The 72,089-nt window shown below is 47.9% G+C and overlaps 1 protein-coding gene across 1 annotated transcript; it reads right to left on the bottom strand.

Moving 5' to 3' along the window:
- Positions 1-35,907: 35,907 nt before the first annotated feature.
- On the bottom strand, positions 35,908-45,282 carry ISLR2 (immunoglobulin superfamily containing leucine rich repeat 2). The gene is made up of 2 exons (XM_078685065.1): positions 45,058-45,282; positions 35,908-40,167 (listed from the first exon to the last, which is right to left on the bottom strand). The coding sequence occupies exon 2, from the start codon at positions 40,157-40,159 to the stop codon at positions 38,099-38,101; it is 2,061 nt and encodes a 686-aa protein (XP_078541191.1). The 5' UTR covers positions 40,160-40,167; positions 45,058-45,282; the 3' UTR covers positions 35,908-38,098.
- Positions 45,283-72,089: the final 26,807 nt, after the last annotated feature.

The raw sequence follows: 72,089 nt of genomic DNA, 5'->3' as shown, positions 1-72,089 counted from the left end.
TGCATTGGAGAAATCTTGCAAGAAGTAGACTTTGTGATCAGACCACTGTACGGACCACACTTGTTTAGCTGCAGGGAGAATTTGCATCAAGTCACTGTACTATAAAAAAAAATATTATTCCTCTTGATCGTGTATAGAAAGATGCGGATAATTTGGGGCCCAGACGGTGAGATCTTTGAATGCTAAGAGGGCTATGGTCCTGGGATAGACAATGGATGGCATAGCCTTTTACAGAAAGGAAATCATGTTGGGACCTTCGGAATTCACTGGAATCCCATAAAGTTGAAAAATTTTCCTCCGATTCCTGCTCTCCAAATCTTCAGTAATCTTTTTGAGTTCATCAATTTCCTTTGTCAGCTGAGTTACATATGGTATAGCGTCCTCCATATCACTGATTCGTTGTTCAACAGCAATGATGCATTGTTTATGAGTGGACCATTTCTCCACAGTGCATTGAAGGGATGCATTAGTTCGACACCAAGGGTTTTAAGGCTCTTATTTATTCCATGGCGTCCTCTAAGGGGGGATGAGAAGGTGGTTTGGAAGGAGTATCCAAGTCCTTCTTAGGTCTTTTGACTGAGCTAGAGTTTTTTTTGGCATAGGTCCAGTAGCTGAGGAAGCCCCGCTCATCCTGAATTCACTTATGCCCTCCATTTCTCAGGAGATAGGTCGCGTTGACAAATTTTATGTCATATGAAATTAAATTAAATGAAAAAGAAATGTATAAAGCGCAAAAAATTCACCCAAGGGTGTCAATGCGCTGGCTCATCAGACAAAAGATACCGTTAAAGATTTTACCACATCAGAGAATAAAAAGACACGTTTTTAACACCTTTCTGAAGGCCAACAGATGGGTTTCTTCTTTTAGCCTTTGTGGAAGCGAGTTCCAAAGTCGGGTCGTACCAACCAGAAAGCTTCTTCCACCCCAGGAACACTTTTTGAACTTAGGAACTAACAGCCTATGAACTAACAGCCTATGAGCATAAGCTGAGCGGAGATGACGAGCCGGAATGTAAGGCTGGAGATTCTGTTTCAAAAAGGCAGGTCCTATGTCATGAATAGCTTTAAAAGCTATACAGAGGACCTTAAATGTAATCCATCTCTTCACCAGCAACCAGTGTAGCTCTTTATGTGTCATCGAGACAGATTTGTATTTTGGGATGTTCAACAGTGAACGTGCTGCTGCGTTTTGCACAATCTGCAACTTGGTTAGACATTTCTTCTGAACGTTGATAAAAAGGCCATTACAGGAATGTATGTTGATACTTTGCATACCATTACTTCACACAATTTTAGTGCAATGTTTTTACTTAGCATGAACCATTAGTTCGCAAGTTTTAACTGCGCATACATTTATAACGCAAATGGTTATAAATGTACTATGGTTTATGCTCATTAAAAACATCGCACTAGAATCATGCTTACACTACACTACCCTACACTACTTAAACACCACTACACTACCCTAAACCCTAATACACTACCCCCTACATGACCTTCCCCCTGCCTGGCCCCTACACTCTAACACTACACTTCATGACCCCCTAACCACTACCCTACACTACACAACTACTACACCACTAACCTAAAACCTAAAACACTACCCCCTGCCCCTACCCTCATTCCGTTCCCCACACGGAAACCCTACCCTTCACGACCTTCTGACACTACCCTAAACCACTACCCTACATTACACAACCACCACATCAGTACCCTAAAACCTAAAACACTCCCCCAGCGGTCCCTACACTAGAACACTACCCTGCACGACACCCATGACACTACCCTAAAACCCTAAAACACTACCCTACACTACACAAACACCACAACACTACCCTAAACCCTAAACCCTAAAAAACTACCCCCAGCATGAACCTGCCCTACCCCCAAGCCGGTCCCTACACTAAAACACTACCCTGCATGACCCGCACGACACTACCCTAAACCCTAAAACACTACCCTACACTATAAAAACACCACAACACTACCCTAAACCCTAAAACACTACCCGCAGCAAGACCCTTCACCTACCCCTAGTCCTGTCCCTACACCCAATCACTACCCTGCATACATTTCTTCTGAAGGTTGATAAAAAGGCCATTACAGAAGTCGGCTTTGAATAAAACAAGAGCCAAAACCACTAATTTCCGCAGATTAGCCGGAATAAAAGGAAGAATCCTTCTAAGTAATTTTAAAGTGTAGAAGGATGTTGAGGTAACCTGGTTTACATGACCCTCAAAAGAAAGCATAGACTCAAACGTGACTCCTTAGTTCTTTACTTTATTCACAGGATTTGGTAGGGAGCCCAGCTCCAAGCGCCACAACGCAGGAGACCAGAAATGTGTGTGACCGCCAAAAAGTAGAACTTTGGTCTTTTCAATTTCAGACAGTTCACTACCATCCAGTGCCCGACTTGATTAAGACAGGTGTGGAACTTTGCTGCTGTGTCTGATGGTGAACCTGTCACTGAAACCACAATCTGGGTGTTATTGGCATAGGAGATAGCAAAGAAACCCAGAGATCAAATTAGCCTTGCCAACGGAGCAACATAAATCTTAAAAATAGTGGGGCTCAACGAAGAGCTCTGAGGCACTCCACAGGGCAATGTGACATTTACTGACTTAAAATCTGAAAGAGCCACAAACTGTTCCCGATCCGACAGGAAGGACTTGAGCAAAGCAAAAGCTTTCCCACTGATGGCAATCCTATCTAAAACTTCCAACAACTTTTGATGATTCACAGTATCAAAAGCAGCCGAGAGGTCAAGCAGCACAATGGTGAGTTTATTGGGGAATAGGAAGGGTTTGGCCTTTTCCTTCTATTTCAGAAATGTGATAAATTGTTCACCATTAAAGTAGATGAAGACGATGGACAAAAAGCAATGACATTTCCACAAAATGCATTGAGACCAGTAAAAAGCCAAGTGAAAGATCCAAGTATGAGACAAAAACAACTGAAATTTGTGACCAGCAGGAATGAAAGATGGGTGAAAAGCCTGGTGGGATCAGTGAGGCAGGGAGAACAGATGTGAAGTGTAAGGGGCTGTACATATGCAACAGAGGATTCATCACCTGCAATGAGCTAGAAAAGTCATGTGGTTCTTCAAAGCAGTGGCTTGTGTGGCACTGAAGTTCAAGTACCCCATCAGAAACGTTGTATGAATAGAGAACCACCTCTGCCAACGAATTAACTGCTGGGTGGGACATCCAATGGAAATGGCATTCTTTGTAAAGATAGAAAAGAGAACCACTGCTGCAATGAGATCACTGCTACTTGGTTATCCAGTTGAACAAGCATTTGCAATGCAGTAGGTCTCACATTAGGAAAGTGTGAGCTTTAAAAATAAATAAATTAATAGCATTGTTATTCACAAAGCCAATAGCTTACACTTTCCTAATGCGACTCCTATTGGCTATGGCAATGCTTGTTGGTAGCAAGCAAGGACAGTGCTGTTGTGGTGCTGAGTGATGCTGTTGTGGTGCTGAGTGGTGATGTGGTGGTTTATTAGAGTGATGTGGTGGTGTCCCTGAGTGATGATGTGGTTGGGCTGAGTGATGTGGTGGTGTATTCGAGTGATGTGGTGGTGTCCCTGAGTGATGATGTGGTTGGGCTGAGTGATGAGGTGGTGTATTAGAGTGATGTGGTGGTGCCCCTGAGTGATGTGGTGGTGCCCCTGAGTGATGTAGTGGTGTTCCTGAGTGCTGTTGTGGTGTCCCTGAGTGATGTGGTGGTGTCCCTGAGTGATGTGGTGGTGCCCCTGAGTGATGTGGTGGTGCCCCTGAGTGATGTAGTGGTGTCCCATAGTGATGTGGTGGTGTCCCTGAGTGATGTGGTGGTGTCCCTGAGTGATGTGGTGGTGTTCCTGAGTGATGTGGTGGTGCCCCTGAGTGATGTAGTGGTGTTCCTGAGTGCTGTTGTGGTGTCCCTGAGTGATGTGGTGGTGTCCCTGAGTGATGTGGTGGTGCCCCTGAGTGATGTGGTGGTGCCCCTGAGTGATGTAGTGGTGTCCCATAGTGATGTGGTGGTGTCCCTGAGTGATGTGGTGGTGTCCCTGAGTGATGTGGTGGTGTTCCTGAGTGATGTGGTGGTGTTCCTGAGTGATGTAGTAGTGTCCCTTAGTGATGTGGTGGTGCCCCTGAGTGATGTGGTTGTGCCCCTGAGTGGTGCCCCTGAGTGATGTGGTGGTGCTCCTGAGTGATGTAGTGGTGTCCCTGAGTGATGTGGGGGTGTCCCTGAGTGATGTGGTGGTGTCCCTGAGTGATGTGGTGGTGTCCTTGAGTGATGTGGTGATGTCCCCGAGTGGTGTGGTGGTTTCCCTGAGTGGTGTGATGGTGTCCCCAAGTGATGTGGTGGTGTCCCCGAGTGATGTGGTGGTGTCCCTGAGTGATGTGGTGGTGTCCCTGAGTGATGTGGTGGTGTCCCTGAGTGGTGTGGTGGTGTCCCTGAGTGGTGTGACGGTGTCCCCGAGTAATGTGGTGGTGTCCCTGAGTGATGTGGTGGTGTCCCTATATGATGTGATGGTGTCCCTGAGTGATGTGGTGGTGCCCCGAGTGATGTGGTGGTGCCCCTGAGTGATGTGGTTGTGCCCCTGAGTGGTGCCCCTGAGTGATGTGGTGGTGCTCCTGAGTGATGTGGTGGTGTCCCTGAGTGATGTGGTGGTGTCCCTGAGTGATGTGGTGGTGCCCCTGAGTGATGTGGTGGTGTCCCTGATTGATGTGGTGGTGTCCCTGAGTGATGTGGTGGTGTCCCTGAGTGATGTGGTGGTGTCTCTGAGTGATGTGGTGGTGTTCCTGAGTGATGTGGTGGTGTTCCTGAGTGATGTAGTAGTGTCCCTTAGTGATGTGGTGGTGCCCCTGAGTGATGTGGTTGTGCCCCTGAGTGGTGCCCCTGAGTGATGTGGTGGTGCTCCTGAGTGATGTGGTGGTGTCCCCGAGTGATATGGTGGTGTCCCTGAGTGATGTGGTGGTGCCCCTGAGTGATGTGGTGGTGTCCCTGAGTGATGTGGTGGTGCCCCGAGTGATGTGGTGGTGCCCCTGAGTGATGTGGTTGTGCCCCTGAGTGGTGCCCCTGAGTGATGTGGTGGTGCTCCTGAGTGATGTGGTGGTGTCCCCGAGTGATATGGTGGTGTCCCTGAGTGATGTGGTGGTGCCCCTGAGTGATGTGGTGGTGTCCCTGAGTGATGTGGGGGTGTCCCTGAGTGATGTGGTGGTGTCCCTGAGTGATGTGGTGGTGCCCCTGAGTGATGTGGTGGTGTCCCTGAGTGATGTGGTGGTGTCCCTGAGTGATGTGGTAGTGTTCCTGAGTGATGTGGTGGTGTTCCTGAGTGATATGTTAGTCTCCCTTAGTGATGTGGTGGTGTCCCTGAGTGATGTGGTGGTGCCCCTGAGTGGTGCCCCTGAGTGATGTGGTGGTGTCCCAGAGTGATGTGGTGGTGTCCCCGAGTTATGTGGTGGTGTCCCCGAGTGATGTGGTGGTGCCCCTGAGTGATGTGGGTGTCCCAAAGTGATGTGGTGGTGTCCCAGAGTGATCAGGTGGTGTCCCAAAGTGATGTGGCGATGTCCCCGAGTAATGTGATGGAGTGATGTGGTGGTGTCCCTGAGTGATATGGTGGTGTCCTTGAGTGATGTGGTGGAGTCCCCGAGTGGTGTGGTGGTTTCCCCGAGTGGTGTGATGGTGTCCCCAAGTGATGTGATGGTGTCCCCGAGTGATGTGGTGGTGTCCCCGAGTGATGTGGTGGTGTCCCTCAGTGATGTGGTGGTGTCCCTGAGTGATGTGGTGGTGTCCCTGTGTGGTGTGGTGGTTTTCCTGAGTGGTGTGATGGTGTCCCCGAGTGATATGGTGGTGTCCCTGAGTGATGTGGTGGTGTCCCTATATGATGTGATGGTGTCCCTGAGTGATGTGGTGGTGCCCCCTAGTGATATGCTGGTGTCTCTGAGTGATGTGGTGGTGCCCCTGAGTGTTGTGGTGGTGCCCCCGAGTGATGTGTTGGTGTCCCTGAGTGATGTGGTGGTGCCCCTGAGTGGTGCCCCTGAGTGATGTGGTGGTGTCCCCGAGTGATGTGGTGGTGTCCCCGAGTGATGTGGTGGTGTCCCTGAGTGATGTGGTGGTGCCCCTGAGTGATGTGGGTGTCCCAAAGTGATGTGGTGGTGTCCCAGAGTGATCTGGTGGTGTCCCCGAGTGATTTTTGTCGTGTCCCCGAGTGAAATGTTGGTGTCCCTGAGTGATGTGGTGGTGTCCCTGAGTGATGTGGTGGTGTCCTTGAGTGATGTGGTGATGTCCCCGAGTGGTGTGGTGGTTTCCCTTAGTGATGTGGTGGTGCCCCTGAGTGATGTGGTTGTGCCCCTGAGTGGTGCCCCTGAGTGATGTGGTGGTGCTCCTGAGTGATGTGGTGGTGTCCCTGAGTGATGTGGGGGTGTCCCTGTGTGGTGTGGTGGTGTTCCTGAGTGGTGTGATGGTGTCCCCGAGTGATATGGTGGTGTCCCTATATGATGTGATGGTGTCCCTGAGTGATGTGGTGGTGTCCCCTAGTGATATGGTGGTGTCTCTGAGTGATGTGGTGGTGCCCCTGAGTGTTGTGGTGGTGCCCCCGAGTGATGTGTTGGTGTCCCTGAGTGATGTGGTGGTGCCCCTGAGTGGTGCCCCTGAGTGATGTGGTGGTGTCCCCGAGTGATGTGGTGGTGTCCCCGAGTGATGTGGTGGTGTCCCCGAGTGATGTGGTGGTGCCCCTGAGTGATGTGGGTGTCCCAAAGTGATGTGGTGGTGTCCCAGAGTGATCTGGTGGTGTCCCCGAGTGATTTTTGTCGTGTCCCCGAGTGAAATGTTGGTGTCCCTGAGTGATGTGGTGGTGTCCCTGAGTGATGTGGTGGTGTCCTTGAGTGATGTGGTGATGTCCCCGAGTGGTGTGGTGGTTTCCCTGAGTGGTGTGATGGTGTCCCCAAGTGATGTGATGGTGTCCCCGAGTGATGTGGTGGTGTCCCTGAGTGATGTGGTGGTGTCCCTGAGTGATGTGGTGGTGTCCCTGAGTGATGTGGTGGTGCCCCTGAGTGATGTAGTGGTGTCCCATAGTGATGTGGTGGTGTCCCTGAGTGATGTGGTGGTGTCCCTGAGTGATGTGGTGGTGTTCCTTGGTGGTGTCCCCGAGTGATGTGGTAGTGTCCCTCAGTGATGTGGTGGTGTCCCTGAGTGATGTGGTGGTGTCCCTGTGTGGTGTGGTGGTGTCCCTGAGTGGTGTGATGGTGTCCCCGAGTGATATAGTGGTGTCCCTGAGTGATGTGGTGGTGTCCCTATATGATGTGATGGTGTCCCTGAGTGATGTGGTGGTGCCCCCTAGTGATATGGTGGTGTCTCTGAGTGATGTGGTGGTGCCCCTGAGTGGTGCCCCTGAGTGTTGTGGTGGTGCCCCCGAGTGATGTGTTGGTGTCCCTGAGTGATGTGCTGGTGCCCCTGAGTGGTGCCCCTGAGTGATGTGGTGGTGTCCCCGAGTGATGTGGTGGTGTCCCCGAGTGATGTGGTGGTGTCCCTGAGTGATGTGGTGGTGCCCCTGAGTGATGTGGGTGTCCCAAAGTGATGTGGTGGTGTCCCAGAGTGATCTGGTGGTGTCCCCGAGTGATTTTTGTCGTGTCCCCGAGTGAAATGTTGGTGTCCCTGAGTGATGTGGTGGTGTCCCTGAGTGATGTGGTGGTGTCCTTGAGTGATGTGGTGATGTCCCCGAGTGGTGTGGTGGTTTCCCTGAGTGGTGTGATGGTGTCCCCAAGTGATGTGGTGGTGTCCCCGAGTGATGTGGTGGTGTCCCTGAGTGATGTGGTGGTGTCCCTGAGTGATGTGGTGGTGTCCCTGAGTGGTGTGGTGGTGTCCCTGAGTGGTGTGACGGTGTCCCCGAGTAATGTGGTGGTGTCCCTGAGTGATGTGGTGGTGTCCCTATATGATGTGATGGTGTCCCTGAGTGATGTGGTGGTGCCCCGAGTGATGTGGTGGTGCCCCTGAGTGATGTGGTTGTGCCCCTGAGTGGTGCCCCTGAGTGATGTGGTGGTGCTCCTGAGTGATGTGGTGGTGTCCCTGAGTGATGTGGTGGTGTCCCTGAGTGATGTGGTGGTGCCCCTGTGTGGTGTGGTGGTGTCCCTGAGTGGTGTGATGGTGTCCCCGAGTGATATGGTGGTGTCCCTGAGTGATGTGGTGGTGTTCCTATATGATGTGATGGTGTCCCTGAGTGATGTGGTGGTGCCCCCTAGTGATATGGTGGTGTCTCTGAGTGATGTGGTGGTGCCCCTGAGTGGTGCCCCTGAGTGTTGTGGTGGTGCCCCCGAGTGATGTGTTGGTGTCCCTGAGTGATGTGCTGGTGCCCCTGAGTGGTGCCCCTGAGTGATGTGGTGGTGTCTCCGAGTGATGTGGTGGTGTCCCCGAGTGATGTGGGTGTCCCAAAGTGATGTGGTGGTGTCCCAGAGTGATCTGGTGGTGTCCCCGAGTGATTTTTGTCGTGTCCCCGAGTGAAATGTTGGTGTCCCTGAGTGATGTGGTGGTGTCCCTGAGTGATGTGGTGGTGTCCTTGAGTGATGTGGTGATGTCCCCGAGTGGTGTGGTGGTTTCCCTGAGTGGTGTGATGGTGTCCCCAAGTGATGTGGTGGTGTCCCCTAGTGATGTGGTGGTGTCCCTGAGTGATGTGGTGGTGTCCCTGAGTGATGTGGTGGTGTCCCTGAGTGGTGTGGTGGTGTCCCTGAGTGGTGTTACGGTGTCCCCGAGTAATGTGGTGGTGTCCCTGAGTGATGTGGTGGTGTCCCTATATGATGTGATGGTGTCCCTGAGTGATGTGGTGGTGCCCCGAGTGATGTGGTGGTGCCCCTGAGTGATGTGGTTGTGCCCCTGAGTGGTGCCCCTGAGTGATGTGGTGGTGCTCCTGAGTGATGTGGTGGTGTCCCTGAGTGATGTGGTGGTGTCCCTGAGTGATGTGGTGGTGCCCCTGAGTGATGTGGTGGTGTCCCTGAGTGATGTGGTGGTGTCCCTGAGTGATGTGGTGGTGTCCCTGAGTGATGTGGTGGTGTCTCTGAGTGATGTGGTGGTGTTCCTGAGTGATGTGGTGGTGTTCCTGAGTGATGTAGTAGTGTCCCTTAGTGATGTGGTGGTGCCCCTGAGTGATGTGGTTTTGCCCCTGAGTGGTGCCCCTGAGTGATGTGGTGGTGCCCCTGAGTGATGTGGTGGTGTCCCTGAGTGATGTGGGGGTGTCCCTGAGTGATGTGGTGGTGTCCCTGAGTGATGTGGTGGTGCCCCTGAGTGATGTGGTGGTGTCCCTGAGTGATGTGGTGGTGTCCCTGAGTGATGTGGTAGTGTTCCTGAGTGATGTGGTGGTGTTCCTGAGTGATATGTTAGTCTCCCTTAGTGATGTGGTGGTGTCCCTGAGTGATGTGGTGGTGCCCCTGAGTGGTGCCCCTGAGTGATGTGGTGGTGTCCCAGAGTGATGTGGTGGTGTCCCAGAGTGATGTGGTGGTGTCCCCGAGTTATGTGGTGGTGTCCCCGAGTGATGTGGTGGTGCCCCTGAGTGATGTGGGTGTCCCAAAGTGATGTGGTGGTGTCCCAGAGTGATCAGGTAGTGTCCCAAAGTGATGTGGTGATGTCCCCGAGTAATGTGATGGAGTGATGTGGTGGTGTCCCTGAGTGATATGGTGGTGTCCTGAGTGATGTGGTGGAGTCCCCGAGTGGTGTGGTGGTTTCCCCGAGTGGTGTGATGGTGTCCCCAAGTGATGTGATGGTGTCCCCGAGTGATGTGGTGGTGTCCCCGAGTGATGTGGTGGTGTCCCTCAGTGATGTGGTGGTGTCCCTGAGTGATGTGGTGGTGTCCCTGTGTGGTGTGGTGGTGTTCCTGAGTGGTGTGATGGTGTCCCCGAGTGATATGGTGGTGTCCCTGAGTGATGTGGTGGTGTCCCTATATGATGTGATGGTGTCCCTGAGTGATGTGGTGGTGCCCCCTAGTGATATGGTGGTGTCTCTGAGTGATGTGGTGGTGCCCCTGAGTGTTGTGGTGGTGCCCCCGAGTGATGTGTTGGTGTCCCTGAGTGATGTGGTGGTGCCCCTGAGTGGTGCCCCTGAGTGATGTGGTGGTGCCCCTGAGTGATGTGGGTGTCCCAAAGTGATGTGGTGGTGTCCCAGAGTGATCTGGTGGTGTCCCCGAGTGATTTTTGTCGTGTCCCCGAGTGAAATGTTGGTGTCCCTGAGTGATGTGGTGGTGTCCTTGAGTGATGTGGTGATGTCCCCGAGTGGTGTGGTGGTTTCCCTGAGTGGTGTGATGGTGTCCCCAAGTGATGTGGTGGTGTCCCCGAGTGATGTGGTGGTGTCCCTGAGTGATGTGGTGGTGTCCCTGAGTCATGTGGTGGTGTCCCTGAGTGATGCGGTGGTGCCCCTGAGTGATGTAGTGGTGTCCCATAGTGATGTGGTGGTGTCCCTGAGTGATGTGGTGGTGTCCCTGAGTGATGTGGTGGTGTTCCTGAGTGATGTGGTGGTGTTCCTGAGTGATGTAGTAGTGTCCCTTAGTGATGTGGTGGTGCCCCTGAGTGATGTGGTTGTGCCCCTGAGTGGTGCCCCTTAGTGATGTGGTGGTGCTCCTGGGTGATGTGGTGGTGTCCCTGAGTGATGTGGGGGTGTCCCTGAGTGATGTGGCGGTGTCCCTGAGTGATGTGGTGGTGCCCCTGAGTGATGTGGTGGTGTCCCTGAGTGATGTGGTGGTGTCCCTGAGTGATGTGGTGTTGTCCCTGAGTGATGTGGTGGTGTCTCTGAGTGATGTGGTGGTGTTCCTGAGTGATGTGGTGGTGTTCCTGAGTGATGTAGGAGTGTCCCTTAGTGATGTGGTGGTGCCCCTGAGTGGTGCCCCTGAGTGATGTGGTGGTGCCCCTGAGTGATGTGGTGGTGTCCCTGAGTGATGTGGGGGTGTCCCTGAGTGATGTGGTGGTGTCCCTGAGTGATGTGGTGGTGCCCCTGAGTGATGTGGTGGTGTCCCTGAGTGATGTGGTGGTGTCCCTGAGTGATGTGGTAGTGTTCCTGAGTGATGTGGTGGTGTTCCTGAGTGATATGTTAGTCTCCCTTAGTGATGTGGTGGTGTCCCTGAGTGATGTGGTGGTGCCCCTGAGTGGTGCCCCTGAGTGATGTGGTGGTGTCCCAGAGTGATGTGGTGGTGTCCCAGAGTGATGTGGTTGTGTCCCCGAGTTATGTGGTGGTGTCCCCGAGTGATGTGGTGGTGCCCCTGAGTGATGTGGGTGTCCCAAAGTGATGTGGTGGTGTCCCAGAGTGATCAGGTGGTGTCCCCAAGTGATGTGGTGATGTCCCCGAGTAATGTGATGGAGTGATGTGGTGGTGTCCCTGAGTGATGTGGTGGTGTCCTTGAGTAATGTGGTGGAGTCCCCGAGTGGTGTGGTGGTTTCCCCGAGTGGTGTGATGGTGTCCCCAAGTGATGTGATGGTGTCCCCGAGTGATGTGGTGGTGTCCCCGAGTGATGTGGTGGTGTCCCTCAGTGATGTGGTGGTGTCCCTGAGTGATGTGGTGGTGTCCCTGTGTGGTGTGGTGGTGTCCCTGAGTGGTGTGATGGTGTCCCCGAGTGATATGGTGGTGTCCCTGAGTGATGTGGTGGTGTCCCTATATGATGTGATGGTGTCCCTGAGTGATGTGGTGGTGCCCCCTAGTGATATGGTGGTGTCTCTGAGTGATGTGGTGGTGCCCCTGAGTGGTACCCCTGAGTGTTGTGGCGGTGCCCCCGAGTGATGTGTTGGTGTCCCTGAGTGATGTGCTGGTGCCCCTGAGTGGTGCCCCTGAGTGATGTGGTGGTGTCCCCGAGTGATGTGGTGGTGTCCCCGAGTGATGTGGTGGTGTCCCTGAGTGATGTGGTGGTGCCCCTGAGTGATGTGGGTGTCCCAAAGTGATGTGGTGGTGTCCCAGAGTGATCTGGTGGTGTCCCCGAGTGATTTTTGTCGTGTCCCCGAGTGAAATGTTGGTGTCCCTGAGTGATGTGGTGGTGTCCCTGAGTGATGTGGTGGTGTCCTTGAGTGATGTGGTGATGTCCCCGAGTGGTGTGGTGGTTTCCCTGAGTTGTGTGATGGTGTCCCCAAGTGATGTGGTGGTGTCCCCGAGTGATGTGGTGGTGTCCCTGAGTGATGTGGTGGTGTCCCTGAGTGATGTGGTGGTGTCCCTGAGTGGTGTGGTGGTGTCCCTGAGTGGTGTGACGGTGTCCCCGAGTAATGTGGTGGTGTCCCTGAGTGATGTGTTGGTGTCCCTATATGATGTGATGGTGTCCCTGAGTGATGTGGTGGTGCCCCGAGTGATGTGGTGGTGCCCCTGAGTGATGTGGTTGTGCCCCTGAGTGGTGCCCCTGAGTGATGTGGTGGTGCCCCAAAGTGATGTGGTAGTGTCCCTGAGGAATGCGGTGGTGCCCCTGAGTGATGTGGTGGTGCCCCTGAGTGATGTGGTGGTGCCCCTGAGTGATGTGGTGGTGTCCCTGAGTGATGTGATGGTGTCCCTGAGTGATGTGGTGGTGCCCCTGAGTGGTGCCCCTGAGTGATGTGGTAGTGCCCCCGGGTGATGTGGTGGTGTCCCTGAGTGATGTGGTGGTGCCCATGAGTTGTGCCCCTGAGTGATGTGGTGGTGTCCCAGAGTGATGTGGTGGTGTCCCCAAGTAATGTGGTGGTGTCCCCGAGTGATGTGGTGGTGCCCCCGAGTGATGTGGTGGTGTCCCTGAGTGATGTGGTGGTGTCCCTGAGTGATGTGATGGTGTCCCTGAGTGATATGGTGGTGTCCCCGAGTGATGTGGTGGTGCCCCCGAGTGATGTGGTGGTGCCCCCGAGTGATGTGGTGGTGTTCCTGAGTGATGTGGTGGTGTTCCTGAATGATGTGGTGGTGCCTCCGAGTGATGTGGTGGTGTCACCGAGTGATGTGGTGGTGTCCCTGAGTGATGTGGTGGTGTCCCCGAGTGATATGGTGGTGTCCCCGAGTGATGTGGTGGTGTCTCCGAGTGGTGTGGTGGTGTCCCTAAGTGATGTGGTGGTGCCCCTGAGTGATGTGGTGGTGTCCCCGAATGATGTGGTGGTGTCATTGAGTGATGTGGTGGTGTCCCCGAGTGATATGGTGGTGTCCCCGAGTGATGTGGTGGTGTTCCTGATTGATGTGATGGTGTCCCAGAGTGATGTGCTGGTGTCCCTGAGTGATGTGGTGGTGCCCCTGAGTAATGTGGTGGTGCCCCTGAGTGATGTGGTGGTGTCACTGAGTGATGTGGTGGTGCCCCTGAGTGATGTGGTGGTGCCCCTAAGTGATGTGGTGGTGTCCCCGAGTGATGTGGTGGTGTCCCTGAGTGATGTGGTGGTGTCATCGAGTGATGTTGTAGGGACTGAGATCTCTTCTGTTGATTCGCCGTGCAGTGACCATTTGGTCGATTTGAGAACTTGGTAATTGGAATCTGGACACCAGTTGATTGGTAATAGCCGTTCCGTTCTGCGGCACTTGCTGTTGGTTTGCTGCCTTTGATTGGTACGGTGTTGCTTTTGTAGTGGTAGCGATCTGAGACTTGACGAAACACAACCGGCCCCCCCCGGAGGGGACGCCTAATAGGGACATGTATGTTAAGTATGGTATTTCCTCCATAATGTACAGTACGTTATGGAATAAATACACTCGTAAAGATCCTGAGTTGCGTTGGCCTATGCATGGGTTATTTGATTTGCGAAAGATTCAGTATGTGGAGCAACGGATGTTTAAGCGAAGGCTAGGCTAGATAAGTTTGACTGTGTGCGAATGTGGGAGAAAGAAGTGGTGCGGTGCGAGGAGCGGTGAGTGTGCACTGCCGACGCGGCTGGAGGCTTGGAGAGAGGAACGGATGAAGAGGAAGAGCGACGACAAGGAGACCTGGAGGTGGAGAGAGCCAGCGGGTGAGCGACACGGCGAGAGGAGAGCGGAATGGAATAAAGCCTACGGGGGAGCTCTCGAAGCGGCGCGCCTGACCTTAAAATGGCGGCCGCTCGAGACATTTAACTTGCACACAATAAATGAAGTAAACAAACTTGGAGACTAGACAGCGAAGAAGGGCAAAGAAAAAGGAGAGAGACAGAGAAAGGAGCCAAATACAAAGTTAATATGAGGCGAGAAAGGGAAAATGGACCAATGGAATAACGAAGGAAGTAAACAACCTGGTGACCAGAAAGTGAAAAAGGACAAAGAAACACAGAGAAAGGAGCCTAAAACATAGATAATATGAGGCGAGAAAGGGAAAGTGGACCAAATTGAATAAGTACAAAGAGAAAGTCCCCTGACTTTAGCAAGTACAAAAACGGCGGACATCTTGGAATATCTAGTTTTTAACCGATATACCTCAATAAAGGGCCAACTATTATTAGTGTTACCAGTCACCGCAAATACAAGGCCCCAAGAACACCTCTGGAAGCGCATTTAGCATCACTGACATAGCGAAATAAAAAGTGTGTAGTGTGTTCCAGCAGGGAACTACGTAATACAACTTAGTCAAAGGCTTCTAGGGAACTACGCAATACAAATAGCCTAAAGGCTCCTGGAGACCCCCAACGTGAATACGAAGCGGAAATGGAGGGAAGTTACCGAGGGACGTCCGGGTCTCATGCAAAGAATATAGAATATCCTTCCACCCTATCCAAAAATGCTGCCAAAAAATTCAAACATACTACACTGAGAAAAAATCCGGACACTCTGTTCGCGGACCCTTATTTTGATAGAGTTAAAGGTATCCTGATGAACGACCTGATATTCTACACAGACAAAACGGCCAAATGGCGTGATATCTTTACAAAGATGCTGTTCACAAAAGTGGTAAAAAATATACCACATGGCACAAAAATAACGACCTCAATAACCAAAAGTGGTAATACAGAAGTATGCATTACTATATACAAAACGGGAATAGTGTTGATACAAGCAACCAACAAAGAACTCGAGAAATTTGAGATAACCTTCCAAACATTAAAGGAAACCATAGTAGGACCTAATCTCCAACATAATATAGTAAGAACAAATCATCAACAAAACATGACCTCACCAGACATCACACCCTACAACAACTACCCTGTCACTAGTGATGTCAATCTGAATGACAATCATATCTCCAACGACGGAGCTTTATCTGTTACGGCGATGGCAACACCGGACAATCAAATTTCTAACACCGGAGCTTTATCTATTACGGAGATGGAAACACCGGAGAATGAGACTGAAATGATAACGGTGTATAATATCATTGCAAATGAAGAGACAAACCAGACCGTAAGAGAAGAACCATTGCCGCCATCTCACATGGCCACTCCAACGGAAGAGGGTAGCTCAGATCTGAGTGAGCGCCCCTATGATGAGAACAATGAAAGGAACCTGGTAGAGGCTATACACCCTCCCCAACCCCCTTCGAATACGAGACTAGAAGTCCACGGATCCACACCTACAAAAACACCCCCTACTCCTAACAATATAAGAAACAATGATGACCCCCTCAACAGAATCAGGAACCACAACCAAAGTAAGGATACAACGACAAGGTATGGGACAACGAGGAGGAGAGCAAATGGCAGAACGCAGACTGCCAGATCTATCTCCCTTAAGAAATCACCCAGAACACAGAAAGAAACCAAGGAGCTAAAGAAACTAATAAGCAACATGGCACAAGACTCGCGGAAAGTTTCACAGATAATTGGGAAAATCTGGGAGATGACGGTAAACACGAATTCCAAAATCACTCACATCCAGAATCTAATACTCCGACCCAACCGACCAAACCGGACCAACCCCATTCCAGAAGAAGTAGCTCATGACCTACTTCGATCTTATGAACAACAGGCTCCGAGAAAGGAAGAGATTATCGAAACTGTACCTATCGAAACTGTACCTATTGACCCGAATAGATTGTCCCGAAAGAATGATAGGAAAGCAATCCACCATAACCTACAACATATTCAGGTAAATACAACCGAAGTAGAAAATGGAAATAGCGTCAAATCACAGAAAACATTGAACTGCCTACTGCTTAACTGTCGCTCGGCAAATAAACACGCATCAGACATAGCCGCCTTAATCCTCAACAAAGAAATCGACCTGGCCATCCTCACGGAAACATGGCTCAACGAATCATCCTCTCCTACCATGGATCTTCTAGTACCACCACAATACAACATTGTCAGGTTGGACAGACCCAGGAAAGTGGGAGGAGGGATAGCGTGCATCCATCGCTCGGAGATAAAGGTCAACCAATTCCAATCCGACCATATAGAATCATGTGAATACCTTGGTCTTAACATAAGATCACCAAATAATCAAAACTACAACCTACATGCGTTTTACCACCCACCAGGAGATAACGCAAAGTTCACAGAGCATCTTATGGAAATCATAACTGCTAACTCTAACCCAGATGCCAACAACATATTCCTAGGTGACTTTAACCTCCACTGGGACGACGGCAATGATAATATGGTCAATTTGATCAAAGACTTCCTCAAGGAGCTAAACCTCTCGCAAATATGCACCCAGCCCACTCACTCACAAGGAGCGACTTTAGACTGGATAATTTCTAGAAACAAAGAAATCTCAATTACCGCCATAGACCCGTGTGATTGGTCTGATCATCACGCCATAACATTTGTGATACCGACAATGAAAAAGGGCAGGAACACGCAACCTCGCAAGGTCAAAAAACTGATACGAGATACAAAAGAAGCTAATATTGAACGATTGGTTGAAAGATGTGTGAAAGACCTGAAGCCAGGCATCAACGAGCAGAATGTAAATGAGCTGACTGATCATTACATAACCTCAATCGGTAATATAGTCAATGACACCCTACCGCAAAAACTGAAAAGTGTCTCGGAAAAGCCAAAAAATCCTTGGTTTAATGAGGCTTTGAACGAGGACAGGCAAAAACTGAGAATGGCAGAAAGGAAATGGAGACAACATCCCTCCTCCCCCGAACTGAAGGCCCTCAGAAAAACAAGAAAACAATATAATTTAAAGATAACTAATGCCAAAAAAGAATTTATAAGGGCTGAACTGGACAATGCCATAAACAGACCTCGAAAACTCTTCGAGATCTTAAAACAACAGTCAAACAAATTAACCAAAACGGCCCAAGAGAACCCAAAGAATCCCATAAGTTGTGAAAAATTCTCCTCATTTTTCATGGATAAAACTAAACTGCTAGAAGCTGAGCTCACAAATGCAGCGGCTAACCTCACGACCCAGCCCGTTACCAAAAATAAGGCGAACGCGACAACGGAAGATCCCCCAACAAAAAATAAGGCAAGCTGGGATACATTCGAACTATACAACCAGGAAAAGATCGCCAAAACTCTAGCGGAACTTAGACCCAACAACCACTACCAAGACCCGCTACCGGCAAAATGTGTAAGAAAAATCAGCCACACTCTAGTTCCAATCTGGACCGAGATAATAAATGCCTCACTATCACAAGGGACCCTACCTGACTGCCTAAAAATGGGGCAGGTAGTTCCCATCATCAAAAAACCGACAGCGGATGCAACTGACCCAAATAATTATCGACCAGTGACCAACATCCCTTTACTGGCCAAACTTATTGAGAAATGCGTGCAAGGCCAACTGAGTCAACACATCGCTAAGTTCTCACTATTAGATGACTGCCAATCAGGTTTCAGAACAGGCCACAGTACTGAAACTGCGATATTACATATTGTTGATGACGCCCTACAAGCCCTTGACCAAAATCAGGCATGCCTACTGATTCTACTAGACTTGTCATCAGCATTTGACACGGTAAACCATGAGATACTGATGACCAGATTACATGACAGGATGGGTCTATCTGGAAATGTTTGGAAGTGGTTTAACTCCTTCCTGCAGAACAGGACTCAGCTATTCCTGGTCGACCAAGCAATCTCCTCCCCTTGCCCTAACACAATAGGGGTCCCTCAAGGTTCTACGCTATCCCCAGATCTCTTCAACTTATATGTAGAACCTCTCACAGAGATCCTTCGGAACACACAGATCTCCTACCACATGTACGCAGACGACACACAAATATACATGAAGATTGCCTGCAGTGTTGACATTGACCTTATGAATGAAACTCTAAAGAAAGCGTTGCATTGGCTAACAGCCAACCATTTGAAACTTAACGCCAACAAAACAGAATTCCTGCTAATCTCACCGACAAGAAGTCAACCAGAGGTAAAGGAATGGGCTAAAATGATAACTGCGCTTAACTGCACTCCGACACTTGTTAATTCAGCCAAATCTCTAGGAATTACACTAGACGAGAACCTAGACATGAAAGAACACATCAATGCAATGGCTAAGAGCGCCCGTTTCCATTTGAACTATCTAAGGAAACTGAAACCCTTTATCTCAGAAGCAGATCTAAAACTTGCGATCCAATCGCTAGTTATCTCAAGGATCGAATATGGCTGCACTACGTTAGCTGGCCTACCAAAAACATCCACTGCCCCGCTAAAAGCCTGTCTCAATGCAGCGGCAAGACTTATCACGGGAACGAGGAAATTTGATCACATATCTCCCCACCTGAAGGCACTAAACTGGTTACCCTATGATGCTAGAATTAAAATGAAGATGGCCTGTATTACACACAAAGCGGTCCACCACAACACGCCAAGATATCTAGCCAAGAAAATCAAGCTATCGGGAGGTAACAGATCAACGAGAAGCGCTAAAGAGTTGCTCCTACAGCCGGCCTTCTTCCGGAAAAAAAAGACCTATGACCGAGCTTTTTCGGGAGCCGCCCCCAGAGTCTGGAATTCACTCCCACCCTATATCAGGAAGATTCAAAATATTGCAGCATTTAAAAGGGAACTGAAAAGCCATATGATGAGTAAATACCCTACATAGAGATGACCACAGACCAGTGGCGCAAACTTTTTTATGCCAAAGATGACGGGAGCCATCATAAACAATTGGAAGACCAATAAGACAAATGTCTAAACACTCTAGTTATGACTATGACTATAACCCAAGCTTCGGCTGTACACCCTATCGCTACCTCATATTTAGGTGTTATCTGCACTATGTATCACACCAAAGTTACTACCCCTACCTTGTCATGTGAATATTTATGATCGTTACAACTAGCTATACCCATTCTACCCTTTGGTAATTACTTTGACACTGCTCTGATAATAATTTACAATCCTACCTCATCGAACCTGACTGTACGACTATGGCACAACCTAAACCATATGCACCACTTATCGCTAAGTGATCAGGCGTTAAGAATATATTTATTCAATCACCCTAGATAGCATATTGCCTCCTACATTCCATATTTGTTTTTGTTGTTTTAATTGCTACGATAATGTCAAGTTATTAACTTCATATGTCAGTTTGTAACCATCCTAGATAGTATTTCGCCTTCTACCTCCATATATGTTTGCTGTTATAATTGCCTATATAATGTTAATCTGTAATCTCATATGTAAAGCGCTCTGATACCCACGGGTCTTGTCCGCGCTATATAAAACACTATAAATAAATAAATAATAAATAAATAAGTGCGTGAGCGAATGAAGCGTGAGCAAGCCTTGATTGAAAAAGAACAATGTAAGAGTATCCATGCGAAAGCATTGGAAATGAAAAATAGGGAAATAAAAGAAATTAAAGAGAGGGAAGATAGGGAGCGTCAGTTACAGGTAAATGGCCAATACGTTGTCCGTATACCTCTTTATCCTATTCTTTCTTAATAAACCCCAAGATGATTCTCTCTTATTAGATCGTTGTCCACCTCCGTATACTCTTCCTACTGCTTCTTATGAGTCAGATGAGGAATCTCCTACAGACCAGGACAAAGCTCGAGAAACTCGTTCAATGTTATCTGCTGGGCGTGCGTCTGACATTAGATCTGCTGCGCATAAAGCCGTTTGTAGTACTACTCCTGCTTCTGAACTTCTAGATAGTATAAAAAGTTGGCAGGAAAGGGAGCAAATATATTTTACTGAGGTATTTGCTGCAGAGGTTATTGAACAATTTAGGAAACATTTGATAGAAATGGAGCCCAATGATGTAGCAGCTGATTGTAAACAATTACGTGATGGTCTTTTTGTCTTTTCCCAGGTGCCTGACACGATCAGACGCTTGGTTAAAGTGCATATTGATGCAGCCTGTTTGCGAGAGGAGAAGAAGGCAGCAGATGCAGCTGCACAAACATCCCACATCAGCATGGCACGAACTTCTACTCTTGAAACAGATAAGAATGTTGTAATTAATGTGAAACCCATGCGGGAAGCAGCGCCTTCATATGTTCTTCCTAAAGGAACGGGTACAAATGATGATAAGACTTCTGTAGATGCAAAAGGTTATTTTATTTATAATTGGGTTTACACTCCTTGGAATAGAGCAGATGTTATGACCCTTAAAAATGCATTGCCTGATCCGCGAAAGAATCCAGCAGCCTTTTATGAGGAAGTCGATGGTGCAATTAGTTCTTGTACTATGACTTTGCCTGATATTGATTTGTTTTTTGGATTAATATTACCGCCTGATATGTGGAGAACTGTGCGTAAAGTTCATGACCGTGCGACATTTGGAGCATTATGGAAAGATTTAGAGCAGTTAGATGAAGATAGAGAACCTGCACAGAAATCATGTCAGTTAATTTTAAATCTTCCGGCAGCTATATTAGTTAAGTTAAAGACAATTATTCCTCCTAAAAAGATAGATTGGACTCTATTAGCGCCGTGTAATCAAAAGGAAGATGAATCGGTTTCAGATTTCTTTACACGCTTTGTAGATGCATTCCACGATTTTAGTGGCCAGTCATTGACACATGACACGTGTAGGCATCTGTTTGTCGATAAATATGTCACAAACCTTTTGCCAGGAATAGCTGAGTCACCTAAAGGCCAGTGAGAGTTCATGGACTACCTCTTCTCCGGTTTCTCTCCTAACCATGGCTCAGTATTATGAGCTACAAAAATTAGAAGCTAAAGGTAATGAGGATATAAAATCTAAAGAGTTGAAAACAAAGGTTATGTTAACTCAAGCTTATATCTGTTGACCAGTGTGCGTACTGCATGAAATTTGGACATTGGCTTTCTGATTGTCCGGTACTGCCTGCTCAGCATTGTCCACGTGGTCGGGGACAAATGAGAAATCGCTCAGGATATTCAGGGCCTAGAGGAAGCACGAATGATTGTGCTAGGTTTGATGCAAATACACGTGGGCAGGATGGGTTTAACACTTTTGATAGAAGGAACCAATATGAAAAGTCCGACTATGTGCCGTCTGATTTTCAAGATTCTGCTTATGCATAGAATTACCTAGGATGGGGTAAGGAATCAGTTGAAGTTCCAGTAGCTCAGAGGGGTCCCTATGTTACAGCACATGTTTTGGGTTCTACTGATCAGTTTCTGGTTGATACAGGAGCTACTCGTAGCTCCTTGTCTGAACAATTGGTTCCAAGGGTTCCCCTGTCTGGCTTAACATTACATCACTATGTTTCGATGGAACACCTTCCCTTAGCCCATTGTCACAACCACTCGCATTCCATATTGATACGTTTACTGCTCCATGTCTGTTTTTGCTTTCTCCAAACACACCAGACAATATTGTGGGTCTTGATATGCTTAAATATTCCATGGCTACGATACGATGTTCTCCGGAAGGAGTACGGGTTATTTTGAATGACAACTACCCTGTGATTGAGAGATCTTGTATTATTCAAGAGGACATTGCTCTAGCCTCACTCCCTAGTACTTTGTGGGCTACTTCAGACACCGATGTAGGGCAAATGGTTATTCCGCCAGTGCATATCAATGTCAAGAAGGGTGCTTCTTTGCCAGTGGCGGCTGTTGACATTTGAAAGTGGTAGGGCGTAAAATGAAAATCGTACTGCACCGTAGCGAGCGAGCGTAGCGAGCGAGCCCGAACCCCCTAAGGACTGGTTCGGGGGGATTTCCCCCCGAGAACATTTTGAAAAATGAGTGGACAAATGGTGCATTTTCAAGCAAATTTGTGAAAGCAGGAAGGTTAATAAAGCAATTGTGAAAGTGCAGTTATTACATTAATAAAGTGGTGTCATATAACATAGGTAGCTGCCTATTCATCTTCATCATAACCACAGAGCTTCATAACAGACTTTGAAACACAATGCATTGCTGAGTACCTCACAGATGTATTTTAATAACAAACAAATAAACAGGACGCAAACTAGCAGCATTTAAATAGAGTGTTCACTTTTTTGTAATGAAAATCAGCACGTCTGTTTTTCATGGAAGCAAACTTCTCAATGACTTGAACATTGAAGTCTGGTATTCTTTTAACTAAGTCACTCTCTATAGAAAGCATCGCTAAGGCATTCAGCCTTTCCTGAATCGTGAAGATGAGAATCCAGAAATGTGAGGGACCAAGGAGAAAACAAATCAATAAAAGGGCAAGAACACAAAGGCCAGTGAACAGAATACAGTGAGTAGTGGGGCTCAGGGGTAGAGGGGGTGAGCCACAGAAAAATGTGAGCCAAGATTGAGCGTGACTCTGGCTGAGCTCAAGGTCATGTTGGAAACTCAAGCCCATAAAGAGCTGAGCTTTCATGTCACTTCTGGCTGGCATCCTCCCTCCACCCAGTATGTGGCTTTACGGCCACAGCTGCTGCCTTTGGAACTGGGGAAGTAGGTTTGAGTCTTGGTGTTGGCTCAACATCCTGTGATTCTGGGCAAATCACTTTATATGCCAAGTGCAAATGTCATAGATTGCTTTGTTCATAGGAATATTCTATCTCAAGTATGGCCTCTTACCACATTTGCAAAGTACCTACATGTAAAATATTCGTAAATAGTAATTTAAAATTATTGTTTTAAAAATTTAACAGAGTTTTATATAGCGCGAACTTGACCTGAATCGGGCATCAGAGTGCTTTACATAGCACCAGTTGCATTACATGAGGACACATTCATTTTTGTTAGGCATGGGCAGATTAAGTGATTTGCCCAGAATCACAGGATGTTCAGCGTCATTGCAGAGACTCGAACCCGGTTCCCCAGATTCGAGGTCGACCGCCCTAGTCGTTAGGGCAACTAAATGAAAGACTCTATTAGTAGAAAGATTCAGTACAAGTTTCATTCATCTGGTAATGGTATATGAGTTTTGCACCAACATTTCAATGTCAATGGTGTATCGAATGGTTCACGTAAACCATTATACATTCACATTTTTCATAGACGTCTACACAATTGTAAATGAGACTCAATAATACATATGTAGTTGCCATATTAATTTCATATTCATTTGCATAAGAGCAGAAAATAAATTTTGATATGTTTTAATCTCATATGAAATTCAATTGTTAGACTAGTTAGGCACGCAGTATATAAAATTCTTCTACTTTTACGTATATTTCCATTCTCTTATCTAGTGTTTGTGTTGTGTATTGAGCAGCAGCTTTCCTCACAAATCTGCCCTGCACAGGACTGCAACTTCAGGTTTGCATTCTCTCTGACTCGGGCAGAAGAAGCTGATACTTTTGAAATGAGATGGAATTTTTTTTATTATATAATATGGCGAGATGCAGGCCAGTTGCACAGACAGCCACGCTCTGGGAGACACACAGTTGAGCTGGCAGTGTCCTTTCCAATCAGCCTCACTACGCGCGGGATTTGCATTAACAAGAGCCCAGGACGGGTCAGGTGAAATGCCAGGCTTCTATAATTTGGTGGTCAGGCTAGATATTTTGTCACGCAGAGTTTAATCGAGTGCCCGAGACTCCTAGAGCCGATAAAATGGAACTTGCGGAGCCATACCTGCTGATCCATAATTGGATAGCAAACCACTGCATCTCATTTCAAGAGCTCTTTGCAGTTTAAACAAAACTTTGCACCTCACAATTGATACCACCGGGCCGTCCTCCTCTGTGCTAATGAGCTTTCACCACTGGCTGGCATAGCTAAAAGGCCTTTTGGAAATGATCAAATATGCTTTAATCGAGTGGCACTCGATGAAAGCATATTTGATCATTTCCTAACACACATTTCTGTATAGAAATTGGAGGCACCTTAAAGGAAAACGCACAGTCTTTATGACAGAACTGCGTGATAGATGTCAACTTAAATATTATATAAAAGTATTTTTCAGGTCCATACCTGCACACAGGTTCGGTAGGATTAGAATTTCACACCTGAACGCTCCTATGACAAACTCGACGGCGACTAGGTGCCTGTAAGGAGGTAATAAAGAAATTGCAGGTGGTTCAGAATATGGCAGTCCGCCTTCTCTGTAACTTGCCTGCCAGATCATCGGCCTCTATCCATCTGCGCAAGTTGCATTGGCTGCGCATTGAGAACCGAGTAAAATTCAAAGCTCTGTGCATAATGCACCATATTAAAATGGGTAAATCTCCTAAATATCTGTCCTCTTTAGTGCAGCATTATGCTCCCTCCCGTACGCTAAGGTCCTCCACACAAAACAAGTTCCAGGTTCCTCGGGTCAATAGAGCTAAAATGGGCGGCCGCTCATTTGCTCTACTTGCACCCTCCCTATGGAATTCGATGCCTCAAACCTTGCGATCGGAAATCTGTTACTTGAGATTCCGTAAAGGAATTAAGACCTGGCTTTTTAACACTTAATATGCGTGCTTATTCCCTCTCAAAACGTAACTTACCTTCTGTTTGCTTTAGCGCCGGGAAACCTCCGGGTAGCTGCGCGCTTAATAAATGTAATTATAATGATAATATTAATAGGTGAAGTGAGGCCTCAGACCAGACTGTCTCTGTCCCTCATGCGCACGAGTCGACCACAAGTAGACCACAAGGAGGAAGGGAAGGGTGTAGGGTGACACTGACTGGCCGTGGGCCAGCCCGATTTGCCCAGCAACTAGAAATGGCCAATCACTGAATGGCTTAACACTAAGCCACTACAGTGATTGGGCATTGCTTGCCCACCATGTGTTAGATGCTCCCACCCCCGTGGTGAGACACTAGACCGTGAACACTCAGTACTGTTACAGGACACTACAGTACAGTACAGTAGTAGCCAATCCTGACGCTGCTCTCTTTAGAGGAGAACTGCTCTCTAAAGAGAGCAGCATCAGGATTCGAATGAGCAGGAAAAAAACGCCGCTCATTTTTTAAGCACTGGGGTATGTTGCATTAGCAAACCCCGTACTCTGCACTGCTTGCTTTTACAAAACCATTTAGTTTGCTAGCTCCACAAAGGCAGTCGGGCAAACACCACATGCGCAGTGCGCACTGTGCCGGCACTCCAGCGCCACCCAGTGTCAGACAGTGCATACTGCATGAGTGAAGCTTCAGCTTGACACCACGGCCGCAGGCGCAGGGCAATAATTATCGGGTAATTTATTCGGCGGCGCATTGATTTATAAAACTTTTATTAACGCGCCGCTCGAATAAATTGCCCGATAATTATTAGTGGGGCAACGCCCCACCGCCAAAATGGTAAAACCGCCACTGTTCTTTGCCAAGACTGCCTCAGTATAAAATTTCTAAAGAAGGAGAAGAAGCACTTACACGCATTGTTCATGATTTGATTAAAGTGGGGGTTGTGGAAGAAGTTCCTTACAATGTTTGCAATAGTCCGATTCTTCCCGTTTTGAAAAAAGATACTGACACCAGGATTTATAGATTCATCATTGATTTAAGAGCAGTCAACAAGATTGTAGTACCGCAGTACCCTGTGGTTTCTGACATAACAACATTACTTACACTGGTCCCTCCGACAGCAACTACATTTTCTGTAATCGATTTGAAGAATGCTTTCTTCTCGATTCCTAATCATCCTGATAGCCGATATTTGTTCAGTTTCACTCTGAATAATCGATCATACAGATTTTGTAGAGTTCCTCAAGGCTATACTGAGAGTCCTAGTATTTACAGTCAAGCATTGAAGAGACAGCTTGATTCCTTTACTTTGTTTGAAGGAGTGGCTCTCATACAATATGTCGATAACATCTTGTTGGCGGCTGTTAGTGTGAAAAATGTACTTTGTCTTTGCTTTCTTTTCTTGCTACACACCATCACAAAGTATCACAAAAGAAATTGCAATATTGTAGACCGAAGGTAACCTACTTAGGTCACCTTCTGTTTAAGGAGGGCCGTGCATTGACACCAGATCGCATTCAAGCAATTTTAGACACCCCAGTACCTTCCACACAGAAAGATGTCTGTGCGTTCATTGGTTTGACTTCGTTTTGTAGGCAATGGATATTGTGCTTTTCACACATTGTTAAACCCCTGCTAGCGCTTTTGACTAAAAACACTCCGATCCCCCTTCCATGGACAGATGAATGCCAAAATGCTTTTCGTCAGTTAAGACAAGCTCTCTGCTCTACACCAGTGTTAGGCACACCAGATTACCCGAAGGCTTTTACACTCTATGTACACGAGAAAGATGGATGTGCATTGTCAGTTTTAGTACAGACACATGGTGATAAGCAGCGCCCCTGGGCATATTTTTCTGCAGTTCTTGATCCTGTTGCTCGTGCGTTGTCTGGATGCTTCCGTTCAGTTGCAGCGACAGCTGTGTCCATACGTCAGAGTGAAGGGATAGTATTGTCACACAAACTGTTGGTGCTAGTACCCCATGCAGTAGAGGCCCTTTTGAATCAGACCAAGACACAACACTTAACTAGTGCTCGTTTGACAGGATAAAAATTGACACTGTTAGCGCCTCATATTACCTTGAAGAGGTGCGCGACACTGAACCCAGCCACTTTGTTGCCATATACTGCGACTCAGTCCCAGTCAAAGGAACCTCACTATTGTATATTCCTTACTGAGGATCAGACAAAGGGTTGTATCGATTTGCAAGATACGCCCCTTCCAGATGGAGATGGGGAACTGTGGGTTGATGGGTCCTGTCTGAAGTTACCAGATGGCACGACTTCAGCTGTTTATGCAATCACCACGCTTGAGACAGTAGTGGAAACAGCTCGCATACCTCAGAAGTTGGCTCAAGCAGTTGAACTAATAGCTTTGACACAAGCGTGTGAACTTAGCACTGACTTGTGTGTGAACATTTACACGGATAGCCGCTATGCTTTTGGAGTGGTTCATGATTTTGGCCTACTCTGGAAGGAAAGAGGCTTTCTTACATCCCACGGGATGCAGATAATGCACGGAGAATTAGTACATAATCTCTTGACTGCACTTACATACCCAAAGAAAGTTGCTATTATGAAGTGTAGCACACACAAGACAATCATTGACAAAATAGGACAAGGCAATGCCTTTGCAGATCGCGTAGCTCGCAAAACTGCGAAGCAACGAAACACTACTTACATGTACGTAGTGAAGTCTCAAGCTGAGCGTTGGCATGACGCTAGAGAGGAAGTATTGGATATACAGAGATCTGCCTCTGTGGAAGAGCTTGAGCAATGGTCTAAAGAAGGAACATTAGACGATGAGGGTTGTTGGCGTAACAAAGAAATTAATAGGTGGAAATTGCCTGCAGCCTATTTACAACCTATGGTTCAAATGTCACATGGGCTGACACATGTTGGAGCTCTAGCAATATTTAAATTACTTACACAAGTTGGGAGCATCCTGAAATTGCCAGCACAGCTAAAAGAGTAGTACAGTCCTGTTTGATCTGTTGGCAGTATAATCCTGGAAAAGGGACACGGACTCCTACAGGAGGGTTTGCTACACCAACCGCACCTTTTGAAGTCTTGCAGATGGATTACATCCAACTTGAACACTGCAATAATCTAAAATATGTCCTAGTGGTGGTATGTGCCTTCAGTAAATGGCTAGAGGCATACCCTACAAAGGATAATACTGCTCTCACCACAGCAAAGGTGCTTCTAAAGGAGTTTTTCCCTAGATATGGTGTTTGTAAGCTTTTGTGGAGTGACAACGGACCTCATTTTATTGGGCAAGTTGTTGAGCATGTCCTGAAAGGGTTAGGGATCAAACAGAAATTCCACACAGTCTTCCAACCGCAATCAGCAGGATTAGTGGAAAGATACAATGCTACTTTAAAATTGAAGTTAGCGAAAATACTGGCTTCCACGTCTTCAAAGTGGCCAGATGCATTACCCTTGGCATTGTTGTCCATAAGATCGGTGCCACATCACGATCTGGTCTCACCCCGTACGAAGTGGTCTTTGGGAGACCGATGAATATTTGGGGAGTTCCTAAGCCACGCCCATTACATGCTGTTCCTTGTGTTCTGATTAATGATTATTTGGCACAGTTAACCGACAGTTTGATCTCTATTCATCTACAGGTTCGAGAAGCGCTTCCTGACAGATCTACAGGTGAGGCCCACAAACTCCGTCCTGGCGACTATGTGATGGTCAAGGTCTTCGACAGAACGAACAGCTTGGAACCGAGGTGACGAGGTCCGAAGCAGGTGCTCCTGGCTACAAGGACAGCAGTTCGAGTGACGAACAAGAAGAACTGGGTCCACAGCACACACTGTAAAGGTGTGTCGCCTGCCTTGGTGGAACCTGCTGTGCTGACCGACCATCGAGAGATTCTGGAGACGGAGAAAGGTCAAGCTGTCTCACCTGACGAATCTGCGGAAGTCTTCCATGACCACACGATTCCTGGAGCATCGCGATATCACTTGAGACCGAGGAAAGAATCTGCAGTGTTGAAAAAGACTGGTTGAGCTACCGCTCTGGATTAGTGAAACGGAGAGCCGATGAGGCAAGGGGGGGACCAGCCCTGCGTTAGTATAGTGACACCCGTCTTGGCCCGTGGTGAAGAAATCAGCGGCTGCCCAAGGGATAAGAGCTCCAACGATTGTTTTCAACGCGTTTTTAGAAAGATCAATTATCGCTGTTGCTGAAATGAATAACAAAAGAATCATTTGTGCTGTAGGGTTTGTTGTTGCTCTGGTGGTTATGGCGATAATCACCTGGTTTGTTGGGAAAGTGGCTCCTGCTCGACAGCTTCTTGTTGCCACTACTCCAGCTTCAGTGGAACATCACTATTTTACGCTTCCCTACCATGAGCAGAAGCATCAACAATCTTACTCAAAGAACACATTCATCCAGATGTTGCATCATACACACAATGCTACGAATGCTACCAACTGTTGGGTGTGTGGAATGATACCTGCACACCAAAAGAAAGGAGGAACACCTTTTATTCCTCTACCGTTTTCCCATAATGGTTCTTATCAAGCTTGGTATGCTCTTTTGTTTGCTTTTGGAAAACCTTCAGTAGGAGGAATTATCTTTCGGTTGAATAAAGTATGCTACCAAGATGAAGATGGTTATCCTCAAGCTAAAGGGACTAAATGGGAATGGGAAGAGTACCAACTGGACAATATTTCGACAACATATGTCTTCATGAATATAAGGACTATCAAAGACAAAGGACCTTTTGTAATTTCTGTGACCAGAGCTAAAGCAGAACTGTGTATGAGTAGTGTTGGGAGAATTCCCGTAGGACAGAGTGAATGTATTTTGACATTGATTATTAAAGGAGCTAACAACAGTAGTTTTACGTCTTCGCATAATTCGTATTTTGTATGTGGTAATAAAGGATACTATCAATTGCCTGTTGGGTGGTCCGGGGTATGTTACATATCATTTTTGTTACTACCTGTGTTCTTGGCCCCTCCATGATATCACCTGGATTTAAAGTTGTATAATGACATTACCAAGAATAGATATAAATGAACAATAAGTGCAGATGAAGTTGACTAGACAGATACCACTTTGCAACAATATGTTGATTTCAATTTGGGTTTGTTCTTCTTTGTGGGTGCTGCATTGAATAGCAGAAAGATAAGGCGATTAACTTGTGTTGTGGAAGCTGTCACAAATCAAACAGCTATGGCACTTGCGAACATTACAGAGGAACTACAAATTGCGAGGATTGTAGCACTCTAAAATAGGATGGTGCTTGACGTGATTTTAGCTGATCGAGGTGGTGCATGTCGCATCATCGGTAGCAGTTGGTGTGTGTTTATACCGGATCACTCACCTTCAGTGTATGATGCAATCTCAAAACAGCATAAGATTGCTGCAGAAATTCACACAAAGACTGGTATATGGACATTTTCGAACTGGATAGCACTCTTTGCTACTCGGGGCTGGAAGCTACTAAGTATTCTATATATACTACTGGTGATACTATTTACATGCTGTACTTGTATACAATGTGGCCCTATGCTTTGCTCCATGTGCATCACTGCTTGTCCACCTGCCAAAAGAAATATTGCAGATATAAAAGCACAGCAAATGTTAAATAAAGAAATTACTGAGATGATGAGCATCAATGTACAGGATGCATATCTAGATTACCCCAGATAAACGAATGTCTTCAACTAATGCTGAAAGGGTCGTCTGTTGTAATTTATCAGCGATTAGGTTAAGCATTAGCAGAAGACATCTTGTATTTAGAGACTATCTTGTCCGGTGTGTGGAATCCATTTTGTATTTCTGGTGGCCATTTTGTTTGCCATGTGCTCACCATGTGCTCTGTCCTACCTTCCTGTTAACTGCTCTTGAAATCTGCCTAGAGCTAAGATATATTTAGCCTCTTCTGTTTCGCACATGCTCAGTTGAGGTTACAGCTGTCCTCAACTTGTAACTGTCAGGATGTGTCCACCAGAATTAGCTAACTGTCAGCCCCTCCCACTTGTTGCCAGCACACTTTCTGTATGACCTTATATGTACCTACAACCAGCATTCTGTACTTGTACCGCCTTCATTTGAGCCCCTGTGTTGGTAAAAAAGGACCAAGCTCCTTCCAGTCAGTGTGCTACTACATACATTGCCAAAGGGTGTTGTGTGAATGTAGTTCCACCTCATGAGGTTTAATAAACTCTGTCTTTTCTATTCCAGCTTCATTGCCAAATTCTTTCCATTGGTCTGAGGACTCTGTGCAGAGAAGGGAGAACCCCTCGCACTGGTAGGCCTTGCCGAGGCTCATCACCACAGTGGTGTCCCTGAGTGATGTGGTGGTGTCCCTGAGTGGTGTGATGGTGTCCCCGAGTGATGTGGTGGTGTCCCTGAGTGATGTGGTGGTGTCCCCGAGTGATGTGGTGGTGCCCCTGAGTGGTGCCCCTGAGTGATGTGGTGGTGCCCCTGAGTGATGTGGTGGTGCTCCTGAGTGATATGGTGGTGCCCCTGAGTGATGTGGTGGTGCCCCTGAGAGAGTGGGAGAGAAGAGAGTGAGAGAGAAAGCTGGAGAGACTGAGGGAGAGAGAAAGCTCGGGAGAATGGGATGGAGAACATGAGAGAGAAAGAGAGAGAGATAGGAGAGAAAGAGAGAGAAAGAGAGAGGGAGAGAGGAGAGGAACTGAGAGAAAGAAAGAAAATGTGAGAGGGAGAAAGGGTAAAAGTGAAAACGATGGAATAATTCTAAGGCTGAGTGAAGAAGCGACAGAAAGGGGGGTAGTGAGAGAAGGAGAGATAAAGTGAGAGTGGGCAGCGAGAGCAAGAAGGAAAGTGGTGAATAATTCAGAGGCTGTGGAATGGAGCAAGAAAGAGACAGATAGAGGCGCACAAAGACAGCACGCGGACATCAAAGGAAGGGTGGGAGGGAACGAGCATATAGGGTGTGATAACGAAAGTTAATTGCTGTAAGGGAGGGAGCACGAAGTGAGGCCGCACGCGCTGGCGAAAGCAGTCCAGATGCCAACTTCGCGCTTGAATGCCTCACATGCAATGGCCATAAACCGCATTCCAAGGGTCTTTGTTGGTAGACTTTTCTTTTCCCCTTACTATAATCTCGCATAGCGATTACTTATGCATTAGCTAGGCTCGACCTAAAAATGTGTGTCTGGTAGCATCAGTAGCACAGCATAGATTTCCCCTCATGACGAAATACAGGGCATAAAATGGTGGTTCCTCCTGATGAGCGCAACGCAGGGTAAATTAAAAGATGCAAATGTTGCGTGCAGGAGAGATTTAAAAAAATATGCTCACACTGTGACACCCACCTTCCTATCCAGCATTCCTGGTAGACTGAGACCAACCGGCGTTTGGAAAAGCCGAACTCCCAGGAGTTCTGAACCGCTCGGGAGAGTCCAAGACAGTGGCCTTCTTGTACGAGTCTCCCCGTGCGACCCTAGTAACCTATGTTATAACAATAACATGTATTTATTTGTAGTATTTCTCTGTAGCGCTGCTTCACCAGTAGGTATTTCAGTGCTCTACATAGAAATAAAATATACACAGAACTTTATATCGAACTGAAATGTATTGTGTTGCACTGTGCTGTTTTATGCTACGGGCTACCATACCTATGTTAATTCGTATTTTAGAGCCTTGTACACGTCTACCAGCATCTCGGCGAGGAGTCACACCAATGTCACATTACAGGTTAAATCTGAAGGGATGACTGTAGTTGTGACCATGAAAGCTGTGTTTTATGGCTCTCTAAAAAAGCATGTTGGTATACATTTCTCTTAAACTAGTCAGGCAATTTAGGGTGTTGTGGGGCAGCCAAAAGCGAAAGACCTGCACCCCAATCTAGGACATGAACTGCCACTTGCTGCAGGACTAGGCAGTGATGAAGAAGAGAGGCGGATGAATAAAGGCAAAGAGGCCCATCAAGGACAGAGAGAACAAGATGGGGAGACTGGTGGATGAAACAGAGAGAGAGAGTAAATGAAAGGGAGGCTTGGTAAATTAGGTGGGCGTGGGCATATGGCTAAAGGTACAGTGGGTGAAAAGACATCCAACAGAGGGAGGGCGAAGCAGGATCCGAGAAAGACATGGCAGGAAGACAGAGAAATAAGAGACAGGTGGAGAGATAAAGATAAGAGACAGATAGGGCAGGAAGAGAGAGAAATATGACAGATGGCAAGATGAAGAGAACATACAGATAGTGTACGCAGACAGAGAAATAAGAGAGATGGACAATTGGTGATAAGAGACAGATAGGGCGGCAGAGAGAGAAACAAAAGACAGATGAGTGTGTGAGACGGAGAGAGCGAGATGGAAAACACAGATGGGAGAAATAGAGATACAGATGTGAAGAAACGAGGGGGCATATTATCAAGGGAAACATCGCCACTTTTTCAGCAAATAGCGCCGAAAAAGCAGCGACTTTTTTATCACCTATTCACAAGGACACGCTAACAAGTGTTAGTGCGTTTCCTTGCGACTTTGCATGTCAGCGATCAATATCGCTAATGACATGCAAAGTAGGCGTTCCTGACCACAACAACATGGGAATCCTCACTAACACGGCTTCACAATATTTACAAGCCATGCAGCAGACCCACGAAGCGATAAAAATAACCGCGGGTATCACAGGAATGTACACCTGCTTTTAAATTGATTTACGGATACTGATAATGGGAGGTAGATTGCCAGGTTAGGTCCACACTTCCCTATCAGCAACCTTCTCCTTAGCGCTGTGAAATCATCACTGGATTTCACGCGCTATTCCTGATAATCGCTGGAATTACATCGCCTGTTGCAAAACGTTGATAAGACGTCGCTAACACGGTGATGTAATCCAGCGATAAAGTAAACCGCGCTAAGCTCGATTTGCGATACTTATCGCATCTCCTTGATAATATGCCCGGAGAGGTTTTAAGGACAGAGAGCGAGATATGGCAACATGGATGGATGGGTAAGGTGAGAGAGCCAGAGAGAAGGGGGCGAGAAAGATAAAGAGACAAGGTGAGTGGGTAGGGTGAGAGAGCAAGAGAAGGGGGCGAGCGAGATGAAGAGACAAGGTGAGTGGGTAGGGTGAGAGAGCAAGAGAAGGGGGAGAGAGAGATGAAGAGACAAGGTAGGTGGGCGAGGTGAGAGAGAAAGAGAGAAGGAGGGTGAGAAAGATGGAGCGACTTGGATGAAGGTGCAAGGCGAGGGAGCAAGAGAGAGAGAGGGGGAGAGAAATAAGAAAATGGGGTGGGTAAGATTCAAGATACAGTGGGAGTGAGATATTGCGTGACAAGGGTGGGTGGGTAAGATAAGAGAGCCAGAGAGAAGGGGGAGAGAGAGATGAAGAGACAAGGTGAGTGGGTAGGGTGAGAGAGCAAGAGAAGGGGGAGAGAGAGATGAAGAGACAAGGTGAGTGGGTAGGGTGAGAGAGCAAGAGAAGGGGGAGAGAGAGATGAAGAGACAATGTAGGTGGACGAGGTGAGAGAGAAAGAGAGAAGGAGGGTGAGAAAGATGGAGGGACTTGGATGAAGGTGCAAGGCGAGGGAGCAAGAGAGAGAGAGGGGGAGAGAAATAAGAAAATGGGGTGGGTAAGATTCAAGATAGAGTGGGAGTGAGATATTGCGTGACAAGGGTGGGTGGGTAAGATAAGAGAGCTGGAGAAAGGGCGAGAGTGAGATGAAAAGACAAGAGCAGGGCTAAGGTGAGAGAGACAGAAAGAGAGGAGAGAGAGATGACGAGACAAGGAATAGGGAAAAGTGAGAGAGGGAGGGAGATATTGGGAGACATGGGTGAACTGGTAAATTGAAAGCGGGAGAGGGGGAATGGTAGAGTGAGATTTGGAGAGAAAGAGGCACTGAGAAAGAGAGCGTGAGGCGGGGACTAAGAGGTGGGAAAGGGGCAGGAGCTTATTTACTAGTCCCATGCGCCACTTTTGCGTCATTTTTAACATGGGAAAAATGACGTGCGGGTGGTGCAAGGGTCTTGTAAATAAGCCCCCAGGGTGTACTGAGAGATGTAGGCACGGATCCGCACGGAGCATGGGAGGGAGGGTGGAGAGCTGGAATGAGGCGTGGCAGGTGAGAGTAAGACTCCGAGCCACTGCCTAATTGTCCTTTAGGTTTCCAACAGGCACGTACAGAGGGAATGTTTTTTTAACTAAACGGTGCATTACATTTTATGACACAGTTCTCTGGTGCGACTCCCCGCCCTTGTAGTAGGACTCGCAATTATCATTCCGTGCGCACACAATACTATAACAGCACATGCAAACACACACCAACAAGATACACACAAAGCACACCACTCATAGGGCAAATGGAAGCCAGTCAGGCAGACGCGCGCAAACACACACACACACACACGCACGCAGGGGCGCACTCACATAACCCAAAAAGACACTCTGACTGAGTACAATAATAGACGCGCTCACACAGAGAAGACAATAACTGCAAACATGCAAAGAGACGCACACGCGCAGACACACAAACATACGCACATCACGAACAGACACTGTCACCATGCAATACACACAAACACCTCCCTTACCGAGGAGGCGATGGTCTCCCTTTCTCTCTCCCCGCGCCTTCCCCTCGCCCCACAGGTTCCTCTGATGCTTTGCACCGCAGACCTTGCACGGGTATCACCCGCGTGATGTTTCTTCATCGGCCCGGGACTGAAAGCTCGCCCTTTACCGCCGCCTGTCTGCCGCCACGGTCACCTGTGGTGTTTATTTTAAATTTGGAGTTACCGGTTTCTGTTTTACACTACATGACAACGACTCCCTCTCCTAGCTGGGGAGAAATATACAACATTAATAAAGGTTAGAATAAGTCAATTTTAGCGATAGAGTGTTTTTTCAAAGATCTTAAATTCCGCCTGAGTGGCCACCATTCGGGGCTGAATTATGAAGTACAGAGACGGCCCCGGTAACGCCCCCGCGACCCCTGGACACATCATGATTCGGTTACAGAAACTTAATTCATTTTTAGTGACCTAACACAGGGGCTCAGACATGAATGATCCAATATTGCCAGCGACGTCCTCTTCAAATTGCTTTTAATATTGCCCCTCGTTAAAAGTGGTTCTTTTTTTAGAGCAGGTCAAATAGCTGATGAGTCAATAATTTGCAAATTTCTCTCTCTATTTCCGCTACGCCGACATGAATGTCATTCAAACATAAAGCGAATTACTTAAAAAAACACCCAAAAAAACATTTCCATTTTTTCCTAAATTAAAAAAAATCATGGAATGTTTGTTTTTATTTCTTTAAATCAATAATAAAAATGTAAGCAGTTTTATATAAATGTGTTGTTTAACCTCGACCAGCGCCGCCTTAATTTCTTCAAAATGATCACTCGACCCCATTTTTAAACACGATTTTATTTTTATTGTTGAAGTCACAAGCACAGCACAACAGAATCATTTAAAAAAAAACGATTGATTAATTTTCTTTCACAATATCTACAATATGTCTTTTTATTTCGCGACCAGCTGATTCCCGCTTCTCGTCAATGTATTTATTTTCCGTGTGCTTTTTTACATATAGGAATACTGTTATTTTGTGCTGAGAGAAGGAACTAGGGCAAAACGCACCTTGCTCTATTAAGGACGGAACACTCTGGTTTGCAAAGGTTCCAACATGAACTTTCAAGATCACAGATTTACTTCTCTACGCTACATTACGTCGTCTACATATGTAATACACTAGCACAGGATACGACATTTAACAGATAATCTGTCAAAGTAAAAGGTCCTGCCTTCTGGCTCCCCTCCCCTTTCCCTCCCCAATTTTCGTTCCCACAAGCCCTCATCCAAATTATTCCTGTCTTTTTTGGAATTTCAAATCTAGGACATTGCGTCTTCCTACCAGAATAAAAGGCGAGCACCTTTTATTCTGACCTCAACCTGCTTGAATTTCGAGGTATGTATAACACGGGCTTTTTGTCAGATTCGTCCATGGGAAATGTTGCGGGCAATATATTAGCGTCACTTATTGGTAAACAGAGACCGTTTGGGAGAATTTTCCCAAGTGTGTTGTATCAATTAAGAGTCGAGGTACCAGCTGTCAGGAACTTAAAGTTAGCCCCACTGAACTTCGGACTACCGAGTAACTATTGTGCAGCAGAACCCCGCAGTTTCCGCATACCAGGAATGACCCGGCTATTTCCGAAAAAAACACGCGCCAGAACTCTGTAGTTTCGTGCACCAAAATTCACAGAACCTCGGCTGCTGTCCGAACTGAAAACATAAAATGCAGACTGCTTAAGTAATTATGACCTGTATACAAAAAATCGTAAAAAATGGCCAGAAATATTTTCAAAATATGCAGATTATATGCGTTAAATTTCGTAGCTTTTTTCAGGGTGCTACTTCCGCCTGGAAGAAGTCACTCAAGCAGAAGATGCGGTGGAAAAACGCAGGAGCAGAACAGACTAGGAGCGTCACATAGGTCCCAGCAACCACAGCGGCGCAGTTTCGGGGCAAACACTTCAGGGCCCCCAAACCTTTAAGATGGGCCCCATTCCACCCAAGGCCAAGAAACATTTGTGAGATATGGGAGACTCCGAGCCCCCTATTCTAGTTCCTGGGGCTGGGAGGTGGGTGGGGGGCGAGGATGTAATTTTACTTTACGCCACTCGAACCAAATAAGGGCGCCAGCTCAACGCACACAAGCTGGGCCTTCCTCTGCAATATCCGAAGGTAACGAGTCAGCAGCCCTTGCCTGAGAAGAGAGGGAGCTGTCCAGCGCCGGAAGCTCCTGAAATATGCACAAGAGGATACAGTAGTCAATAAACGCTCTAGTCAGTGCCTGGTGCTGTTTCTAGGAATCCCATGACCAGCTGAGAGGAAGGACATTGGACTACACAAGATCAGAAGGAAAACACGAAAGTAAGAAAGTTGAAAAAAATTGTTAAATTAAACCAGTTCTATAGACACTAATAGAATGTCCACGAGTAAAACTGGAATACACTGGATATTTCTTTCCATAGCTGACCTGCAGACGCTAAAAAACAAAATCCCATTCAGATCATTTGTAGTTGGTCAACTGAAAATCCCACCAGGGGATGTCTATAAGAACTATGTATAGCGTTACAAAACAAATCATCCATGCTTGTATGCGCTTTAATGATATCTGATAGGGTTACTCAACTCAAGGCCATTTCACGGTTTTGCTGGAGCGAAGCCTATCCTTTACCACCAAGGAATTTAACCCTCTTCTACATCAATTAAAGGAATTGTGTAATTTCCACCTTCATAGGCGAACAGGTTGAGGTCAACGGCAGTGACAAGGCATGAAGAGGGGTGGAGGGCATCATTTAAGAAAACATTCTCACTACAAATGAATGCCACATAATCTCTCCAGTTTGGCCTAGTAGGTGGCCAAAAGCCAGTTGATTCAGAGCAAAAGGGGTTACATCTGTGCAGTGAGTTAAAAACACCATATTCAAGAGGCTTTAGTCACTTTGGGCTTCTGTTTCATTCGGGGACAGAATAGCCGTAATTGGGGTGTTCATTTACAATGTTTCTTTTTTCCCAAAGCGTTAGTCATTTGGGTCAGCCAGCAGGTTGATTGTAATTACCGTTGATCTCCTGTGAGATGGTGACCGCCTCGGCCCCCAGAGGCAGCCGGTCGCTGTACTCAGAGCCCACCTCAAACTCCTCTTGGTTGGTCTTGGATTGGGATTCGGGGATAGACTCGGCTACCATGCTCCCCTCTTCTGCCCCCTCCCCTGCCCCTGCCTCTTCTTCTTCCACCTCCACCACCCCCTCTCCAGCCTCACTTGGATCATAGTTCTTTTCTGATTCGAGGTAAGAGGCTCTAGGGTCAAAGTCAGCGGCCATGTGCTTTTCCATCGGGTCTTGGTTGTGAGTCTTCATAATGAGCTTGTACGTCTTTCCATGGTACTTTGAGAGCAAGTGGCAGCAAGTGGCTCCGAGGAGGGGGATGGTGGCCAGCCCCAGGAGAAAAATGCTCACAACAATGATGATGATGAGGGAGGGGATTTCTTTCTTCGTGGTGAACACCACCTGGACCTGGCAGTCCTCCCCCACATAGGTCATGCAGACTGAATAGTTGGTACCTGGGATCAAGCCTTGGAACCAGTATGAGTTCACACCTTCTTCAATCTTGGACCACTGGACCAGTGAGTGCCCTTTGCCACTCTCCTTGCAAAGGTAGAGGATGCGCAGGTGGACCTTGTCGGCCTTGACTGAAAACGGGGTGAGCTGGACTTTGGCTTCCCGCTCAGAAACATCCAGGGCGATGACGCCCAGGTCAAAGGTGTGTTGCTTCAGCTCTGCGCTTTGGTTAAAGGCGTGGTTGGATATATACTGGGTTGAGTCACTGGGGCCGCACTTCTTATGAAAGGGTGGTAGTTTGAAGACGGTATCCCCACCGTCCTTATCAGCCCCCGCTGTGTAGATGTTTTGCGTGGGGCTGGTGTCCTTGGTTTTCTCTTCAGGAATGGCCAGGTTTGTATAATCAATTTTGGAGGGTTTCACACCAGGTTTTTTGTCACTGGGTAGGATTTTACCAGGCAGGTGCTCTTCTTTTGGGTTTACAGGATACTTCTGAGCACCAGCTACTGCCACATTTACCGAACTTTGGTTACTGCCTAACTCATTGGTGGCCAGGCACGAGTACGTCCCTTCCTCGCGTTTGCTGAGGTGAGGGATGACCAATGTCCCATTCTTATAGGCCAGGAATCGATCCTTAGTTGACCTCCTGGTCTGGACAGGTATGTCATTCCTCTCCTTCTCGAGGTTGGGCTCAATGACCATGGCTTCCTCCTTGGAGGTCTGGATTTTCCACTGGATGGTTGGTCGAGGGCTCCCAGTAGCATTGCAATGTAGCAGCAGCATTAGGCCATCAAACAGCTCAGTCGTGTCTAAGTTGGGATGGTAGGTCAGCTGAACGGAAGGGGCTGCACACTGTAGGTTAGGTATTTTCCCTAGGGAGATGCCCTTGAGGGTTGGTGGACTGGCACAAACAATGGAATCCTTTTCTGGGATGGATATCAGGGCGTTCTCAGTCCAGTTCTTTAGCCAAAGGAGATTGCAGGTACAGTTGAATGGATTGTCGTGGATTTGGAGGTAAGACATGGAAACCAAGGCATCAAAGGTCCCCTCTGCAATGGTAGAAATGCTATTGCTATTGATTCGCAGGGAGCGAAGGTCCTTCAGGTTCTGGAGTGCATCTCCTGGCAAATGGGTCATGCGGTTGTTATTCATTTTGAGAAGCTGCAGTGCGGTGAGGCTGGCCAGGTCTTCCCAAGGGAAGTCTACAATCTGATTGTTGCTGATATCCAAGTTCTTTAAGTGCAGTAGAGTGGCCAGCGTACCCTTGGCAATTGAGCTGATCTCGTTGTGGGCAAGCCACAGGGATGTGACCTGGGTCACTTCCAGAAAGTAATCCTTTTTTAGTGAGGTGATCTTGTTGGCAGTGAGGCTGAGAGTGGTCACGTTCGATGGGAAGCCCGTGGGAACCACTTGGAGTTTCTTGTAGGCACAATCTGCGAACTGTTGGTTGTATTTGTCGACACAGACGCAAGGCTCTGGGCAGCCATGGCTTCCACTCAGAAATGCTGCTATGACGAAGAGAAGAAGCTGCTCCATCTTGTCACCTGCATGAAAGAGAAATTGGTCAACTTTTACTGAATTGGTCTTTCGTTCTTTCACACATTTAGGAAATCAACAGAGAGGTAACAAATACTTGGGGTAAGATGATACAAGGATGACTGACTGATGTGTATAGTTCACTCCACGGATCTGGGTCTCTTGGAGCAGATGGAATGTTTTCACAGACTCTAAAACCCAAGCTCCATAGAATTTGTTTGGGGAAAGGGAAATTTTTTTATGTTTCCTTACTGCTCTGCTTGACCACAGTTCATGGCTGATATTGGTAGGGATGCTGATGCAATGTAAAATGGCAATGAATATTAAAAAAGAAAAGTAAACACGCTCACCAGATTTTCTCCTAAATTATTTCACCAAGAAATGGTTTTGTTCTACCCCAAGCAATAAAAACAGCATTTTATTAACACTGACCCTTCTCAGTCCCAGAATAAACTCGTTTGTGATAACATATAACAATGTCCTCGGCAGAAAACCAGCCCATATGTATAAAGGTCATGTCATTAAAGATGTGCCTACTTTAGTGTAAATATCTAACTATCTTTTAAATCTGAATTTCAGTTTGTTAGTTTGTTTTTTCTCTTTATCCCCCACCTGTGGCTCTCAAAGCCTCTCTTTCCATTAAGAAAAAGCTTTGAACAATGGTATTTTTTATTACGTTTGTAAAATGTACGCGTCAAACTAGGAGGCACTGTAAGATTCAAGACATCAGACCTTAAGAAGAGAAGTGAAATGTTTGAGATCATTCTGTATTTTGTGGCCTCTTGAAATAAATGCTGTTTTGAGAACATGCTGTTTCTGGCATAATGCAACTTTTCCCCAATAATGATGCAAAACGTGTTCAAAAGCTATCATTATTCCATTCTGTTTACATTACATTTAGGCATGGCAGGATTTTTTTCATGCTTGAGACAAAAGCCATTTCCTATCTATCAATTGGGCAAAAGTAGTTAATTAGCACCAGATTCTTCCTGGAATATAGCAGTCAACAACCAAAAGATTACAATTTAGCCCAGTCAAAATATCTCCCATTGTACTGCAATACACGTGGCACATTTTTAGTACACCTGGGTGAAATTTGTATATTTTCCTTTGTGGAAATTGCACGAAGTGTCCAAAGAATTACCCCAAACTTACGTGTTATTACCTGCAATGGTGAGCTAGCATTTTTCACTACATGTTAGCATTAAATACATCCTCTCGTCCATTTTGGATGCATTTCACACAAAAAAAGGTGCAAAATCATGTTACACAAACAAAAGTTACTTGTATTTGGTTCATTCTCGTTGCTCTCGTATTCTAGCAGTAGGATTTTTACCTGAACAAATTCTCAGTTAAATGACGTGGTGTAAAGGTGAAACAGTCACATAACAGTTATATAGAGCAATGCGAGATATTACGCAAGATTAAACCAATGTATACAAAATGTTATCCAGGTTTTGTTTTAGTAATTTCTGATCATTTAGAACGTATTTTCTTTTTTGTTCAATTCTACAAACCATGCAACAGTGGTTGAAAATGTGACAAATGCGTCAAATTTATAATGTCATACACAACTCTGAGCCTACACAATACCTGTTTACAGTGGCCCTGTATTTATTATGTAAAAAGCATCTGTTTATATAGACTTATACTGAGGAGTCCATATGAATTTCGACACATAAATCTGATAGGATGATGCTTTAAGAATGATCTCCCTGCCAGCAAAGTAGTCATATATGTTGGTCATGAGGCAGATGCAGATGTTTCTTTTCCTGTTTAAGTAGCATATTTTGTCTGACTTAGACGAGGTTTTGAAGCTGCTCTCTGAAATTCTTAACTATAACTGGCCAGCTGGTTGCATGCCAGATACTTAGGGTTTGTTTAACTTTCGCTGGGGGAATGGTGATTGCATAAAGATGAGTGACTGGGCAGGGCCTTGTGTTTGGATGTTTTAAGTATCAGAACACATTCACATGCTTGGAGGTCAATTGATTGCTAAAAAAGAGATCAGGCAAAACCATGCCAAGGCTACCCGTTGACTGAGATCCTTAGTTCATTGGAGTTATGTTATTCTATTGAATCCTGGAAGGTGGATCCATGGATAACACTAACCAAATGTTAAGAAATGTATCTCTGTATGACAATATCTTCTGATTTAGTGAATATTTCAACACTATCTTCTGTGGGACAACAACCTCCAGTTGACATGTACATTTATAGAAAATGTACGGTGGTGTCTATCATTAGCTTAGCATATGTTTAGCACATTAGTAGGCCTTTCAGTGTGTGTCATTGTAGTTGTCTACGAGGATCTGTTAGAAAGAACATTGGAGTGTAAAAGAAGGATAGAAAATACAACCAAAGATGCAAGATGTGTTTACAGTGTCTGTGTGTGTGTGTGTGTGTGTGTGAATATGCATCAGTGGGTGTGTCACGTTCCTCTGTTTATGTTGAGTCTGTGTGCATGTGTCTAAATGTGTGTGTGTGTGTGTGTGTCTGTGTTCATAGGTATTCTGGTGTGTGAGAAAAAAGGAGGGAATGAGAAATGAAAAGCAAAAATACAATCAAAATAGGGAGTGTGTGTGTGTGTGTGTGTGTGTGTGTGTGTGTGTGTGTGTGTGTGTGTGTGTGAATATGCGTCAGTGGGTGTGTCACGTTCTTCTCTTTATGTTGAGTCTGTGTGCACATGCCTAAATGTGTGTGTCTGTGTCCATGTGCATTCTGGTGTGTGAGAGAAAAAAAGGAGGGAATGAGAAATAAAAAGCAAAAATACAATCAAAATAGGGAGTGTGTGTGTGTGTGTGTATGTGCACGCAACATAAGGTGAGATGCAACAAAACAAGGAGGCAAAGGAGAACGAGAGAGAAGAGCAGGAAAGTATGTGGGAAAGAGATAAGTCAATGGTGGAAAAGACCTGGTGGGCGAACATGAAGTATAAACGACTGGGACAATCGGTAAAGGAGCCAAAGAGAAATAATGAGGACAATTTAAACAAAGGGAAAATAGGAATGAGGAGAGGCCAGCATCATAGGCCGTGCAGGGCGAAAGAGTGAACAAAAGCAGGGAAGAGGGAGGGGAAATGAGACAAGTGAAGGATTGAAGAGAAGGTGAGTCTGACAGAGGAGACTGAAAGCTAACAGTATCTATAGCTGCACGGACTCATTTCACTCGCTTTGCTCTTCTTTCTCTTTTTGTTTTATCAGTTTCTCCCAACACGTTTGCATCATTCACTCCCACAGCTCTTCCTGTTTATACTCTTTCTATTCATATTGTGGTCTTCCGTTACACCTATTTTTTCTGATCTTGCAACATATTTTTGTTTTCCTTTTTACAAAGTACTTTTTTATTTTAACCTTGTTTTTTGCAGCTCCTTGTATTTGTTCCCCGTCTCTTTCAATTGCTTTCATTTTTGCATAATTAACGTTATTTATCCCTTGTATTTCTATTTCTTATCGTCAATAGATTAGTCAAACACGTCTATTTAAGTGTCGTGCTGCTTCACCATCTTTATTCCTGTTTTTCAGTTGCATTAACTTTCTTTCTCTGGTCGGTTTCGTCTTGTCTTGCTCTCTTACTCAAGTGATTGGCCGACTTTCATTCTTTTCTTTTGTCTCTTTCTTTCCACCTTCTATATCGTTCACTCGTTCTTTTTCTCTCGCTTGCCCAAATTCATATTATGGCATGTAAATGAAACTTCACTCTTAAAGTGTGTAAAACATCGTAAAAAATTGCATTACAAATAAAGGACAGACGTGTTAATGCGCACTGTGGACATGCCTCTGGAAGAGGGGAGATATTATCAGAAGACCATATCGTCTTTTCTTCCGGGAAACCCCAGAAACCCTGCAGAAAGTAGCAAATTTGGGGTACAGGCGTGGGAGTCGCGTTGTCTGTGCTTCGACTCTGCCCTAATTTCTAATCATTTAAACATGGTTGATGTAGCATGGATAGTGAATTTCATGTAGTAAATAATAATGCAGGGGACAGTCTGACGATTTACTGCCAGTTTCTGATCCTGTTTCCGGAAGTAAAACTAAGTATTGTGTTGCAGAAGTATGTAGTACTGGATGGATGGGTGGGTGGGCGAGTGGATGGATGGATGGGTGGATGGATGAATTGGTGAGTCGGTGAATGGATGGATGGATTGGTGGGCAGGTGGGTGGATGGATGATTGGATGAATGGATGAATGGATGAATGGATGAATGGATGGATGAATGGATGAATGGATGAGTGAGAGGGTTGGTTTGGTTTGGACAGGAGTACATGTCATTGGTGGTCATTGATGGGCAGGGACGGGTAGGTAGGTTGAGGGGTGGACGAAGATAATTAGGCTGAGAGGCAGGCGCATAGACAAGCTGGTCACCCAAACTGACAGAGGCAGTGCAGTAGCCAGACAGACAGAAGGACAGGGGCGTATTGCCAGCTCTTGCGCCTCTCTGTGCGCGCGCGTGGGCACGTGTTCACAGTAGCAAGTAGGAAAGGCAGGAAAGTGTGAGAGCGAGCCCCCAGGAGCCCGGTGCAAAGAACGTCTGGTCTGCAGCAGACTGACAGACAGACAGATGCATAGATAGGCTAAACAGGTACATCTAAAGAAGAAGGCATTCTGCATTCAATATTCTGCACCACACTTATGAGCACGGTCTGTAATTTGAAGAAAGACAATATTATAAAGTTTGAGAGTGTCCTTACGTTACCCATGCCAGAGTGTTTCCTGGGTCCGTTCTATGTAACTGCACATTATGTGTGCCTCGCTCAGCCTTCTGTCCCGGTGTCATACCCCACTGTCGCCCCCGCCCGCTTCTTAGCTCCACGCTAGGTTGCGGCACGTGTGGTGCGTCCGCGGTGCGCAGCGCGGAGGATGCGCTGCCGGGGCGCGCGGCTCCCTGCGGCTCCTTACCTTCTGTTCACCTTCACTACCGTTTCCACGCGGACTGGATGTGGCGCTCCGCCCTGACACGGGGGCGTAGACCCCAGCTCCGCTCACCCCGGGGTTCGCGGGGGTCCTCTGATCTCCACCTGCGGCCTCACACTGTGCAGGGAGAGGCCCATGCCGGCGCCCCGGTCTCCAACCCCGGCCGCGCAGTCCTCATGCTGCCTGGATGCGGAGGGTCGTTTCCCCTCCTACTGCTGCTGCGGTGCTAAGTTGTGCGCGCTCCTGCAGGCCACGGGATCGCGCAGCCCCTCCCAAGCCCCAGCTCCCCTCCCCGCCTGTTGAGGAGTGTGCCAAAGCTGCAGGGACCCCAGCACACGTGCCATGCAATATTCATGGCATCAGTGTGCCTCTGAACAAGCAGCCCGCTTCCCGGCGCCCCCTCAACCCCGAATCAATTTCCCTGTTGACTAATTGAATGCAAATAGCTGAAAAGCCGGCAGCACGCGCTGGAATACATCAAGGTTTTTGTCTTTCAACCTTTTAAAAACCAACAAAGGCGAGATCGCTCCAGAATGTGGATTCACGCACATTTCTCCCTCCCGCTTCACCTGCTGCAGCCGGGGCGCGCCCGTGCGTTAGTTAGGGACATAAATGGCCGGTCCATTCATAATCGATATTTTGGTCCGGGCTCATCGTTCTGCTTACAACAGGGCGTGGAATGGCCTCAGACCGTTGGGTGGTTTCTGTTATTCTTGGCAGGCTCGGAGTGTGTCTGTTTATAATTATTTCCTCTTTTCGGAAACACGGAAACTGCTCAACAGTTGCTGTCTGGTGATGTCCCCTGTCCAAGGGCACTTCCGGCAGATCCCTTCTGGGCCGCGGCACGCTGAAGGGAAGAGAGAAGAGGGGTGCGGAGAGGCCGAGAGGGAATTGTGGGGTGCAGAGGGGAAGAAGGAAATATGCATAGGAGATAAGAGGAGGGCGCAGAGAGGAAGTAAAGTTCGGTGGGACAGTGCGGTATAGAGGACAGAGTGATGCAGAAAAGAGTAAAGGGAGGTTGTGAATGCCCTTTCTTTGAATCCTGAGACCTGAGGGGTAACAGGGACAGTATCTTGGGTGGTATTCTTAGGGGTGCGGTGGAAACTGTTTTGGGGATCCAGGGGACATAGGAGTCACTGGGCATGAATTGTGTTAACTGAACTGGCCCTTTACGTCTGGTGGCCTGTCCTACTGCAGCCAAAGCTGATCTCCAAGTTCATCCAATGAGCACTTGACTCTTAAGTTAGCCAGGTTTCCTTGTGTGGGCTAGAGACTACGGGGCAGATTTACAAGCCCCTTGCGTCACTTTAGTGCCGTTGTTGCGTCACTTTTGTGATACAGCGGCGGCGTAGAAGTTGCGGCCCATTTAGAACGTGACGCCTCTAGGGAGATGCGTCACGTTGTAAAGCCCTGCGTGACATAATAACTGCGTCAGGTATGATGTATGCAGGGTGGACGTTCCCACGCAGGAAAGCATAGTAAAAGTGACGCAGTGAAATCTACAAGATTTAACTGTCGTGTCTTTTAGGACCCCACTGCGTCAAAACCTTACGCCTGCTTGAAGAAGGTGTAAGGAGTGACGCAGTGTATTGGGAATAGGCCGCAAAACGCATTGCTGGAGTTGCGTTGTGCTTGCGACACGACTCCAGCAATGGTGACTTTTCTGTCAACAGATGCGTCAGAATTTCTGACGTATCTCTCAATCCTTGCACCATGGTTCTCCGTATTGTAAATACGGCGCATCCATGGTGGCGCAAGGGTTTTGCATGGTGGTGCAGGGAAAGTGACACATCTGTACAGATGTGTCACTTTCTTGTAAATCTGCCCCTCAGTACTCAGTAGAGTGAAATAACAATGAAAAAAAACAACTCCACCCAGGGCTTTGCATTTTATTCTATGTCAGGACCGGAGGCTTCGGATTATGCCTTCTTATGCCTTCTTTCTAGGCTTTATTTTTCACAGCAGCAAGAAAAAACACATATAAAACTACTTTTCCCATGAACACTTGGGAAACAGAAAACTCAATCGCAAGTCCTTCAACAGTCTCTATGCTCCGGCAGCTCCCATCATGCCCTGCTGCTGCTTCCTCTTCCTCTTTCTTCGCTGCTCAGCCGCAAGTTAAGTTGTTTTCCTTATCTCTCCTGTGTTTTTGGGGGGCTGTAAGGTTAGCGTTTTGTCACTGTGCCAGGCGCTGGTTTGTTTTGCCCTTGCAGGTTCCCCTTGCAATCGCGGGACGCTTTTGCGCTCCTCACACGATTTTGGTAGCCCAGTAGAGCGCGGTGTGGGTATCTCGCCGCTAGGGGGCAGTGTTCCATCTGGTTGCCAGCGCGCTGAGGGACGCTTTTTAAGGGCGTTTTTAGCGCGTTTGCTCAGGTAGTGACTTTAGCCCTGGCCACCTGGTTTTGACACCCTGCGGGGTCGCAATTAGGTTTTCCCCTTCATTAAAAGATGCCCTGTGTGGGTTGTATTTGGCTCTTGACACCCTGAGGGGTCGTAATTGCGCCGGTGGTGTGGTGCAGGGGGGCGCTTTACCGGGTGGTGCCGCACGATCTTGAGGGCTGCAGCGTCCCTGGGGCTAGCCCCCCTTAATAGTGTGCCTTGGCCACCCATATCCCTGGGACCTCCCAGACCCACATAATACCCGTTGGGGTCCTGTCCATTTGCTGTGCCGTACCTCCCTGGCCTGTTGAGCCTAATTTACCTCGCTATGCAGGGGGAGTCAGGCCAGTATTCAGAGGAAGACCCTCTAAATTACGTCCCCTGGGATGACGACTTCTACCAGGCGGTTGACGATTCTATCTATAGGGCGGTGGACCAAGCAATGGTTCCCCTAGAGCATGGGTACTCACAAACTTTCTCTCGGGGGCCAAATTTACAGTGTGGTTTGTGGCCGAGGGCCGTACCAGTGGGGGCGGGGTCAGTGGGGGAGGGGGCGGGGCTCGAGCAACAAAAAAAAACGGGTACCATGAGGTTGATCACTGGTCCCTTCAGTGGACGCCTTGGTCCACTGAGCCACCAGACCCGACAAACACACATCTCTCTATCTCTCTCGTTCTTTCTCAGTCTCTCTCTCTCTCTCTCTCTCTGTCCCTCCCTCTCTCTGTCCCTCTTCCCCCCTCTCTCTACCTCTCTCTCCCTCTCTGTCTCCCTCTGTCTCACTCACTCTGACTGTCTCACTCTCTCTGTCTCCCTCTCTCTCTGTTTCCCTCTCCTCACTCTGTTTCCCTCTCCTCACTCTGTTTCCCTCTCCTCACTCTGTTTCCCTCTCCTCACTCTGTTTCCCTCTCCTCACTCTGTTTCCATCTGTCTCCTTCCCTCTGTCTCCTTCCCTCTGTCTCCTTCCCTCTGTCTCCTTCCCTCTGTCTCCTTCCCTGTCTCCTTCCCTCTGTCTCCTTCCCTCTGTCTCCTTCCCTTCTTCCCCCTCCCTCCCTCGCTCTGCTTCTCCCTCCCTCTCCATCACTCTCCCTCGCTCTCCATCACTCTCCCTCGCTCTCCATCACTCTCCCTCGCTCTCCCTCGCTCTCCCTCCCTCGCTCTCCCTCGCTCTCCCTCCCTCGCTCTCCTTCGCTCTCCCTCCCTCGCTCTCCCTCCCTCGCTCTCCCTCCCTCCCTCGCTCTCCCTCCCTCGCTCTCCCTCCCTCGCTCTCCATCGCTCTACCGCGCTCTCCCTCCCTCGCTCTCCATCGCTCTACCGCGCTCTCCCTCCCTCGCTCTCCCTCCCTCGCTCTCCCTCCCTCGCTCTCCCTCCCTTACTCTCCATCGCTCTACCGCGCTCTCCCTCGCTCACCTTCGCTCTGCCTCTCCCTCGCTCTGCCTCTCCCTCGCTCTGCCTCTCCCTCGCTCACCCTCGCTCTGCCTCTCCCTCGCTCACCCTCGCTCTGCCTTTCCCTCGCTCTGCCTTTCCCTCGCTCACCCTCGCTCTCCCTCTGTCTGCACTCCCTCGCTCACCCTCGCTCTCCCTCTGTCTGCCTCTCCCTCGCTCTCCCTCAGGGAGGGAGATGTGTGTCTGTCCTAAGCCCCCCAACACTCACCCCAGTGTATGTCAGGGGAAAGGAGATGTGTATCTGTCCTAAGCCCCAGCCTTTCAGAGCAGCTTTGAGGGGAGCAGCAAAGCTCAGCAGCATCGGTGACAACAGCAGACACCGGACTCTGAAGAGAGGACGAGTGAGGGAGAAGGGAAAGGAGAAACATAGAGTGCATTGGATGTGGGAATGACGAGAGCGATGCTCCAGGGCATTGAAAGTTAAGACAGAAGGGAAAGGTGTTTTCAAACAAATATTTATTTATTTGATTTTAATTAAAGACTAGATAAACAGGTATGAGCACATCAGGATCCGTAGGATTACGATAGTTGTGGACAGCTTGTATCAATAATGCATATGCTGTGACATGGCATGCACATATCTGTGCAATACATGTGATTCGCTCAGTGCCTTTGTCTCCCTCCCTCGCTCTCCCTCTGTCTGCCTCTGTCTCTCTCCCCCTCTTCCTCCCTCCCTCTCCCTCTGTCACCCTCTTCACCTCATCCTGCCTGTGTGTGCTCGGGCTGAAACAGATTCCGGGCACACACACACACACAGCCGCACCCGAGCAATTGACAAGTATTTAAATAACCATTCCCATGTTAATGAGGCTTTGTTCACCTCGTAGGCCCCTGCAGCTCCACGGAATCGCCCGGCCCCGGCCCCCACAGAGCAGCAATCTCTTGACTCACGCTGCCGCAGGGGTTTTTGCTGACACTCTTAAAAAAATATATATACATTAAAACACGGGTACGATGTTTGGACGGTCCGCGTGCCGCCAGAAAAGGCTTGCCGGGCCGCCAGCGGCCCGCGGGCCTTACTATGAGTACCCCGGCCCTAGAGCAATGACTCTCGACGCGATTAGATGAGGCGTACGCAAAGCTTGCGTCCCTTATTCACGTGCCTTCCCCAGCCCCGGGTCCTGATCCGTCACCGCCACCCCCTCCCCCTAAGAAGCCTTGTACGGAGGGGGTTGACCCTGCAGCTTTTGCGAAGATGGCGCTTGAAGGGTCCCAACCACTTCCAGTCCTCCCCGCGGAGGTGCCGCCACCTACTCCCCGTACTATGTCCCCGGAGCCTCAACAAGACGATGATTCTCCGGATTCGGAGGAGGAGGCCTGTTCGTCCAGGTCTTGGCTCCCGTCCCAACCTTCCTCATCCGCGGGCCCTTCGGACATGTTAGACCCGGATGACATTGTCCATCCCAGGTCCTCAGACTGGGTTCATGGTGATAAGGTGGCCCAGTATGTGGCGAATCGTCTCAGGAAGCCGGTGGATAAGGATGCCCGTAGCCGCCTTAGGGCGGAGTGCCCCCGGCCTTCCTTAGAGGGTAAGGTAGCCATGACTCCGGATATTGATCCAAAAATGGCGACCTTCCTGGCCAAATTTGTCAAGGACCCTAGGAAGGTTATAGACCAGTCCTGGGTTACGTGCCAAGATAAGCTGCTTGATGACGTGGGTCCCATGACCAAGATTCTTGACATGGCAGAGGAGGCCAAGGTGTCAGGGGACCTTATATCCCCGGAGGTGCTATCAAATTGGGCGCAGCTTGCCATCATTTTTCTTGGCAATGCCAACTGTGCCCTCTCTACTGAGAGAAGGAGGTCACTATTGATTAAAGTTGATCCTAAGTTAGGTGACCTCGCCTCGTCTGAGGCTGGCGCGGTGGTGCAGGGTGGTCTGTTTGGTGACCCGTTTATTAAGGAGCTTGGTAAATTTGTGGCCACGTTCACCTCCCTGGACCGGGCTCAATCCAACATTAAAAAGGTTTTTGCCCCTCGTGTTTATGACAAGGCCGGACGAGGCAGGGGCCGCTCGTTCGGTCGGGGCAACAACTCAGACAGAGGACAAGGCTCCGGACGTGGGCAGTTTCAGGACATTGCCCTTTTCAACAATTTCTACCCCACGAGAGGACAGAGGTTCCGAGGACGTGGTGGCCAGAGAGGCCAACAACAAGGCGGTGGACGAGGTGAGTGTGCTATCCTCTGCGAGCTTGCGAGTAGGGGGCGCCTCACGCAGTTTTTCCCAGCGTGGGTTTCCCTTACCAGTGATGCCTGGGTGCTGCAGACGGTTCAGGGCTTCCAGTTGGAGTTTCATGGCCGTCCGTGTCAGCTTCAACGTCCTCGCCCCATTACTTTCTCGCAGCGCGATGCAGCTTTGGTGAGCGAAGAGGTCGCTGCCCTCCTCCAAAAAGGGGCAATTTGTTGCGCGTGCGAACACCCTGGCGGTTTCCTAAGCAACCTCTTCTTGGTCGACAAGGTCGATAGGGGCCGTCGCCCGGTGATCAATTTAAAGGACTTCAACGAATGGCTAGGATTTCAATGAATTGTTAGTGTACTGGCATTTCAAGATGGAGGGAATTCATCTTCTGTGGGATGTGTTGCGCCCGTCCGATTGGATGGTCAGGCTCCACTTAAAAGACGCTTACTTAGCGGTCCTGATTTTTCCTCCACACCGTTGTTTCCTCCAGTTCAAGTGGGATGGTCAGGTCTACGAGTTCACCACGCTGCCTTTCGGGCTCTCCTCAGCGCCTTGGTGCTTCACAAAGGTGTTGCGTCCGGCAGTGGAGGCCTTACGAGCTCGGGGTGTCAGAATGATAGTGTATTTGGACGACGTGCTCTTCATGGACCAGTGTCCGAGGCGTCTGGCGTCTCAGCTACAGACCGCAGTCAACCTGCTGCAAGGTTTAGGTTTCGTTATCAACGAGAAAAAGTCTCTGTGGGTTCCCGTCCAGTGTGCAACCTTTCTCGGTTTCAACATAGACTCGGTGTCCTCAACCTTGAGCCTTCCCGCCAGGAAAATGGCGAAGATCAGGCACGAATTGCGCCAGACCCTGGCGAAGCCGATGATTTCATTACGGCACCTGGCACGGTTAGTGGGCCTGTTGTCATCTTCGATTCAAGCCATCTTTCCCGGCACCCTTCATTATCGGGCCATGCAACGTTTGAAGACGTACCATCTCAGGAAGGGGCTGATGTATTCTCAGCTGATTCCGTTGTCGGAGGATGTGAGGGACGAAATGCGATGGTGGCTGACGCACATGGAGGCCAGGAATGGCCGTGCAATTTTTGGCTCCGCCCCAGACATCGTGATAGAGTCGGATGCCAGTCGGTTAGGCTGGGGAGCCAGATGCGGAGATTTCTCCACAGGAGGCGCCTGGTCCGCTTTCGAGCAATCTTTGCATATCAACTGTTTGGAGTTACTGGCGGGGTCCTTTGCGGTTCAGTGATGGACCAAGGACAGAGTGCAGTCCTGCGTCCTTCTCAGAATGGACAACATGTCGGCGGTCCGCTATATCAACCATCTGGGTGGCACCAGATCCAAGATGCTTGCGGATCTCGCGAGAGACTTTTGGCACTTCTGCCTGGACCATCAGGTGTCAGTCACGGCGGAGTATTTGCCGGGTCGGCAGAACGAGGTGGCCGATTGGCACTCCCGGCACCTCTTGGATGCCAACGTATGGAAACTGGATCCACTGGTGTTCTCCAGGCTGATGGCCCGGTGGGGTCCCTTCTCAGTGGACCTCTTTGCGTCACACCTGGACCACCAGCTCCCGAGGTATTTCAGTTGGCGCCCGGACCCGTCGGCGGAGGCTACGGATGCGTTCCTCCAGGACTGGTCGGGCGAGCAGGGGTACGCGTTTCCCCCATTTTCAATGATAACGCGTGTGTCGGCATTACTGCGTCACCAGTAGGCGCAAGTGGTGATGATTACATCGTGGTGGAGGTCGCAAGTTTGGTTTCCGGTTCTTCTGGAACTTTATTGGGATTTTCCAATCCTTCTTCCCCACTCTCCTCACATTCTCCTCAATCCGGACGGAGTTCCCCACCGGTTGGTCCAGGAGGGCTCGCTGAGGCTGATGGCCTGGAGGATCTCCGGCATCGCTGGATGCTCCCAGGCCTTTCGGGAAAAGCAGAGGACTTGCTATCCAAGGCCTGGGTGGACGGCACAACCAAGCGTTACAGATCTGCATGGCATAGATGGCGTCGCTGGTTTGTGCGACGGGATTTCGATCCCGTGGGGGCAGATGTAGTCCACGTCCTTAATTTCTTGGCCGATCTGGCGCAGGAGGGACTGGCCTACCGATCGATCAATACCTTCAGATCTGCAATTTCGGCGGGGCACGACTTGGTGCAGGGTTCTCCGATTGGAGAGCACCCTTTGGTTTGCAGGCTCTTGAGAGGGATTCGCCTCTCATTGCCACCCGAGCCACGTTACTCCATCCTGTGGGACGTGAACAGGGTGTTGAATTTGTTCCTTTCTTGGCAACCGAACAGGTTTCTGTCTCGTAAAGAGCTGACTGCTAAGTTGGCGATGTTGTTATGCCTGATATCTTGCAGGCGGGTCTCGGATGTGCGAGCTCTAGACATCACGGCCAGAGTTTTTTCTCCGGATGCAGTTTCTTTCACCGTAAGTAGATGAACTAAGACCCTTACAAGGGTTATTTCATACCCAGCATTTCCGGAATCCCCTAAACGGTGTGTGGTGCAGTGCCTCTGTGCTTACGAAGATATGACTGATGGCACTCACCCTCCGGGCGAGAGACAACTTCTCATAGCCCTACGGAGACCGTACAAGGCTGTTTCTTCCCCAACAATCACCTGATGGGTGCGTTGGGTGATGCAGGAGGTGGGGATTGATACCAAACAGTTTGGCGCTCATTCAGCGAGGGGAGCTATGGCCTCAAAAGCTTTTGCCCTCGGCGGGAAGATCTGATGAGAGTGGCCGATTGGTCCTCAGATTCAACGTTCAAGAGGTTCTATTTCAAGCCAGTGTTAGAAGTTGCTCGGCTTGTTGTTGATAAGCTTTGAACTGGCATAATCCGAAGCCTCCGGTCCTGACATAGAATGAGAATTTGCCTAGCCTTCGTGCTGGTAAGTTCCAATTCTATTAAGGACTCGGAGGCGAGGATTATCCCCCCCAGGGACTTCCAAGAAGTGGACCCTCCCCGTATGCAACGTAAGTAACTCTTTCATGATGCTTCTGTTGCTGTTTATGCTGTTGCTCTTTTGTTTTGTACTTCCAAGTAACTTATGACATGCTGATGAGACGGTCAAGATCTGACTATGTAGTTTTTTGCAGGGAATGATGGTCCCAAGCAGGATGCGTGAGATTGCCGGTACATGGGCTTCGCGCGAATAAAGAGGAAGAGGAAGCAGCAGCAGGGCATGATGGGAGCTGCCGGAGCATAGAGACTGTTGAAGGACTTGCGATTGAGTGTTCTGTTTCCCAAGTGTTCATGGAAAAGTCGTTTTATATGTGTTTTTTCTTGCTGCTGTGAAAAATAAAGCATAGAAAGAAGGCATAAGAAGGCATAATCCTCACCTCCGAGTCCTTAATAGAATTGGAACTTACCAGCACGAAGGCTAGGCAAATTCTCATTAATCAATACAACTCCACCCAGGGCTTTGCATTTTATGGTTTAAATAGTTTTATTTAGTTTTAGGTGCCAAGGTTAAACAAAACCACCACCTACAACAATTGGCCGATGGGCAGTGCTTAATTTGTGCCGGAGCTTTCCGGTGCTTAGCACCGGCACCTTTTAATCAGGGCCGGGTCTACACTGTCAGCTTACATGACTGCAGTCTGCACGCCATCTGTAAAAGGTAATTATTTATGATTGCCGGCTTTATGCAGTGTGCACACGTTGTTACAGTCTCGTTCTCCTTCTGTGATGAAGAAGAGTGTTGCTGACAGCGCAATCCTGCTTAGAGTGCAGCGAGCCCGATAATAAATCTGTACCAATTATTAACATACATTTGCCTTCTGTTTCAGTGTCTGCCGGTGGGCGGGCCACTAAGTGGGTTGAATTTGGTTGAGGGTAGAGGGCTCAGGCAGGCAGCGTGTGCCGTGCGTAAGCTTTTTTTTCATGTACGGTGGAGCACGCCCCCGCACACACACTCCAAAGGAAGAGTAGCACGTTAGCACAACGTCGAGGCGGGTGATCTAAAGCAGCTGCGCAGCAGGCTTGGCCTCTTAAAAGGCTGGCAGTGCCACCAGCAATAACCGATCACAGTAAGTAATAAAAAACCCAATGCTGCTTTTTCTTGCACGTGGTGTTGCCCGGTCACCTGACCTGAGTTAGAGGCCGTGAGGTACCACAGACCCCAGTACAGGGTCCCTGGCTACACAACATGTGACACAGTAGTAACAGATGTCTGGGTGGGGGCTTTTGATGGGGAGATTAGGCCCCCACTCTGTCCATGACAATGAGGGATATATTGTGGGCACGAGTGCAGGGGGAGGGGCAGAGCAGTTGCAGAGCGTCAGACAGTGAAAGCAATGGTTTCTTTTCTCCGAGGGCCATCTCTCTCTCTCTTACTGCAACTCTATTTGAGTCTTCCTCGGGACTCTCTTTTCCTCTGCAGCGCCCCTTTCATCACACCCTCTGCCCACCACCAGAGACCTTCATTATTCATCCGGGCCTTTCCACAGAGTCCTCACTCACATACTCTCCACTTGGCCCCTCTTGGGAGGTTTTCCTCTTGCGCGGTTTGTATTCCTCATTGACCTCATAATCGATGCCCTTTAAGGGTATCCCTTGTTTAGTATGCCCTGCTCTGTTCTATCCCTCCTCTTTAGCTGTTCAGGGATGGTGGGCACCGTCCGGGGCACAGGGAGGTGTCAGAGCTTCGGAGAGAGAGCAGTTTGCGCAGAGGGACTGTCACTGAGACAACACCTCGTGCCCAGCCCAGCCTCCAACCCGAGTGCAGAAACATACCCCCTTGATAGACCACTGTGGTGCTCTGCTCCCGCCCTGTCTGTGCATAAGGTTAATGCACAGGGACAGGTGCACATGTCACTAAGGATTCCTGAGAGTGCCTGCTTCACAGGGTCTAAAGCAGGGCGGCTCATGGCTGGACCCTGCCAGGCATAGAGGACAGCCATTCATTAAGTAAATGAGCCCCATTTCGAAAGATTATATGCAAATATGTGCATCACTGGACAGTTTTAAAAGTTGAAATGCCCAGGCAGGGTTGGTGAGGTGTGAGGTTTGTGCTATTTTAAAACCTTTTCAAAAGGTTTGCACGTAAGAGCCTGACTTCACTGCAGTAATGTAGGAGGTGACGTGGCTGCACCAAATTACATCAGTATAACGCTGAATTTTTAGAGCTTAACGTTTTTCCTAAGAGCTGGTTACGAATGTTGGGGTTCGACAAATACCAAGGCAGCCCTGTTTTTTAATTCCACTAAATGCCTGTTTCTGCCCCTGTCTATTTATCCCCTCACTCTTGAAGGTTCTTTTTCATCTCTACTTCCTCCCTTGGCATCTGCTTTACTAGCTTTCTCTTCCTCTTTCGTTCCAATTTCTGGGTCATGTTCAGGGACAAAGTCTGATGAAAAACAAGCCAGAGGAGCTTGCACTGGAGGCGAAGGCAAGGGAGAGACATAGGGAAGCAGGTTCATATACCTGGATTTAGTAACACCAATTCTAGCATATCTGGATGTGCCTGCAAAAAAGTGTAATGTAGTCCGTGTCTACTGTTGTGAAGTGCTCCTCGGTCTATCCACGACAGGGTTCACACCATATAAAACTGCAAAAAATAATTAAAATGGGGATTCCTCTTGTCACCCCAGCACTAATTTTATGCCCCCTTGGATTAAGGATAAAGTGTTAACCTTTGATGACAGAAATAAATGCACATCTAATTATAATTGGTGAATTGCTGAGTGTGAAAGTGGAGAATCTGGGGTCAATCCTGGCTTTCATGCTTGACCAAATGTTTTGATAATAGGCAAATATTTGATTTCAGGATGTGCGCTGCACAAAGCCTCCCTTGTTTTTGACTTATTAGCCTTATTAGCTTATTTTGCTCCATCAGTCCTTATCTAGGTCACATTACGAGGTACATATCACTGGAGCCAAAGGTAAAAGTGGGTCGAGCCATGGCGGATGTGGGTGGAGCCAGGAAAGGGGGTGATCGCCTCCTATGAAAACATTTGAGCACCGGCACCTCTTTTTTTACACTGCCTCCAACCCCCCCAAGTGGGGAGGGGGGGCCGGCCGAGCACTTTGCCAGGGCCGGTTGTGGATCCCAGTCCGGCCCTGCGTGAGCGGTGGCCTCCTTGGCAAAAATTTCAGCACCTGCACTTCTTTTTTTACAAATTAAGCACTGCCGATGGGGAATAGTGAGAGATATGAATGTACTGTAGAAAGTAGAGAGGAGGAAATCAAAGAAATAGAGAAGAAGATGGTCAGAGGCCTAAGTACTGTCTATATTCCGAGTATGCATGCATCTAGCCAGTAGGGGGTCACCCCCTGCTCGTGGGTGCGTTCCTTACCGGTGGGAGTCACAGTGGGAAGCCTTAGGACCAGCAGGTATCCTGTGCCCGTGAGTTTTACAAATTCACTGAATAAATATGTAACAGTGGAGCCACATGTTTTCTCAAATCTGGGTAGTGTTCGGGAGAGCCCAGCGTGATCCTCTCCATGCCCACCACTTCCCATACCCTATGTAGCCAGTCCAGTTCAGTTGGAGTTTCCTCTGTTCCCCACCTAGACAATAACATTTGCTTGACGGCGCCTAATACTAAGGTGATCGCTCTACCCTGGCAAGACCTAAGGGGATATGTAAGGAGATAGGCACGGTCGAAACGAAACTTCAGGGGGCCACCCTGCAAGGTACTTGGAGGGGCCCCTTCCGGACTCATTAAGGAGCTCTCTGGCAGAGTACTGTGCCGAGGGTGCCCCCTGGAACTCGGAGAGCCCCGCACTGCAGGGCTAGGGCGCCTGTGTTACGCCACTGGGTGTTAGGGAGGCCCAGTAGGAAATAGCTAGAAATCTAGGTATTTTGGTGTGGTAGATGTTATCAATGTCTGGTAAGATGAAGTCTCAGAAGGTCTGTATCTTAGGGCACTGTCAGAGGATGTGTGTTAGTGTGCCAGGCTGTCCTCATCTACACCAATAGAGATCATCCCCTCTTAGTTTCCATCGTGAAGTCGGGCCAGGGTATAGTACCAGTAATGTGCTATCTTTAAAATCATTTCCTTACCAGCAGTGCTACAGGAGGAAGCCCTGGCCCTATGAATAATGTCCCGCCATTCCTTCAGGAAAAATTCCTGCTCCAATTCTGATTCCCACCTTCGCTGCGCTTGGGGTTTAGTGTTATTTTTAGCTTTGTTCATAAAGGAGTAGATATCAGACAGTAGGTGTTTGTCTGAGTTACGCATGATGAACCAGAGCTCCAATTTAGTGAGGGGGCTACTTGCATGGGGTTGTACCTAGGGTTGGGTGACCCAGTGGCGCACCGCCAGGTATTGCCAGTACGCGTCTTTGGGGATCCCGAAGGCTGACACCATATGGGGGAAGTCCATGACACCCTGCTCGTCAAAGAGGTCCCCTATTCTTTTGCAGTTGGCCTCCTGACATTTCAGGTATCCAATCCCTTTGCTAGCGTGGGAGAAGTTAGGGTTGCCTATGAAGGAGGCCAGGGGTGACATAGCGGTCGAAAGCCCACACTTCTCCTCACTCTATCCCATACCCCCATGGTTGACCTCAAGACCTGAGAGATATACACCCCAGGTGGGCGATGCTGTTTGGGGAGCCAGGGTACCTTCCAAATATGCATACCTACGATAGCACGGTCAATAAAGCACCAGTGCTTTTCCGATTCCAGTTTGTACCACTCTGTCATGTGGCATAGTTGCGCTGCCTCGAAGTATCACCCCAAGTGTGGGACCCCGAGTTCCCCTTCTTCCTGCCTCAGATATGTCAGGTGTCGAGCCTTGCGTGTTTTCTTCCCTCCCCAGATGAAACCCCCAATGAGCTGCTGAAGTTGAGCTGCTATTTTAGGTGGAGGATGTAGCGGAAGCATCTGCATTATATATAATATGGGGGTAGGTGAATCATTTTGATAGCAGCCAGCCTGCCCAACCATGACTTTATGTGCTTCTTCCAGCTAAGGAGCTCCCTTTGTACTTTAGCTAGGAGCTCTGGATAGTTCACCCGAGTTATCTTCTCAACCCTGGGCAAAATCTGTAGTCCTCGGAACGTAATGCCACCGGGAGCCCATGCAAGTGGGAACCGTCATTCCCTGTACTGCCAGCGAGACCTCCTCAGGCCGGATGTCAGCTTCCATCTTGGCCGCATCCAGGGGTGGGAGGGAGGACACATGCCCTGTGAGTGTATTCCTCAGCCGCCAACGGATCTAATTGATCTGCTGTATAGAGAGCAGTATAGAAGGACATAAATTCTGCGCAATGTCCTTATCCGACAGGAGTAGCTCTCGTCGGCCATTCCTAAACTCTGCTATATGGCAGGGATTTGTCTGGGCTTGAAGCAGATGGGCCACGAGCTTCCTGGCTTTGTTCTCCCCTCGTAGTAATGCTGCCTGGTCCGTAGAAGGGTGTATTTGGCCCATTCAAGGTCCAGGGCACACAGTTGTTTCCTCACCGTGTTATGTAACCAACGTGTTTGGATCGCCCCTGTTGGTGGTGGACCCCTCCAGCTCCCTGCTTTGGACCTCCAGGTGTTCCCGCTTATCCCTCCTCTCTTTATTCAACCCTGCCACAATAGCTAGGAACTGACCCTTTATGACTGCCTTCAGCGCATCCCACACCAAGGGGACGGCTACCGAGCCGTTGTCATTGGTTGCTACGTAAGTTTGTATAGCAGCACGTATCTCAGTGACATTGGAGTCATATGTGAGTAATTTATGGTTCAGCCTCTATACTCTCTGGCAGGGAGATCTCCTGGGCAGAAGCACCACAAGGGAAATCAGAGAGTGATCTGAAAGCGCCACCGTCCAAATCGCGACGTCCCCTGTAGTCCTTGTGACTCTTTGGGAGGTCCAGACAAGTCTATGCGTGCGTAGGTTTGGTGCACCGCGGTAGAAGAAGGTGTATTCCCGAGTAAGCCTGGGAGGAGAACTACGCTCCCCTCATGGAGTTTGCAGAGTTTCCCGCAGTCCGCATTACGCGGAGATCGCAGAGTTCCAGAAAACTCTGTCAACATCAAGTTGGCGACCACGAGCGAGGAAAATGAACCTCCTGGTGAGATTTTTCCTCGTTCACGATCGTCAACTTCAAGTTGGCGAGCGTGAAAAAAAACATCTCCGTGAGATTTCTCAACGTGGGGTGGTCAGGTTTGTCATTGCAAGTGGTCGCGTAGGCTCACGACCGCTCGCAATGAGAAACTGCTTGTTTGCGTTGAGAAAGCTGCCACTTGAGGAAAAATCTACTCGAGCGGTAGAAAACGGAAAGAAAGGATTGCTTGCACTGTGCAAATTGCAGTTCACGGTGATTGCGCAGTGTGGACAAGCATCTGTACTGTGCAATCACTGTGAATGGCATTTTTCATTGGAACTCCGCCGCTTGCAGAGCTCTGCGTAGCACTGTGGAGTGGTTTTGCCACTTCGCGGAGTTCTGCATAGCGCAATTCCGCGAACTCCATCCAGGGTTATTCCCGAGCCATTGGGTAGCGGTGTCTCCAAGAGTCCGGGAGCCCGACTTACCCAGTCTCTGTAACATAGAGTCCGAAAGGGACCCGGAGTGCCCCAACTGATCTGTTCATCTGAGAGATTAAAGACTCCCCCACCACAAAATCCTCATCTGGAGACTCGGGGATAGTATTCGGCGAGTCCCGAAAGAAGGTTTCCTGCTGTTTCTTAGGGCGGTAGACAGAAGCTATTGTGTATGTAGGATTTCCCATTGATACCCTCAGTGCCAGCATCCTACCCAGTACTTCTGCATGCACACCCAGTACGGTCCCCTGGAACTGAGTTGCCAAAAGGATGGCCACCCCCTCCCTTTTCCCGGCCACCGATGAGAAGTACTGTCTGTCAAACTATTTCGACCTGAGTCATTTCCAGTCAGCGCGAAAGACAAGACTCTCTTGTAAGAGGCAGATATCGCATTTAGCATCTCTCAGCATTGCAAGGAGCGCCCGCCGTTTAATGGGTGAATTAAGTGAATTGAAACTCATGATTAGAACCTTAAAAACTGTCATTGAGGAATGTGTGGGCATAAGCCATGACAAGGCTTAAGTGTATGGTAGCAGGCCTGACTTGGCGCTCCCTCCCATCCCCATCTCCCAGTAAAATCCGACAGGTGGAACAGACACCACAGCAAGAGTCCGCCCCCCCCCAGAGCCAACCCGCAGGGTAGAGTGCAATGAGCTGTTTGTTTATGTTTCACTTAATGTCTTGCGTTGGTGGGTCATAAAACCTACTGGAGGGGACCTGGCCAAAAATGCAAAGTGCTGAAGCTTATCCCCCCACTCTGTTTGTGCCCATCCAGGATGTGGTTCGGTGCTCCAAAGTCCTCTTCTTGATATGAATAAACCCTCAAATCGGGATATATCCCAGCCTGTACATGTGAAGACCTCTGATGTCGGGATTGTAGAAAGAGGAACAAGAAAGAGGAGAAAGAGACAGAATAAGGAAAACAAATTTAACAGATGATCCATAGTCTGTCGGTTATGGATTGCATCATCGTGCATGGGTCCATGTGTCAATTAGTCGATCATCGCATCGAAGGGGTTGGACTCCCTTCACCAGGGTCAAAGTTGCTCACCCCAGGCTTATCTGTCGGCTGTCTCAGTCTGTGGGACCCGGACTATCGCTCCGATTGAGTTCACTCATTCAGAGGGCCACCCACACCCTCACGGTTTTGTATCTGTCACAGTAGGGCTTCCCTTTCCTTCTGCCTTTCCTGTTAATATGGTAGTGTGCTTTTTTCCCTTCTGGGACCTTGTCTTCGGTTCAGCTTGTTGGCTGCTTAGATGTTGGGCCTTCCTCTAGCGACTCGGAGCCTCCCTCTTCTTCCAGGTCGAGCCCAAGGACTTCCTGAGCCTCTTTGAAGGATCGTACCGCTCGTAACTCTTAATTCCAGATACAAGATAGTTTTAATGGATGTCCCCATTGGTAGCGAATACCTTGGTCATGGAGCTATGACGTGGCAGACTTTAAAGTTTTGCGGCATTGAAGTGTGAGGAGCAAAAGGTCCTAGAAGATTCCCACTTGTAGACCCTCGAAAACCATGGTTGTCCTGTTGCGGGTTGCACTCATAATGATCTCCTTCTGCCGACATGAATGAAGGCAGGTGAGGATGTCTTGCTGTTGTTCCGTACGGAGGCAGGCCTCCTGGCGCGGTGGGTGAAGTCCAAGATGATCTCCTTGTCTCCTAGAGCTGGTGTGGCGTGTCGGAAAAAGCAAATTATCCACTCCTCCAGAGCTCTGCACCCCAGGTCTGAGAAAGGCATCTGCACGACTAATTAGAGACCCCTGATGAGGCGGAATAGAAGCCCTGGATACTAACGGGCTGGGCCACACGGAGAATTCTTCCCCAGCGCTGCTGCGATCTGCATCGGAGATGCTGTGGCTGCGTACTGGCGCTGAGGCCTGAATTACACCGTGGCTTCCGCGCACAGCTGCCGCTGCAAGATAGTATCGCCGCGCCTGCGGAGATCGCAGGCAGCGGCTCTGACGAAGCCCCGGAAGCGCTCCCATGAGAGCGGAATTACGAAAAGGTGCTGGTGCGACTCCTGGGGCGAAGCGTCTTGGAACCCTGAGATGAGGCGTCCTGGATGAACCCCGAGGCTGTCGAGGTGGAGACACAGGATGAGGCCTAGCCCCTGAGCTGTGTTGCTGGTGAGCAGCCGTAAGCAGTGCCCCCATCCGGGTGGACAGGCAGAGTCAGCCACGAGAGGTGAAGGGAATGTCTGACAAAATATCGACAGACAGAAAATCGACCTACAATAATATCGACACAGAAATATCGAAGGCAAAAATATCGAAGTCCTATCTACATAAAGGTAAGTACAAAAATATCGGGAAAAAAATATTGTTGTCAAAAATATCGATGTTAAAAATATCGTTTTTTTGAACTGTTTTAATAATAATGTAAAAATAAGTAAATATTACATACAATTAAGAAAACTATAGATATAAATACTAAAACATATTTATAATATCTAATACATATATTAAAACTAATTAAACATCTACATACCAATTAAAATATATACTTACTCCACATATTGCAACATTGCAGTGAGTGCAACAGTAGGGAAAGCGTTGGATAGCGTAGGGGTAAAAATTACTATTCCAACTCCAGAGAGTGCAACAGTAGGGAAAGCGCTGGATAGCGTAGGGGTTAAATTAACATACTTATCAATTAAATCTTTTTTTTATTAAAAAATAACATAATTAATTTACAAAAAAATTATTAATAAATACCAATAAATTAAAATGTATATTTACTTAAATAACATAAAATTACATCCCACACTATTCCCCCTTTAACACACAACACACTACTCATACAAAAAAACACAATTAATGTAACTATCAATTAATCAATTAATAACAATTATTAATAAACGAAGTATAATAAATATAATATTATACATTATTTAATAAGCATTAATTACCAATTAATAATGAATCACCAATTAATTATTATTCAACAATAAACTAACAATAACAATAAATAAAAAGTATTAATAAATTAATTATAATTAATATAATTGACTGATTAATAAAAATGAATTACCAATTAATAATTAATTAACACTTAATTATGAATACATACCAATAAATAAAACAATCTAATTAATTAATTTAATGTAATTACTTCCCACCCTATTCCCCTATAAACCCACAACCCACTACTCATAAAAAATCACATAATTAATTGATCAATTAATCACTTAATAAAAATGTATCACTAATTAATTATTATTTAACATGAAATTATTTAACAATAACAATAAATAAAAATGTATAATACATTAATTATAATTCATATAAATAGCTAATTAATAACAATAAATGACCAATTAATAATTAATTAACAATTAATTAATCATCAATACCAATTAATTAAAACATATTTATTAATCAATTATGTTTAATTAAATTACTTCCCCTATAAACCCACCACCCGCTCTGATACTAAAACACAAAATTTACTTTCACAAAATTACTAATTCCTAAACATTTATTCTAAAAATTATGAAAATATATTAAAAAAATATTTAACGTTCCATATAAATTATATACTAAAATACATCTCTAAAAAAAAAATCGATATTATTGACAACGATATTTTTGCTTACGATATTACTTACTTCGATATTACTTACTTCGATATTAAAAAAAACAATATTATTTACCTTGGGGTCGATATTCTGGTCAACGATATTCTTGACTTCGATATTCTGTCCCTACGATATTAATAACTCGATATTAATGTAGGTCGATATTTTGACTGCTCACCATTCCTATATACTCTAGGGAAGTGCTTCACTAATTCATCCCAAAGTTTCCATTCAATAGGTACCCCCAGATCTTCCTCCCAGCTCAATCGCAAATTATTTAGTGCAGGTAATGCCTCGCTCCAAAGTCAGCGGTATAAGCAAGTGACTGCCTTGTACGTCTCAGAGGAGGCACTACAGATTGGCACCCGCCCAAGAGTGAAGGTTCAGAAAGCCCATCCTCCTAGTGTTTGTGTATCACTGCGGTGAGGGCTCTTTGTAAGACGAAGTGGCCCTGCGATAAATCATAACGTTCACAGAAATGTTCGAATGACAATAGTGAGCTGTCTTCATAAAGCTCATCATAGTGGATGCTCCGGCTACCGTACGTTCCCTCGAACCACACCAGTCCCCCCCATGGGGCAGTTCATTAAGAAATTCCATCACAATGTCTGGGGCATATGGACGTCTTATTTTCGGCTTCTGCAGACTCCTAACCCAATACTTGCGAAGTACTTTGAATTCAGAGCTGTCCTCCATCCCCTGGCGGGCAAACACAACACAATGCCACTAGGCGTAGGCTCCTTTCAGCGGGGTCCAGGTGATCCATCCTGCGTACCCTTACAGCCACCCCCTGCATGAGCCACTGTAGCTGGGCAGCTAAATAGTAACTCTCAAAGCCCAGGAGTGCCAGCCCCCCAACGCTTTAGGTCTCTGAAGGGTGGTCAGTGTCACTGTATACCTGCCAGCTCCCCAAATAAAGGTTACTAGTGATTGTAAGTTGCGGAATATCCCAGAGGAGATCCATATGGGAGTACTACAAAGAAATATGGCAGCCATGGCAGGGTCCCCATTTTTAATAGGGTGACTCTGCCGAGAGGGTCGCCAAGAATTCCATGTACGATTTCGCCCCCCGCCCCGGATAGCTTTACCTATATTGCCTTCCAATAAGTCTGCTGATTTGAGGTTAATTTTGACCCATAAGTATGGGAGTCACCTAGGTTCCCATATTACTTTGTCCACTACAGCCAGTCTCTCTCTACCCACCTTTGTAGGGAACAGGCTAGGTATTCTCCAATTAACTAAGAGGTCTGTCTAGGATGTGCAAGTAGTTCTCTAGCTCCATCAAAGTTATCCCTCACAGTCCAGAGAAAAAGTAAAAGGTCATCAGCATACAGTGCAATATAGTGGTGCCTACCTATCACCCCTAAGCCCTGCTAGGGAATCCCTGTTCTGACGCGAGCAGCCAGACACTCCATAGCTAGAACAAATAGAAGGGGAGATAAGGGGCAATCCTCTCTAGTTCCTCTGCCCACTTGGTAGCTGCCTAATGTCATTCCCCCGGTCCGCACCCTAGCCCTGGACTCTGTGTACAGTAAAGCTGTCCAACACACGAAGCCCAAACACAACCCAAACCGCTGCATCACCCTAAGGAGATACTGCCCTTTCAGGCTGTCGAATGCTTTTTCTATATCCACTGCGAAGGTGGCAGCCTCTTTATTGCAGTAGGAATCCACTTCCAACACTCATAGCAGTCTCTGAAAATTAAGTGCCATGTTACAACCTGGTATTAACCCTGCTTGATCCTGATGAATGAGGGTCATCATGCGGGGAAGAAATTGTGCGGCTAGAATTTTGCTTAGGATCTTATTATCCAGATTGAGCATTGATAGTAGTCTGTAGGCAGTTTTGTTGAAGGCCGGCGCTCCAGGATTTAACAAAGCGATAACCAGGGCTTCTCTTGTGGTCCCATACAGCCTCCCACTTGATTTCGCTAGATTATGGAGTTCTACCAGGTGGGGCCCAAGCACCTCGGCATACATAGAAAAAATCTCAACTGGTAGGCCATCAGTTCTAGGTGTTTTATTCCTGGCCATAGATTTGATAACGGCCCTGACTTCCTGAATCTCTATATCTCTTCCCAGTGACTCAGCTTCCTCCTCAGTTATGGTCAGTAGTATCTTGGGCCCCAAAAAGTCAATATCTGCATCCATGCCAGATACTCTGCTCTGGTACAGATTGGCATAAAAATCATCAAATGCTTTATTAATATCCTGCTGTCTGAAGAGTGCTGGGGTATGGTCATCCCTAATTTCCAGAATGAGGACCCACTCATAGAGGGATTGGCCAACCATACTAGAAGCACACCAGAACGATCTCTTTCTGAATGCGCACGGATCATATAATCCCTGTAATCAAAACAGAGCAATCTTTCAACAAGCTCTTCCACCATTTCTTTAGCTGCCAGCAACCTCTCCTGCAATTCTCAACGTTCGGGTCTATTTTTCTCAATCTCTCTTAGCTTTTGTTCTACAGCTAGTGTCTCCCCCAGTAGAGTCTGTCGAATTCCCGCTACCTCAGAGATATATCTACCCCTAATCAGTACTTTGAAAGCATCCCATACCACCGATGGGCTCGAGGCTGTCCCTTTGTTCTCTGCAAAGTATTGCTCTATGGCCGCTCGTAATTCTGACTGAAACACTGCGTCTTCAGGGATTCCGGCTTTAGTCGCCAAGTGGGGATACATGACCTAGTTTGTGTCCAACAGAATCCTAGCAGGAGAGGACTATGATCTGAGATTGTTCTAGTTAAGTACTCATTAGTTATAATGTAATCATGGATATCAGGTGTGCAAAGGATGGCATCTAACTAGACGTGTAGATCATGTAGGTGTGAGAAAAATGGGTGTAGTGTTCTCCAGAAGTCAATCGGACCCCATTGGAGTTGCAATCTCTCAGCGCCTCATAAGTTCTTAAAATGGGGGCTCCCGCAAAGGGGGGGGTGGGGTGAGAATGATCTAATACAACATCTGCCACACAATTATAATCTTTCCTTAGTATTACAAACCCTACTAGGAATGGCACTAATGTTCTGGAAAGTGTTGCTAGAAATGAAATTTGGTCAATGTTCCGGCCATAGATACTCCCAATTGCCACGTCTCTGCCATCTAACTTACCAGTTACCACTACGTATTATCCAGCAGAGACCACCAGATGGCCGGTACACTGAAAGGGAATCCCTGCTTTCACCTATACTAATACACCCATGGCAAGGCTGAGTAGTCCATGTAGAAGGCCTGGCCCCTCTCCATCTGTGCTGTAACGAGGCCACCTCTTTGGTAATTATATGTTTTTCCTGTAACTGGGCAATGTGCACCCCTCTCCTAGCTAGATAGGCATATACCTTGTGATGTTTGGTATTGGAGTTCATCCCTCCTACATTCCACAAGAGACATTTAAATTCTAAGGTAAGCGCCATGTGTTTGATGGTGTCAACTGTTCCCTATTCCCAGGACCTCGCCCTGGCCTTTACCTATATGTTTCAAATAGTATGCCTAGGTTGTTTTCTGCTCACCAGGCATGCCCAGACCCCAACCAAAAAACCGGCAAACAATGAAAACCCCAACTCCCTCTCCCCAAGACAAGTAGAAGTCCAAATCCCATCCAAACACAATACCAATGGGTATCTACTCGCAGGAGTACCCACAAAACTGGAGCCAGGGGTGAAGGAGATCAGCCAGTCATCACGCAGAACATCCCAGCCCGGTTCCTTCCCATCTAGAGTTGTGTGAAAATAGCATCAGGCCCCCCGATAGTCACGAGGAGAGCAGATACAAAGTGATATACATACATATTGCCCAAGAGGTTTCAGACCATTATGTTCGCTGATCAATGCCTTCCAGAACCGACTTTCATCTGAATTCCGGTCATCCTGGCCACTGTGCAAAGATCAAGGACTCGCACCACTGCCTTAATCACTTTGTGATGTTTGTCCTGAGCTTCTGCAAGCGATGGAGCTCTTGTTTTGTCTGTGTCCATTTTCCTGCCTCGATGAGTCGAGTTCGGGGATCCCCCTCTTGATACACATCCTGATTATATTCGATCCAGGTTCAAGCATCTTGCGTAGTTAGATGTGATCTCTTTCAGAGCACATTCAGTTGTAGAAGGCATCTCTTGAATGCTTGCCTCTGCACTTCCCGGGGGAAGTCTGGGAATATCATGACCCTGCTGTTATCAATCTGAAGGTTGCCTCGCTGACGGGCTTGCGCCAGGATGTGACCACGGTCCCTGAAATTGAGGAGTGTCGCCACTATTGGGTGTGGAGGGGGGACTCCAGGTTTGGGTGGGCGTGCTGGTACTCTATGTGCCGTTTCCAGGGCGTAGAATGAGGAGAGCCCTTTTGGCACCTCTTCTGTACTCAACCAGGCCTCCATGTAGGCCACCATATTGTGCCCTTCCTTACTCTCCGGGATCCCAATGATATGAACGTTATTTCTGCAGGAACTATTTTCACTGTCCTCTGCCCGCATTTCCAGGGTCCGAACTCTGCCTTCCATAGTGGATAGGGATTGTTGCAGTGCTGTAATATCTGGGGGTATGTCTGTCAGCGTACACTCAGTGGGTGTTAGCCTTTCTGCCAGTCGGTGGTGGTTGTCTTTGAGTAGATTCAGATCGGTGCCTTTTTTTTTTTTAATTAGGGTTAAGATGCAGTAAAAGGACAAAGCATTTCATTACAAATATACTTAAAAGCTGTATACAAAGGAATAACTATAACAATCAAGGAATAAATAGATGCACAGTCAAGATAAAAACATAATTATAAACAGACAATCTTATAGGGCATCATTTCGATTAAATTACATTGTCATACAGCCACCTAACATAGGGGCTCATTAGGATGGCGGACGGAAGAGCCACCGCGGCCCTGTAGTAGGCGGAAAAAGCCTTTTCCGTGTCCGCCTGCCGCGGATACTCCGTCCGCCATATCAGGATAGGAAAACGTGTCAAATTCCCGTCCGCGACGGGAAAGCACGCTCCGCCGCCGAACTACACACGAGAGCGTGGCGGACGGAACACATCCGGAGGCCACGCCGTACGGACTGACGTCGAAGACCGTCCTCCAAATCAAGATGGCGGAAAATACACATAAAACCGCAGCGGAAAAACAACCTGTCTGAACACGGCGGAATCCCCACTGCGAAGACAGGTGACATAGCAGAGATACCCACCGCAAGCTGACCAACACCATGGACCCAGCGCTACACGCTTTCCCGATGCTCTTCGCGATCCACCACGTCCTAGTCATGGCCCACCACGGACGACGACGCAGGTAAGGCACAAACCATTGGCTGTCTGCAGGGGAATACCAGTAAGGGACGTGACGTAGGGAGGGGGAGTGTCATGTTACCGAAACCACTGATGAGAAGCATATACAAATACACATTAGTAGTACGCAAGCAGGAATGACAACGACAGACCACGAGACCTGATAGACTACCTTTATTGTACAAAATAGGGGTAAAATCACAGTGTATGCGTGAGCATGGGCAAAGTGGGCACCACAGCAGCTACATCATTGGCAGTCAACGAGAGGGCAGAATGCAGTATCAGAGCATCAACAGGGCATTGTGCAGTACAGAGCAGGTACATCATTGCCAGTCAACGAGAGGGCAGAATGCAGTATCAGAGCATCAACAGGGCATTGTGCAGTACAGAGCAGCTACATCAGAGGCAGTCAACGAGAGGGCAGAATGCAGTATCAGAGCATCAACAGGGCATTGTGCAGTACAGAGCAGGTACATCATTGCCAGTCAACGAGAGGGCAGAATGCAGTATCAGAGCATCAACAGGGCATTGTGCAGTACAGAGCAGCTACATCAGAGGCAGTCAACGAGAGGGCAGAATGCAGTATCAGAGCATCAACAGGGCATTGTGCAGTACAGAGCAGCTACATCAGAGGCAGTCAACGAGAGGGCAGAATGCAGTATCAGAGCATCAACAGGGCATTGTGCAGTACAGAGCAGGTACATCATTGCCAGTCAACGAGAGGGCAGAATGCAGTATCAGAGCATCAACAGGGCATTGTGCAGTACAGAGCAGCTACATCAGAGGCAGTCAACGAGAGGGCAGAATGCAGTATCAGAGCATCAACAGGGCAATGTGCAGTACAGAACAGGTCCATCATTGGCAGCACATGAGAGGGGCTAAGTGCATCAACAGTCCATTGCACAGAACAGGTCCATCAGAGGCAGCACATGAGAGGGGCTAAGTGCATCAACAGTCCATTGCACAGAACAGGTCCATCAGAGGCAGCACATGAGAGGGGCTAAGTGCATCAACAGTCCATTGCACAGAACAGGTCCATCAGAGGCAGCACATGAGAGGGGCTAAGTGCACCAACAGTCCATTGCACAGAACAGGTCCAGAGGCAGCACATGAGAGGGGCTAAGTGCATCAACAGTCCATTGCACAGAACAGGTCCATCAGAGGCAGCACATGAGAGGGGCTAAGTGCATCAACAGTCCATTGCACAGAACAGGTCCAGAGGCAGCACATGAGAGGGGCTAAGTGCATCAACAGTCCATTGCACAGAACAGGTCCATCACAGGCAGCACATGAGAGGGGCTAAGTGCATCAACAGTCCATTGCACAGAACAGGTCCAGAGGCAGCACATGAGAGGGGCTAAGTGCATCAACAGTCCATTGCACAGAACAGGTCCATCACAGGCAGCACATGAGAGGGGCTAAGTGCATCAACAGTCCATTGCACAGAACAGGTCCATCATTGGCAGCACATGAGAGGGGCAGAATGCAGTATCAGAGCATCAACAGGGCAATGTGCAGTACAGAACAGGTACATCAGAGGCAGTAAACGAGAGGGCAGAATGCAGTATCAGAGCATCAACAGGGCAATGTGCAGTACAGAACAGGTACATCAGAGGCAGTAAACGAGAGGGCAGAATGCAGTATCAGAGCATCAACAGGGCAATGTGCAGTACAGAACAGGTACATCAGAGGCAGTAAACGAGAGGGCAGAATGCAGTATCAGAGCATCAACAGGGCAATGTGCAGTACAGAACAGGTACATCAGAGGCAGTAAACGAGAGGGCAGAATGCAGTATCAGAGCATCAACAGGGCAATGTGCAGTACAGAACAGGTACATCAGAGGCAGTAAACGAGAGGGCAGAATGCAGTATCAGAGCATCAACAGGGCAATGTGCAGTACAGAACAGGTACATCAGAGGCAGCACAACTACGTGTCCCTACCAAACCGTCACAGGGACCACAAGAGTGCCACGCAGTTCTCAATGGACACACCATGTGAACTAACATTTGAGTGAAGTGTACAGCACCTCACATCACAGAATCAGGGGGACTGCGTGAACTACCTGCCTCGGACACACTGGCAGCACCAGCAACAGGAGTGTGAGACACAGACACAGCCCGAGTGACACACACATGGGCCACGGACCCAGACACACTGGCAGCACCAGCAACAGGAGTGTGAGATACAGCCACAGCCCGAGTGACACACACATGGGCCACGGACCCAGACACACTGGCAGCACCAGCAACAGGAGTGTGAGACACAGCCACAGCCCGAGTGACACACACATGGGCCACGGACCCAGACACACTGGCAGCACCAGCAACAGGAGTGTGAGACACAGCCACAGCCCGAGTGACACACACATGGGCCACGGACCCAGACACACTGGCAGCACCAGCAACAGGAGTGTGAGACACAGCCACAGATGTAGTCACTGACACGTGAGCCACTGACCCAGAAAGACTGCCAGCACCAGAAACAGGAGTGTGCAACACAGCCACAGATCTCCTAACTGACACGTGAGCCATAGACCCACATACCCTGCCAGGATCTGCAACAGGAGAGGGCACAACTGACACTGTGCCACCATCTGATACACGAGAGTCAACTGCACCAGCGCCACTGGGACAACTGAAATGATGAGCCACAGGGCTGTATGGGCCAGGAGGCAGGGTGGGCCTGGGAGCTGG

Source organism: Lissotriton helveticus, chromosome 3_2 (assembly GCF_964261635.1).
Source record: "Lissotriton helveticus chromosome 3_2, aLisHel1.1, whole genome shotgun sequence".
NCBI lineage: Eukaryota > Metazoa > Chordata > Amphibia > Caudata > Salamandridae > Lissotriton > Lissotriton helveticus.
This window is presented reverse-complemented; position numbering and strand designations above follow the sequence as displayed.

Bases quoted from the DNA above. Each gene is read 5' to 3' on its own strand.
- ISLR2 (XM_078685065.1), bottom strand. From the start codon at position 40,159: ATGGAGCAGCTTCTTCTCTTCGTCATAGCAGCATTTCTGAGTGGAAGC.